The 72,089-nt window shown below is 44.4% G+C and overlaps 2 protein-coding genes across 2 annotated transcripts in view; one reads left to right on the top strand and one right to left on the bottom strand.

Annotated features, from left to right (window-relative positions):
- LOC138285690 (gamma-crystallin 2-like) overlaps window positions 1–1,586 on the bottom strand; it is a 12,745-nt gene extending 11,159 nt beyond the window's left edge. The window contains exon 1 of the mRNA XM_069225956.1: window positions 1,512–1,586. Coding sequence (XP_069082057.1) covers window positions 1,512–1,520 — 9 coding nt within the window. The 5' untranslated portion in view covers window positions 1,521–1,586. The remainder of the gene's footprint in view (window positions 1–1,511) is intronic.
- A 10,033-nt stretch (window positions 1,587–11,619) lies between these two features.
- Window positions 11,620–38,199, top strand: LOC138283468 (gamma-crystallin 2-like). The gene is made up of 3 exons (XM_069221425.1): window positions 11,620–11,727; window positions 18,756–18,998; window positions 37,853–38,199. Exons 1-3 carry the CDS (start codon window positions 11,719–11,721, stop codon window positions 38,126–38,128), a joined length of 528 nt encoding a protein of 175 aa, XP_069077526.1. The 5' UTR covers window positions 11,620–11,718; the 3' UTR covers window positions 38,129–38,199.
- Window positions 38,200–72,089: the final 33,890 nt, after the last annotated feature.

A 72,089-nucleotide genomic window follows, 5' to 3' on the forward strand; every position in this document is an offset into this window, starting at 1 on the left:
TTTTTTCCATGCCAGCTTTACAAAGTGGCTCAATGCTTTCATTGCACCGCTTTGCGACCCTTTGCTCCACATTATGCTTGCAAGGTGGGTGTTCCCACACAGGGAAGCCTGAAAAAATGGTGCAGTGAAATTTACATTGGGTGTTAAAATGATGCACCCATAGTGACCTATGGGCCTCCCTGTGCTTTGCTGCACTAGGGTCAACATCTTTGATGCAAGTGCAGCAAAGCACCACAATAGCATCAACATTTTTGACACTATTGCGCTAACGACCGCCATGATGCACCGTACTATGAATACAGTACAACCATGGTGTAGTTAGGTGTCAGTAATAAGATGCAAGAAAAGTGGCGCATTAAGACCGATGACCCACTTTCTTGTAAATCTGCCCCTAAGTTTCTAAAGAAGGGAGGTGAAATAGGCAAAGGTGAAGTAGAGAATGAGAATGGAGGGCGAAATGGAGAGTACAAGAAGCAGAAATGATGGAGAAAGATACATAAACAGATAGAGGGAGAGACAAAGGTGACGTAGAGAAGGCGAATTGAAATAGAAGGAGATGCAGAAAGAGATTAGAGAGAGAAGGCAATAACAGAAGTAGCCATCAAGGGAGGTGGAGGGAACAGAAGCATAAAGAATGACAGGGAGGGGGAGAGGCCAGATGGTGAAAGAATGGTGAGCTACAGTGAGAGGAGAACGAGAGATACGTGGGGTTAAAATGGGAACAGAGCTCTGGAGTGCAGGGAGAACCCACCTAGAGGGAGGGTGTAGAGAGTGGGGGAGGTCAAGGTTGGCACAGAGAGATGAAAAGAGATGACTCTTTGACAGAGTCAGGCAAGACGTTTACTGAAAGAGAGGTGACGTAGATATAGGTGAGTTAGATAAAGTTAAAATAGAGAGAGGTTACACACAAAAAAAGATTTTGAATAGTTAGAGAGAAGGGCAAAATGAGAGAAGAGATGTAGAAGAAGAGAAGTGAAGTAAGGAGAAGTCACAAGAGGGAAAGATTCCTTTCTGATTTAATTGCCACCGTTTGCGTGACACCTGGACGGTTAAAATTGAGCAGCCCGGGAATACAGACTAGTCTTCTGTGAAAGATTCATATCTGCCAAATTTGAAAAAAACAGTTCTTATCCAAGTTATTATAGTGAGACTTTTGCTTTCCCCATCACTCTGCCTGGCAGCCCTTTCGAAAATAGGATCCCTAGGTAATTACCCACTCTGGTTTAAAACGTCTCTATAATCAGACATATGTCTGGGCATATTTAATTATTTACAAAATGTCTTTACATTTATGAGCACGAGCATCATAGCTTCCCACCCATACTTTTTAACAAGGAAAATGATTTAGAATCCTAATTCAGCACATCAAAGTTCCCAAAATTCTTGCAGCAAGAGGAGTGTTTTAACCACACCAGTATTCAATTTAGATTATTTATGAATATTAGTTCAGTCACATAACAATTGAATGTTTGTTATGTGTAGAGAACGCAGTCTAGTTAAAGACGCCTTACCTTTTCCATTTTTGGCCGGATTGTAGACTCAAGCAGCCGTGGCACGCCTAGGGCTCAGCGCCCCTTAAATACATCACATCCAGCGATGGTGCTAGGCGCTTCGAAATAAAGGATTGTCTCCTGAATAGAAAGGGGGATTTACTGTTTGATTTTGTTTATATCGTGTTCTTTGTGTCACATTCGCTGAGTTTTGTAATTTTGCTGGCAGATTTCCTTTCTGGCCTTCGGTGGTTTCAGGGCCGCTATTGTGGTCTGTCCGCATGCCTATTAAATAATCAAAGGCAAAGTATTCCATGGAAATCCGAGGAACTGCTGTCTCTGTTTCTAGATTTTCACAACGGCAAAGGCAAAGAGATACATCCATTGGCTTTAGTATGTGACCCTGAGTGTTTGAAGTTCGATTACTTGCAGGATATAAAGAACTAAGGGTGACATGTAGCAAACTTTTGCGAGTCGCAAATGGCCCGATTCGCAATTTGCGACCCCGCAAAATCGGAAATGGGATGCAAAAATCCCATTTCCGACTCGCAAAATGCAACACGAGCCATTACCGACTCGCAACATTTGCGACCCCAGTTTGCGACCCGCAATTTGGAAGTCGCAATTTGCGAGTCGCAAACCATATGCAATAGCAACTCGCAAATTGCGACTAGTCGCAAAAAGCCCATTTTGCACTTCCAATTTACCACTAACTCAGAGCAGGTGGTAACCATTACCAAAGTATAAAAGGAGACCCAGAAGGCATCTGGGTTACTCAAGATGGCGGAGATATACCTGATAGCAGTGAGGAGGAGAGCCCACGCCGCCCAGCAGAGGAGGAGGAGGAGCCAGAGACAGGAGAAAATATACAGAACAAGGCAGACACTTTTCCAACAAACTGAGGAGGAGATATATGATAAATATAGACTCAGCAGCGCAGCTATACTAGATTTAATAGAATTACTCAAACCACAGCTACAACGCCAGACTGTGCGCGGCTGCGCCATACCTACACATGTGCAAGTGCTATGCTCACTGCACCTCTTGGCCTCGGGTAGCTTTCAGGGGGTCATTGCTGTGGCAGGTGGGGTATCTCAAAGTGCACTCTCATGGTTCTTTAGGGCATTCCTAGACGCCTTACTCACACACATGTCCAGTTACATATACCTACCTAGGAATGAGGCAGAAATCAACAGCACCAAGTTGGAATTCTACAGGATTGCCAACTTCCCCCATGTCATAGGGTGTGTAGATGGGACACATATACAAATATGCCCTCCTGCAAACCTGGAATATCTGTTCCGCAATAGGAAGTGTACCCACTCACTCAATATTCAGGTGGTATGTGACGCCCATTATGTCATCACTGACATGGTTGCTAAATTTCCAGGCAGTACTCATGACTCCTACATTTTCAGGCACAGTGGGATACACCAACGCCTAAAACGTGGGGAGTTTGGAGACGGATACCTCCTAGGTAGAGCTGAATACACCTTGCAGACATACATACAGGTCAATGTGGAAACCACCCAGCTAACATTGTACTTTTTGTGCCAAACAGGTGACAGTGCATATGCACTACGACCATGGATCCTTACCCCGTACTTAACACCCAGCAATGAGAATGAGAGGCGATACAACAGTGCACATAAGAGGACCAGGAATATAATCAAACGTACCTTTGGACTGCTGAAAGCAAGGTTCAGATGCCTCCACAGAAGTGGAGGTGCCCTCCAGTATACCCCACTAACAGCTTTTAAAATTGTTGTCGCATGCGCTATACTGCACAACATTGCCACCAGACGTGGGCTACCTCTCACCCCTGAAGACCCTGATTCTGAGGATGAAGAGCAAGAGCCACCACATCGCCATCATGGGGATAGGAGCATCGCAAATCAAGGCAGACTGAGACGGGAACACATTGCAAACCAATACTTTGGAAGGTACGTGCTAACTTTTACCATACTCACCAATGTCACACACAAAGAGTCCATGTGTTAAGTGGAAAGAACAAGTGATTTAATAAGTGCAAACAAAAAAACTATTTACAAATGGAACAGTTCAGGGGCTTCATTAGTCCACCTGGCATGGGACACACTTACGTCATGTGCCCCAACCCCAGGACTGTGTGGAGCTCAAACCCTACGGCGGGCTCGGCCAGCATGGCTGGTACTAGGGGGGTCAGCAGTGCCCTGCCTTGTGCTTCCACTGCAAAGCACCCTGGTGTCACCGGCAGAGACACTGCTGACAGTGGAGCCCTCCTCACTATCCTGTGGTGTGTCGCCTGTGCCCCTGGCCACCTGCCGTGCCTCCATTAGGTCTACAGCGTGGCTGAGACGGCCCAGTCCACGTGCCACGTCACTGGAAAAGTGGCCCATGTCCACCTGGAGGCTGACCGTGCGCCTAGACAGACCTGTTGTGTTCACAGCCAGCCTTACTATTGAGGATGACATCCTGTCTAAGCGGTTCAGCAGCTGGCGGTCACGACGCCGTGCACTCTCTGTCTGTGTTAGCAGTCCTGCCACTAGTTGACGCATGGAGAGTGCAAGGTCGCCCATGTGTGAACCGATGAGTTGCAACTCAGAATGAACTTGCTGCATGCTATTTCCATGATTGCGCTCCATGCGCCGCAATGCCCCGGTAATCCTCCTGATTTCCTGTGTCTGCAGGCGCTGACCCCGTAGGAGTGCGGCCTCAGTTTGTGAAATGGAGGCATCCCCTGACTCTGCCTGCTGCTGTGAGGATGGAGTTCCCCGTCGCCTGCGACGCGGTGGAGGCCCTTGGACGTCTCCTGTGGCACTTTGGCTGGTACCTGGTGCAGGCTCACACACCACTACTGCAACAGGTGTTTAGTGAGGGGACATGGTGTCGGAGGTGCAGGTCGCAGTGGTGGCTGGTCCTGTTCCCTCCTGTGTCTGCTGGCTGACCAGTGGCCCCTGGCTGCTTGGGCTGGTGGGGGTGTCTTGTGGGAGACCTGTGGGACATAGGGAACACACTGTCAGTATCTACTATCCGTTATCTACTTCCTAATAAACTTTTGCCTATGAACTGCCTACTTGACTACATTGCCCATAATGCACCATTCTGGTGTTACTCTGAAATGGAACTATTTTGGTTGTGCATGCTCCTGTGTACAAGGTGGGTGGGGGTATGGCATTAATGAGGGTACATGCATGTCACATGGTACTCACCGGTTGATGGTCCTGGCTCAGATGTGTCCAGATCTCCCATCCCGCATACAGCCTCAGGCTCAAGGGTCTCCTCTACCCTTTCCTCCAGGGGTGTGGGTGGTGGTACTGTTGATGGTCCCCCTCCTGTACCTCTCATCTCCCGGAGCCACTCTGCCACCCTCTCCTTGAGTCCGGGAGCGCAGGTCGTACCACCTTTTTTTCAGTTCCTTTATACTCCGGTGGCTGACTCCCAGGGAGTTGACTTTCTCCTGGATCTCCATCCACAGTCTCCTTTTTTCTGTCTCTGGCACGGTGAGGGCTGCCCTGCCAAACAACTGGTCAAGGTGCTGACAACACTCCTCAGTCAACACCTCCAACTCTTTTTCAGCAAACTTCAGTTTCCTCTTTCTTGGGGTCTCTGCCATGGTTGCTGGAGCTCTGTGTCTTTGCAGTGCTGCAGTTGAAATGGGTGTGGTCCTCCCTCCTCCCAGGTGTATTTGGAAACTTCCTAGCTGTGATGTCATCATCATGTGCCAGGAAGTGTTTTCCAGATTGTTCTGCAGCACCTGCATTAAATTTTCAGCACAGTTGCGTGTCCGTTTTTTGCGCCGTCGCAAATAGCGAGCTCGCAAAAAGCGGACTCGCTATCTGCGTTGCGACTCCATTTGCGAGTCGCAAATTGTCCTCACGTTTTCTTCCTGCATTTCAGTTAGCGAGTCGGAAATTGCGAGTCGCAAAGAGTCGCATTTTGCGAGTCGCTAATTTTTCCCTACCTACATCTGGCCCTAAACATCATAGACAGAAGAAGTAAGCAACTTGAGACAGATAAATGTGTTTGTTTCATACAACAGAAAATTTCTCATATCTGATCATAGCCAATATCATGCACCTCAGAGAGAGAGTGGTGCAGATGGGGGTCACAATAATGGGGAGCATGGACATCCTAGGAACTTTAGGGGGCCCAGCCAAACATATTTTGGTGGACCCTTTTGAACTACTTTGCATATATTAGCCACTTTACTTGGATTTGCGCCCCCATCATACCAAGCATATAGAATGATATGTTAATGCTAAGAAAATGTACATATAGTGGGTTGAACGAAATAGAGATTTCTAAAAAAAAAGGCTACTTGAAATAGTGATTTAAAAAATGTGGTTTCTTAGCAGTGGCACGTTTACGTATCAGTAAACTGGAAATGGTTTTATGGAGCATAGCACTGGCACTTCCGATTCACGTCATAAGCAGGAAGACAATCATCACCCTTTACATTGTAGAGGTCAGAAGAGGTAGGTCTCAGAAGGATTGTGTGGATTGCAAAGAGTTCTTGTGTTGGTTTTTTGACAAGGGTTTGGACTCCTAACCAGCACAATATTCCGTGAGGCTCCATAGAGAGCTGAAGAAGCACAGAAAAGGAAGAGGAACTTTCTGAACCTGAATTAGAAATCCTGGCCAGGAATGTGCGGCCAACAACAATAAACTATTTAGGAAAAGTTCACTTACTGTCTGTTCCTGATTTAACAAATAGGCAAATTTGACAAATATATGAACATATAAGTAGGACTGGCATCTCGATATATCAAAGAGACATGTAAAATGTGCTATGACATGCACTCCAGAACTAAAGAAAAGCTTGCAAGTCGCAGACATTTGGTGCAGACCATCTCCTGAACCACCTTCAGCCCCACTTAAGAAGGCAATTGAAAGCACTTTTGTAGCTAAGAATAAGTGAATGAGTGAAATACCTGCTTCGGCACGACCAACAGGTGTTATAGAACAACTTATACATAGTACCATAATTTTAATTAAAGTTCAAATAAGTGATCTATTTCAGATATTGCATTGTAAGCTTTTTACATTAAAAGTTGTTACATATCGAAAATGTTTTTTAACCCGAAGCAATGGATTCTGGTAAGTTATATCATGTAGTAGGTGAATGTAGTATCAAATAGAATGTGGTATACTCCTCTTCCATACAGTGAATTTGGGCTGTGTTATTTATTGTCTTATAACTGGTTTAGGGTGTTGCATTGTGAAGTAAGTTTGAGGTACACTTTTATTATATTACTTTGTTTATTATGAAAGATATTTTAATCGGCATGAGGTGTATTACAGTTGAAGCAAAAGTTGCCACATGCTCATAAGGAGAAATTCATATATATTTTTTAACTTATTTGTAGTGACATTACCAATGCAGACAGAGAAAGGTGAGGAGGAAGTTGGCAATTCAGATAAAAATATTGAATAATTTATTGAGGACCCCCAGTCTAATTGCCCAGTATCACAGCCTATTGAAACAGGTGATACTGTTTCACAACGCAACTGTAGGCGTAGAACCATTTTACCTCAAACCACATTATGGAGTGCACAAGGACACGAAGCTGGAAGGGCACATCTTACATCGCAAAATGCTTTACCACACAGTTGTGCTATATTAAGGATGGCACATGGACATGGAGAGAGTAGTTCAATTTATATCACCTGAGAAACACATGCTGAACGTGCGAAAAAAACAACAGTGATCACTGCATGCATTTAGTGAAAAAGCAGACCTATAAGCGTGGAAAATAACCCTGGTTTTAGTATTGCAGCAAACAGCTTTCGTTCACTAATAGGCAATATCAACCTTTTGTGGTGTCATAAAGACTGAAAATATAACAGGAAGGTGTGAGCAAATGAAGATGCTTGCAGCTGTTAAGGGCTTTGGCAGATCTACAGAGAAACTTGCATCAATCACCATTTCACTTTCTCGCACAGTAATTAACATTCAATCTGAAGGAGCAGTGATTTGTCCAACGTTTTGGGGAAGCTTACAACTTTCCTTCAACTTGTGCAAACCTTCTAAATGGGTGATAAAGAAGGATAAACCCTGTTCTGGAAAATGAGGCCTCCAGTATTAGCAGTACCTCAGTGGCTGAGGTTACGATTTGCAAGCTCGCACCACTACATAGCAGTGAATCATCTTAAATTGAGTAGGCGCTGCACGCCCTTTAGTGAGGAGGGGCCACCCCCCCACCTTTTGCCCCTCATGAAGAGTGTCTGTCTGGCTGAACAAAGGTCAGCCTGACAGACACTCTTCATGGTCAGGTCAGGCAGCCAGGAGCAGACATGCGCGATTTGCGCAGACTCCTGGCTGCCTAAGCTGAACTTTTCTGGACTGAGGAGGTCACAGCTCCTATGGGCGTGACCTCCTCGGCTCAGCAAAGGTGCCTCGAGGCCCTCCCTGGGTGACGAGGAAAGCGTCACCCATTGATTTCGACCTGGACGCTTCAGGTTTAAGCCCTGAAGCGCCCAGGGCGAGTGTCAATCAGTGACACTTTATCACAGACTGGGGTGGGGTCAGCAGTCTCACTGACCCCATCCCACTCTGTGACGAGGCTGGCACTGCTGCCTTTCCTCATTGGCTGAGGGAAGGCAGCAGTCCCAACCCTCCTGGGACCTCCAAGGCTGAAGGTAAGTGTGTGGTCTTTTAAAATGAATGTTTGGTGCGTGTGTGCATGTTTGAATGTTATGAGTGTTGTTAATGGATGTACGTGTGTGTGTGAAAGAATGAGTGTGTGTGTGCTTCCCGCCCGCCCCCTCCCTCCTAAAGCTGCTGGCCGCCACTGAAATTGAGTCAACATTTGTACCATGAGTTACTGGTACCAAAGGACGAAATAGATCAAAATAATGTGCACTGTTTACTTGATTTGGAAGTTTTAAAAAAAGTATATTTTGTAAACATTATTTTGTTTCAGTCTTTATGTGACCATAACATTTTTGATCCATGTTTGTTCCTTCATTTTCAAGTCAGGATCCTGTGAACAATAACAAGCTGTTTTGTTATAAATTTGAAAACTGTTTCGTATTTTACAAAGTGGAACTTATTGCTCTTATCTTAGAAATGGTTACCTGCAAATTTCTGCTCTCTGTCTTCTACCTTCAGCAGGCCTTCTAGCATCTTATACATATGTGCTAGGAGGTTGGAAATCTTTTTTTGTCTGAAGTGCTATCATCTGCATGAATGGCTAGGCCGCTTCTAGTTGCAATGTGATGTAAGATGGCTCAAGTGGCAACTTTCTTGTGTGATATTACTAGGGAATACTGAAACGCACCTCCACTTTTATGTAAGCATAGAACTCTGTGCTTTAGCAACCCAAAAGTATGCTTAACCAGCAGCGGCTCTTCCGCTATGGTGAAGGACCGTTGCCCCCTTCGCCAGCAGCAACACCTGCAAAACTAGAAAAAGAAAACAATAACAAACTGTTTATTATCACTGTATTGTTCAAGGGGCTGGGGCCATAGGGATGACGGGCAGGGAGTGGTGTGCACTCCCCTCAGTGCGCATGTGTGTTTGACCAGCCATCTCAGGACGACCAAACACACATGCGCACTGAGCTCTCTCCAACCCAAGCTGCGTTGCCAGGTTGGAGACAGCAGGCAGGCTCTCAGTCGGCCTCAGAGCGCTAAGTGAGGGTGCTCAGGCCAATCCTAACACTGCTGCTCTTATGCTGCCAGCAGCATTGGGATTGGGCGCTGGGCAGTTCGGGAGACTCTGCCTTATGGAGCCAGAAGACCAGCGATGCAGATGCGGCGAGGTTCAGGTAAGCTTAATTTTTACATTTTGCATTTGTTTTGCTCCCCCACATGCCACCATGCCACTTTACCCCGCCGCCAGCCATGACTGCGCTTAACAACAGAAGGGTTGCATCTGTTTGACGCAAAATCTTTCTGTGGGTGTGATTGGATTGGGCTATTGAGTTAGTAATATCGTGGGGGATATAGGAAAGGCACTACAATACTTGCATAGCATTAGTCAAGATGACTGAAAAATGGCTTGTTTGGTTGTCTTTATTTTAAATTATTGTTGTTGCTTACCTAATATAAAACTATCAGGAAACTCTTAAGAAATGTTTACAGTCTGCAGTGTTAAAAATATAAGAATTGCTAGTGCTACGTGGATATCTCATTACAAGATAAGTAATAGTTTTTTTGCATTAAAAACAAAGTGTAGGATTAAGGAGTGTTGATTTTTCCTTATTCTGATAAAGAAATTATGTTCCAGAAAGTGACCAAATGAGGGCATGTGTATCATCAACACATCCTATTAATCGGGAATTCTTAAGAAATCTACCTTGGATTGTTGTACGTCCTGTACTGTAACAGAAAATGGGATATGTCTGCGACTGTGACATGATATTGCATCAAGGAAATATCGTAAATACTAGGAAGGACACTCTAAAATATACTTCCCTCAGTGGCCATAATGTCCTAATAACTTCTTAGAAGCAAGGATGTGTAATGAACATAAGACTTGCACTTGTGTGGGTATAGGCACACATTAATGAGTGCTTCTACCTAATATTGGATCTAAGTGTTCAGTTAAATCATGCGACCTGTCTAGTGAGGGCCCAATTCACAAAAAGCCTTCACAGTCGTTGCCAAAGCTCTACACTCCTGGTGGAATTTCAGTAACAAGAAACTGCAGTGCAGAGATTCCACCATGAGAGCGAATACTCTGCTATGATTGTGGAGCCTCTGCCACAACTGCAGAGGCTATTGTGAATCGAACCCTTAGTCTCATCACATACATCTCTTCCTGTTTGTGGTCCAGTAAAGTTGTCCTAACTCTAAAAATCCCTTACTTCTGGTTCTCCTCCTTTAATGCATTGCCAGAAGCCTGATTTCCCTTTCTATCACATAAAGTGCTGCCTTTATGAAAATAAAATATGAAACCTCTCTGTTTATAGATTGCAAACGATTACTACCTTCTTCCACTTTGTGGTAATTTGCATGTGTGATTTCAAGGGTTTGCTAACATTCACTATTTGCAAATGGTTAGTACATTTGATTTTAGAATAACAAAATGCTATTAGGGAATTGCTGATTGGCTTTGCCATTCTTAGGAAATGGTCTTTCCCTCCATTTAGCACACTTCATTCTCCCATTTAAGCAGATGCAAGCCACCTAGCAACTGGTTTAGGACTGGCCCACAAACAGGCAGAGTTACAGAACGGTTTAAGAAAGGCCCACTAGTAGCATTTGATTTACGGGCCATGGGTACCTCTACTGCACCCTACTAGGGAATTACTAGTAAATCAAATATGCCAATCATGGAAAAGCCAATTAGAGTTACAATTTACACAGCGAGCACTTGCACTTTAGCACTGGTCAGCAGTCGTAAAGTGTCCAGAGTACCAAAACTAGCAAAAATGAGGTCCAGGACACAGTCAAAAATACAGGAAGCAGAGGCAAAAAGACAGGGGAAACCACGCCAAGGATGCCAGGTCTAACAATAAATTTGTCAAGAGTTTATTTTATATAAGTGAGCAGAGTTCAACAGTAGTGTAACAAAGGCCCCTGCAGCCTTCCTGGTGCGTGGAGGGGTGGGAGGGGTCCTGAGCTCCCGGGGGCCCCATCGGCACAGTACACTCTGCGTGGGCAGAGGCCCCCCTTAAGTTTTGTTATTCCAATGGACACTGTACACCTTACCTCTTCACATACACTGTTGGTCCTGTACACGTTAGCTCTTCACATACACAGAGGTGCCTCAAAGATCCTACACTGACAAAGGCAATCTTTGCATTTCTATAAACTGAAACAAAATAAAGCGTACATAACTACAACTTAAAAACGTTATTTTACCACGTGTCCATAAGCTTCGGTCCCACGGTGATTCACACGTTTGTCAGAAAACCACACTCTGTGAATCTCAACCTTTGAGAGGGTTTGACGTATCAGTCAGAGTCAGACCTAAAATGCCTCAGCAAAGTAAAGACTTTCTGTAATGAATGATGATCGCTTTCAGTCAAACACAGAACATGCAGGACGATGGTGACCCCAGTGAAACTGCAGCAGCTTGTGCTTTTATTTGTTTGATTTCATTTATCTGTGCACTAAGCGAGGAGGGTTGGTCAGAGAACAGAGCTGCTAAAGTTGCTTACCTAAGCAGACTCTATTTAAATCAGACTTTGTTATGCTAACTGCACGTGTCCAGACCTGTATAAATACAGTAGAACCCCCAGTGGCTTGTACTGCAACACACCAGCAGGGCAGCTACACGGAACGCCACCGGCCCACAATGGGAAAGGTAATGCAATAATGTCAATTCAACTAACCCTTGCCGGTGATCTTTTTCTCTACGCCTTGTCTGCCTAATTTTAATCCATCATTTTAAAGAGGTATTTTCTTTAACCTGTTTGAGACTCTGGGTTATATAACTAATGTGGTATATGCTTTCCATCGACCTCTAGTACTCCATGCCAGTTTATCTGACCTGCTTGGCATGCTCAATTATGAAAAGGATAGCTGTAGAACGGAAATCGTTTAATCAGTATTTTGGGAATATGTAAACGGAGAAATGGCTTCCACTCTTTGATTATTTTTTTGTCTTTGAACAGATAACTCCTGGGTGGAAGTTCAGAGAGTTAGGGCCCAATTCACAAATGTTTTTTTCGTGGGTAGGTGTGACATGTTGTTGACGTGGGCGAGGTTTACCTCAAAAATAAAACATTGGAGAATCTGACATTGAGTTTCAAAATGTGGGGCCTGATCTCCAGAAGGATTACAAAGCCTTCTCTTTTCAAAGTGGCAGGCTGTATCAGGAGGAAATTGTAATGTATTAAAATGATAATGTGAATCAACGGAAATATTGCAATCCCTTACAAACCACAAGGACGGGGTGGGGGCAGCAAAGAGAAGTTCCCCCCTTTCCATGTGATTTAAAAGGAAATGCATCAGTGTGCTGTAACCGTTCTGGATTGCAAAGCACTGTAATGAAGGTGAATTTGTGCTCTTCAACTGTACCCATCCCTGTTGGTGCTGCACCAATGGCAATTCCGCACTCCAATCTGATTTTGGATCAACATGTGTGTTTAATTTTAATCGAGGTTTGTGCTCCTAAAAAACTTTGCACCAATGGGGATTTTGCATCCCTAGATGTGATGGTCAACAAAAATGTGATTCGTGCTCCTAAATCCTTCCCAGGCTCATTGTAGAGATGTATCATGGGAAATTCTGAACCTTAGTGGGCAAAATGTGAGGTTTTACTAATGCACACTTTTTGCACTTTGGTCTTATGACCAGCTAGTCAGAAGGATACGTCCAGGCACTGTTTTGCGTAGCTAGGGCATTTATTGAACACACACTCGAATGGGCGCTAATTAAAACCCAACCACAGTAAAGAGTAAAAGTTCTTGCTTCTCTACCTCGTCTCCAAGAGATGCCCGGTTCAGTCCCACACCTTAGGGCTTTCTGTAACTTGGCACCTCCACAGCCCTCAGAACATGGTTGAGAGACCCTTGGACAGAAGCATACAATACTGGGTCAGTCAAATGGGAAAGGGTTAAGGAAGCTGGGTGCTCTAAGTGCCATGTCCTCCACCGGGTGCTCAAAGACAAATGCTCCCTAGTGCTTTTGGTGTCACTGCACACCTTAATGATGCCTATAAACACCACCAAATGATAGAAGGCCTGTGCTCCCTAGAGATTTTGGGGGTGCCTCACATGCCTCAGTGGTGCCCCTGAACCCCAGCCCACCACTTTCGCAATAACCCCACATGCGGCCTAGAAGCACTGCCCTCCTGGGTCAGGACGTCTGGGGTTACAGCGTCCACTGTCCTCTGGGCATGCTGGACTCACAAGCGGTGCTTTGGGCACAATTACCTCCTTCCTTGGGTTTGTCCTCGAAGGCTTCTTCCTTCTCCTCCTTCCAGTCGGGCTCCTTCTCTGCATGTAGGGCTGCTTCTAGATCTCAACTCCTTTTCTTCTCCTCCATCCCCGTGTAGTCTGCCCTCGGGTTGCGCAGTCTTCTCTTCATTCGCCAACGCAAGAAGCTGGCAGTCCATTCTTCATGTTGCAGGCATTCATAAAGGTGCTTTCTCATGTGGCTGGCGATGTATGGGTTGTTTCACTAGGTGCAGTAATAATGGCCATGTTGGAAGTAGTAGGCTCACCCATACATGCACCTAATGTGACAAGGAAACAGGCCTTCTCCATCTATGCACCTATGATCTGGTACACTATCCCAAATATTGATTAAGACTACCATGACCCTGCTCCAATTTAAAAAAGAGTTGAAGACACACCTACTTAATGTACACTACATCATTTTTTAGAACTTTTTTAGATTTAGGGTGCACATTTGTTAATTCTCTCCCCACCAGTGAGAATATCAGGGCATTATTTGTCAAATCATGGTGGAACAACAGAGGCTAAATTCCATCCAATGTATGTGAAACTTCACACTTTCCATCACTGGTGAAAAAGTGGAACACACTGTGAATGGAAGGGGAAGGGCAGGTGGAAAGTACCCAGTAGAACAAGGGATGCTTCAAGGGTATGAACTATTGTGAAAGAGAAACCAGCAGATAAATGGCATGGTCAGTCAAGCTGGGGGGCAAATTTGTGGGAGAGGCCCTGACATGAAACCAATGGTCCAGGTGGCTGTAGAAAGGGGGAGGTATGCCATGAGCCAGTACCTCATCTCAGTATTTAATACAAATAACTCAAAAGTCATTTTGATGTAATAGTGGACTATTCTTCTGGCTTTTGCAACACCATATTTATTTACATTTATTAAACAGATGTCCACTACAAGTCAGATGTAGTAGCTGTGTCTGGGAAAGGGAGGAAAGAATAAGGGCAAATGCAGGGCAAATGCAGCATAGGCAGAGTTGCTAGAGACTTGCTGAGAAAATCATTGGGCCCTGGTGCTTACCTTTTAAATTAAGCACTGCAAGCCTGTTTTCTAGCTCATCAGCCTCAGGAGACAGAATATGCATACTAATATAGCACAAAGAGTTGCTTGCCCAATAATCATCTAATGCAGGAAGACTCTTGACAGTTTCTAATAACAGGCATTGGACTATCTTTTAGAGACTGTGGCCCTCATTCTGACCTTGGCGGGCGGCGGAGGCCGCCCGCCAAAGTCCCGCCGTCAGGTTACCGTTCCGCGGTCGAAAGACCGCGGCGGTAATTCTGACTTTCCCGCTGGGCTGGCGGGCGGTCGCCTTCAGACCGCCAGCCAGCCCAGCGGGAAAGAGGCTTCCACGATGAAGCCGGCTCGGAATCGAGCCGGCGGAGTGGAAGCTGTGCGACGGGTGCAGTTGCACCCGTCGCGTATTTCACTGTCTGCGCAGCAGACAGTGAAATACATGTAGGGGCCCTCTTACGGGGGCCCCTGCAATGCCCATGCCAGTGGCATGGGCACTGCAGGGGCCCCCAGGGGCCCCGCGACCCCCCCTACCGCCATCCGGATCTCGGCGGTCCGACCGCCGGGATCTGGATGGCGGTAGGGGGGGTCGGAATCCCCGCGGCGGTGCAGCAAGCTGCGCCGCAGCGGAGGATTCAATGGGGCCGCGGTACACTGGCGGGACCCCGCCAGTGGTGCCGGTCCGACCGCGGCTTTACCGCCGCGGTCGGAATCCCCATTGGAGCACCGCCGGCCTGTCGGCGGTGCTCCCGCGGTCCTCCGCCCTGGCGGTCAAAGACCGCCAGGGTCAGAATGACCACCTGTGTCTCTAGTTGTCTGAGGTATGCACCCTGTCCAAGTAGGGACCACAGTCCTAGTCAGGGTAAGTCAGTTATACTTCCTATATTAACATGTAGTCACCCTCTGTTATTTTGGCACAGAGCACTCAGGCTTAACTTAAGAGGCAACGTGTAAAGTATTAATGCAGTACTTGGATCACAGTAGTATAGTGAAAACACCACAAAAAGACTCCACACCAGTTTAGATAAATAGGGAATATGTATCTGATTAAATTTAGCCCCAAACAACTAAATTCCAATTACATCTGCATTGGTTATCATGATTCAAATGTAGTATTGAAAATCACAGTGCTTAAAAAGAAAACAGATCCATGCACTCTCTTTCAGGGAGTTATGTTATGTTCTTTGTAGAGGAGTACTATGAAGCACTCGCAAAATATAGTTCTGATGCAGTCTCGAAACTAAAATGGCAATTAGCAAAGTGGCAGTCCCTCCTGGCAGCACAACTGTTCTGCATGGCAGAGTCTAATCAGGACCCAAAAGTGAACTGATTTGGTTGAGTTTGAGGTTCAGTACATATGCCAACATGTCTTTGAATTGGGGGAGACTCCAAAAGAGGCCTTTGAAGATCACAATCACAAGGTCCCTTACCTCCATTTCCATTTTCACTACCTGGACATGGTAAACTAAAATGTCTACTGTATGTCCAACTTTTTAAATGCACTGCACCCTGTCCTTTGGGCTAACCAGGGCCTCCCTTGAGGAAGGTTTGGGCTTGGCAAGTTAAGTAAACTGGCCAGGTCGAAATGCCAGTTTAAAACTGCACCCACAGGTTATGCAGTGGCAGGCCTGAGACATGTTTGAAGTCTACTGTGGTGGGTGGAACAATCAATGCTGGAATCCACTAGTAGAGCTTGATTTACAGGCCCTGGGCAATATAGTGAACTTTACTGGGGACTTACACGTAAATCAAAAATGCCAATTGTGCATAAGATAATGTTTCCGCACAGTACCAGCACATTAGCACTGGTCAGCAGTAGTAAAGTGCGCAGAATCATGAAAGCCAGAAAACATGAGTCAGAAAAACAGCAGGTCAAGGGGTAAAACGTTCAGGGAAACTAAAACTAACACTATCCAACCATGCATGCACCCACCTACTTAAACGTACGGTACAACACAAAGCATACCACATATGCAGCAAAAAAAGGAACAGCATGGCTTATCAGAATTAAAGCAAACATACTATGCATTTAACACACAAACCACAACACACAGTAGAAAAAACAGCTCATCATATATCGCTCTAGTTTCAGCTGGACTTTACACCTGTAGCAGGGAGAGAGGAAGCCAAAGAGAGCTTGACTTAGGAAGAATAAGTAAGTAACACTTCAGTTAAACATGAGTGCCACTTTTAATTGCTGTTGTTTACACGCTGGACCAGTTTTCAATGAATACCTGTGGTCAGAAAGGAATCCATTAGTTATTAGGAGTGTATTGGGCAGTCTATGGAATGATGCATGACCATTGTAACTTTCAAAACGAACATTTTCCGGACTACTGGTGGGTGGTCCATCCAGTGTGTGCTCCAGCAGGTCCCCTCTAGCAGCTTGACAAGAATAGCTCTTTCCCCTTTGCCTAATGAACACAATCACTCCAGCTTTTTTAACAGTGAAATGTCTAGCTTGTTCTCAGTAATACTACACACAATAGCTGAATCAGTAAAATTATTAGCACATGGTGTACAAAAAAGGGTAGAACCTTCAAAGTGGGTCATGGAAGTATTGAACTATTTTACTGCACCTTCCGACTACCTTGTCAGCACCTATAACTTCATAGGAGATTTTAGTGAAAATTGGACAGTAAAATGTACTATGTGACTGCATTTAAAAAAATGAGAATCCAGCTCAGTCTCCACATGAAGTATTTTGTTTTTGAACATTGTCCATGCAGGCAGTGGGTAGCACCAGTGATGAAAATGGGCTGCGTACAAGGGGGAAATTAGAGGTGGACTCCTAAGAAATATTTTGGATACCTGCTTTTAAATGTATTTATTTTCTTTTTCCAAATTAAGCATTTGGCCCTTTGAGGTAGACGAGGTTGGCTATGTGGGGTACGTAGGTATGTAGGGCCCATGTTGTAATTAGGTAGCCTCCATCTGTTTGCCATTTGGCATCAGACTGCAAGAGAAAAGCAAAAGAGAGCTCTGTTAAGAATTCTATTTGGGAAACTGTTGTCTGCTCTTCTGCTAAATCTAAACATCCTACAGGTGATGAGGAAGCCCTGAATTAGCCCATCATTATAAACAATGAGTGATCTATTCTGCTGCATGATGTGGGTACAAGGGGTGCCACCCACACTGTGTTCCCCTCCTGTGTCGCCTTGAGCTCCAGAACCCAGCCTTAGATGCCTTCTTCTTGCAAAATCAGGAGCCAAATCTTGGAAATAAAGAGTTTCTACCCATCACATTGTGAATCTCCTTGTTTTGCTTTATTGTGTTGGTGATCCTCTCCTGGTCAAGGTCACCATGGACCTTCAACAGAATGGGGGAGTCCCTTGCTTTTTCTTGAGTCACATCTTTTTAACACACGTAGGGTCATCTGTAGCACTGATGTCCAAGCATTTTGAAGGTTTTGAAACTCCCAATTGACTATGAAATGAGCAAAGAAATAACAAACTATATCATTTAGGGTCAATGGTTTTCCATTTCTGAAATATATGCAATTTAGTGAGGGTCAGAAAGACATATTTTGGGGTGCCCCCTTTGTGTACTTTGCAAAAGGCCCTCTAGTTTTCGTTAGGGCTCTGGATTGAACTGGCATCTGGTGTGATAAAGTGAATAAGCAACACAGTTTTTCCAGAGGTCTGTTTTTGATTGCCAATAAAATCCTGCATCTTTTTCTGATGACAATGCCCTTTCTTAGTAAAACAAAACACAATCAACAATGGAAAGCAACACATAGGTGACAAGCTGGCCCTATATGAAGCATCTTAACAAAGTGAAGAAATAAATGCTGACATAAGGTAGCCCTTCCAGCACTAAAACAATCCTGCCAACAATCCAGTGACTGCCTTGGTGCTAGGCATCAAATTATGCTGCAGCACCGGCTGAAAAGACAGGAATGCACTATATCTCGTAAATATGCTGCATTCCTGCCCTTTTGAATTGGCATAGGGCAGTGCAGCAAAAAGACTTGTAGTTCTTCCCTATGCCAATTCATTACACTAGTACCCCCTGTGGTAAATACCACATCATATGGGTTTAGACCTTCTTTAATGAGAATAACATACCAATAGTAAGTTTCCACCATTCTAAGATGCTACAATTGCAATACATTTTACCTGGTAAAAAATCTTGTGAGCAAACACCTAAGGGTGTACTTCTGTTTGCCCCAGAATCCGAATTTCTGTGGCACTCAGAATAAGGCCATAAGGGCTTGCAACATATTAAGAGGTTTCAAGTATAATTTTAGAAATAATGTTGAAATAATTTGAATGTTAATTCTCAGATGTATTCAGTGCTCTCTGATGAGCCGTCCCTATGCACGTTCTGTTTGCACATTAAACATACATATACAAGTGAAAGTTGGTGAAAAAAATATTCTGCCATAATGTTTTGTGTTGTGTGCAGATAATCTTCTATGAGGATAGGAACTTCCAAGGTCGCTCCTATGAGTCCACCACAGACTCACCTGAACTACAATCCTACTTCAGCCGCTGCAACTCCATCCGGGTTGAGAATGGGAACTGGATGATCTATGAGCGACCCAACTACACAGGCCACCAGTACTTTGTGAAAAGAGGGGAGTATCCTGACTGCCAGAAGTGGATGGGCCTCAGTGACTCTATCAGGTCTTGTCGCTTAATTCCACAGGTAAGATTTAGATTTCCTTATTGTTCTGACATAAAATGGAGGATGCAGTCAGTCAAGGAAGACAAGTGGAGTTTCAGTTCTTTGTGTTATGTTGATTTGTATAGCACAGTAATCACCCAAGAGGGTAACCAGGTGCTTGGGCAAAGTCTGTAAGCGAGTGGTCCTAAGGTGCTCAAGGAAGAGCCAGATCTTTAGCTTCTTGCGGAACTCAAAAAGTGAGAAGAGGTGCTGATATGTTGAGGGAGATTGTTTCATGTCCTAGGTGTGATGTGAACAACCTCCAGTTTTCCTTTTGTGGATGCAGGAAGTGTGTGTGAGTGAGAGTGAGGCAGAACATCTGTGTCTGGTGGGTTGGAGAAAGTGTATGCAGCTGTTCAGGGATTCTGGTCCTGAGCTGTGTAGGGCTTTATATGTGTGTGTGAGAAGTTTGAATTGGCTGCATTTGCGAATGGGGGGCCAGTGAAGCTTCCTGAGGTGTGTGTGATGTGGATACAGCATGGGAGGCCAAGTATGAGTATTGCAGCTGCGATCTGGATGGTCTGGTGTCTATATAGGAGTTGTTGGGAGATACCAGCATAAAGAGTGTTAGTGCTAGTGATGAGTGCTTGTGTGACAGTCCATCTGGTGTTCTGAGGCAATTATTTGATGATCTTCCACAGCATGCGTAGGATGTAGACGCAGAAGGTGCACACAGCATGACTTGAGCCATCATGTTAAGCTTGTCATCTACGATTATCCCTAGATTTCTTGTATGATCGCTAGATTTCTTACATAGTCAATTGGCCCTTATGTTGGTCCTAGATTCAATGGCCACCAGGTGGAATCCCATGGGGAGGTCTTGTTTGTGAAGACCAGAACTTCCATCTTTTTTTTTGCAGTTTCACATAGCGTGAACTAGACTCAAAGGTACTGGAATGTTTTACACTATCCTTCTATGCCAATCTTGTGGAGACTTCTCATGAGGCTGTTGTGGAAGACAGTCTTGACAGCTGCGGAGAGATCAAGCAGGATGAAAGTCGCTGTTTCTCCTGAGTCCAGGAAGGTTTGAATGTCGTCAGTGGCCATGATGAATGCTGTTTCAGTGTTGTGGTTCTTCCTGAATCCTGAGCATGTGTTGTTTAGAAGATGGTGAGGCTCGAGGTGGGTTGTCTGTTGCTTGTTAATGGCCTTTTCAATCACTTTGGCTGGATAGGGAGATGGTTGGAAGTTGCTCAGTTGATTTAGGTCGGCTGTCGGCTTCTTGAGGAGGGCGTTGATTTCTGCAAGCTTCCAATCATCCAGGAAGTGGCAGGTTTTATAGAGGTGTTGATGATGTGGGTCAGGGTGTTGCAGATTGGTGATGTACCTAGGTTGTAGATGTGGTGAGGTCATGGGTTAATTGGGACCCTTAAGTGGATGGGCCATGTGATTGTGAAGTTTCTGGTGAGGGTTGCCCATTTGGTAAGATGGCCATCTTGGTTGTTGATGGGTAAGTTAGCGCTTTCTTGAGCAAATCTCTGAATTGTTCTAATAGATGCACAAGTAAAGAATAGGCTCTGAGATTTTAAAACTGAGCTAATTTATCTCTCAAACAAAACATTATGAAATTGACACATAAAACCTAGTTATGTCAGGTGATTTTCAAGCATGCACCAGTCTTTCTACAAGATGACAGGCTCTTCCGAACAGAATGTGTTTCCTGTGTTAGATTTCTACATGGATGCAGGTGAAGAATTAATATTATTGTTGCTAATAAAAATCAATATAGAAAAGTGTGAAAAAAATAACGATTGAAGAAATGCATTTGAACGAATACATTTGAAAATATTTATATTCATTGAAGGAGCTTGAGATAATAAATATCAAAAGTCCATTCATTTTAGATATATTTTATTTCTCATTTCAAGCAAAATATGTTCACAAGCAGTGCTGATGGATTTGGGGCTTTGCTTGCATGTGGTGAGCACGTGGCCTACTTGTCTCGGACCACATTGTTTTTAAAGACATATCAAACGTTTTAGAGGTTCCTGTGCATCTACCCCTCTCCCTTAACCCTTTGCAGAGTCTTCATTCATAAACTTACAAAACTGGGGAACATCCCAATTAGCTCTAAGGTTGCCTGGTCCCATTAGGAAATTGCAACTCCAATGTTATCCTATTGGAGATGTAGGCCTTGCAGTAGTGAAAAATGAATTTAAGGGTTTTTCTTTACCAGGACATGTAAAGTTTAAAAGCACCTGTCCAACTTTTTAATTGCCACTCTAGGGGCTATGTGTGACTTATATGAAATAAAAAGAAGGGTTTGGGCCTGGTAAAAGGTTTGTTTTTCCAGGTCAAAATTGTAGTTTAAGACTAGGTAAACAGGCTGTAATCACACGTTTAAATGCCTGCATAAGTGGTGGCACAATAAGTGCTGCAGGCCCTTTTGTAGCAGTTAATTTATAGGCCCTGAATGTGTGCTGTACTGCTTTACTAAGGACCTGTAAGTAAATTAAATCTGCACATTTGAGATGAGCCAGTGTCACCATATTTTAAAGAGCGTGCACAACCACATTAACACTGGTTAGCAGTGGTAAAGTGCGTATTTGTGCGAAACAAGTTAAGCAAAAATGGAGAAGGAAGGCAAAAGGTTTGGGGTAAGACCACCCTTAGGCTGACACAGGGGCGTTGTGACACTCCCTCCCCTTTAGCAGCTCCAGCGGGGCTGGAGCTAGTGATGGGCTTTCTGTCTGCAACTTGACAGACAAAGGTTCATAAATACTGTGAAAGGGTGGGCGAGTAAGTGAAAGGATGGATGGGTAGATGGATGAATAGGTGTGTAAGTGAAAGGGTGTTTGGATGGGTGAGTGAAAGGGTGGGTGGGTAGATGGATGGGTGAATGAGTGAAAGGAGGATTGTAAAGATGGATGGGTGAAGGAATGGATGAATGAGTGAAAGAGAAGGTGGATGGATGGATAAAAGGATGGATGAATACATGAACGAATGGCTGAATGTATAAAGGGGGTTGATGGATGAAAGGATGGATGAATGAGTGAACAGGTGGGCGGATAATGAGAGAAATGATGGATGCATGAGTGAGTGAAAGTATGGATGGCTGAGTGAATAGGTTGATGGATGAGTGAATGGTTGGACCGATGATAAGAGAAAGCATGGATGCATGGGTGAGTGAAAGTATTGATGGCTGAGTGGATGGATGGATGTGTTGTGTAGTCCTTTTATTTATAGCTCCATGCACATTACTTTAGCATACTAGGCCTGCCGCTGTGCACGTTAACCTAGATATATTTTATTCAGCTTTGTTTTATAAGTCTTACAATAGCCACTTTTGTGGTCTTGTTTTATTTCTCTCTAGCTGGTTTTGCCTAAGTCAGCACTACATTCTTAAACAAGACATTCTTGCTCACTCTGTGCTTCTTTCAAGGCTGCAGTTGGATAGGTTGCCGGTGAACGTGGTACAAGTTTTGTCTCTGACATTCATAGAAAAACACACATCCTTACATAGGGACATTTTCTCAGAACATCAGCTGTTTTATCATAAGAGCACTTCCCTGCCCCTTACACGTTAGAGGGAGATTCCAGCCAGAGAACCACTCTGATTGCTGAACACTTCACTACAGCTGCTTATGCAGACTTCAGGCCTTTGCTCAGGTATGGGGGATGATGTTTTCCAAGGGAAACCTGAAGGGCAGACTTAGAGCTTAACATGCTGTGCTCTATTATAGCCTAGGTAGGGATTAGTCTATTAACTCTATTGACAATATGGTAGCGTTATTTCTATGCTTTACTCTCCTTGTCACAATTTTAATCTTGTCATGCTGTATCGTTCTGGTTATTGCAGCACATACTTTGCTATCTAAGGTGCAGCTGCTTCATTAAAATCTTATTGAAATACATACTGCCTTTGTTTGTCATTGTGTATGTGAGACTTATATAACTGAGAGAAATGGATGAGACCTGGTGACCACGGTTTCCCTGAGAAATCAATTGTGTCATGCGCTCGGCTGCCCAATCATCCCTGCCCTTGGGTAGAGATGGGACACTGCTAGTTAGCCAGAGCAAAACCCGGATTGGGGCGACAGGTGTCATCTGTAGTGGGCCATACTCAGTCTCCCACATCGCAGGCGATTCTGCCACTCAAAATCCAGTAGTCTCATTAGAATAATGAGAGCCTATGCGACATGGCGCCGCCATCGTTTGCTCAGGCTCTAATTTTCGGGTCCTCCTGAGTATCTCCGTCTCACTATATACAAAGACACTTTAGTACTATATACGGAGACGTCTGTGGTATTGAGGATTTCCTCCTCAGCAAAGTAGTAAACACCTATCTGACGCTGGAGGTTGTTCAAGCTTGAACCCTAAAAGGAAAATCCCCATTTGGTGTGCTCATCTCTGAACAAATTTACCATCTAATATGGTGAAACCGCAACAGGTAGCAATTGCAGTCAATATGCGACAACCCCTGACTGCACATTTATTGGCAAAGTGCCTAACAGCCCGGGGGGTCACGGGGATAAACACAGAATACTAACAATGTGCTTGCCATTTGGGATGGCTCCCACAGTAGATAATGGTACTACATGGGGCACGGTATTCGCTGCGCTCTATATTACCGCACATGGTACACCGACACTTGCCAACTTACCGGAAGTGTTAAAACAAATTCAAGATGAATACCGGGCTGCCCCGGCCCTAGACTTGGGGATGCAATTAAAGGGCAACTTTGCCTCAGTATCCTCAAGTATTTTAAGTAACCTTAAAAGGGAAGCGGTTGCATTAGGGGTGTGCATGCAGCTCTGTGTTGTTCCTCAACAGGATCAAGAACGTGAGTTGCCAAATATTATCGCAGAGACCTACTCTAGTATTGGTCGAGATCGTCTAGGGGCCAGACCAACAAAACCCCAATTTCAGGGTAAATCTAATAAAGATTTTACCAAGCAATCTCCTGAGGATAATAAGAAACACTGGGATAAAAAACAACAGACTCCTAAAAAAGAAAGGGGTGAATCTCCGCGCACGGAGACCCCACAGAATGGATATAATTTCAGATATACAGATAATATAAAAACGCCTGACAGATATCAATATACTGATACATGCCAATCTCGTTCCTTTCAGGACTCAGTGGAAAAAGGCAGTGAGAGAGGTGGGTGGTCAGAATGGAGAACAGAGTATGTGAAACCGAGACAGGATTCATAACGCTCAACAGAGGTTTCTGTTAAAAAGGAAGAGAAACCACCCCAACAAAAACCCCAATTTAAAAAGAAAAAGGTGGCAGCAGTTGTAGTTTGACATGCCACTCAAGAAGAGGGTCCTCTTGAAGAACAAGAAGTGGGCACTTGTGCTACTAGACAGCATGGCAGAGGTCACAATAGTTCCCCAGAATCCTCCAGAGCATCTGGAGGTGAAAGCAACTGATGACTTTCTACTAGTAGAAACTGCGGACATGCGTGTCTCCATGCCTGATAGAGTGTACAAAGTAACGCTACAGTTAGAAGGAGACATTGAACGCACAATAGACGCAATCTTTTGGGATCGCGTGGTAAATATATATGATATCTTGTTAGCCGAACAAGACTGGCCAACCTGAATTTGTCCGTACCTGTCCATATGGGGAAGAGGTTATCAAACCTTCTTTCTCGCCTCTTGTTCCTGAAGAGCTCTCAGAATCCTACGCCATCGATTGGGCATTGGCACAGGCGTTATATCGCAACCACATAGGATGGGACAAAGAATCCCCCTTCCACGTAATTCCGATTAAAAATCAACCCCAACCTCAACCTCAATACCCGATAAAACATGATGCTAAAGCACTTGTGAGAGAAATTCTCATGCAACTGGAGTACCAGAGCGTAATTTAACCCTGTGTCTCCCCAATGAATAATCCTTTCTTCCCAGTAGCTAAACCGGACCATTCTTACAGAATAGTCTTAGACCACAGACATTTAAACAGTCATACACACACATATGCTATACAAAACCTACATAGCACAGCACTAATGAACAACATTATGCGTAAAAAATACAAAACAACACTGGACATTTCCAATGTTTTTTTCTGCCAGAATATAGCACCAGAGAGTAAAGACTTAACAAGTTTCAGCGCACTAGGCTCCCAGAAAGAATTCAGTTGTTTACCCCAGGGGTATAAGAACAGTCCAAGACTGTTCGTGGCTCGTGTGACTTCAATTTTGCACGACATTGATCCTTAAGCATTGTCCTATGTAGATGATATCTATCTCACGGATGAGGAATTACTGCAACATTTAAGACAGGTAGCCTCCATTGTTGTGGGATTTGCTGAATTCAGCTACAAATTCAATTAAAAAAAAACAAAATTAGCCTCCCTCAGCGTCCTGTTTCAGGGATATGAGCTATCGAGTGTGATCCTAGCGCCACAATTCTTAGAAAAAGGCTCACAATTACAAACACCATTAAAAAACTTCAGTCTCTATTGGGTTTCAAAAATGTTGGCAGAACTTACATTCTTGACTATGCAACACGCAGAAAACCTTTATATGACTTAATACGTCCTGATTCAAGTAAATTTTGGACAGTCGAGCATACATCCATTATCAGAGACCTGCAGACAGACATGCTTGAGGCACAACGTTTATATACAAGGGACAACAAAACACATTTGGTCATCAGAGTAATTGCTGGTGCCATTGGTTTCACCTATGTTACCTTTAACGAGGGTGAGACCGTCACGATTGCATACAAATCACACTTGTACTCAGCAGCGAAACAACGCTTTGCTCCCACTGAGAAAATTCTCACTGCTGTACAGATGGCTGTCATTAAAGAAAGACCACTCACTCAGGGCATTATTGTCATCGCTCCGATTCCAGCCCTTGAGGCTGTCACCAAAGCCAGTGTTCCAATTGCTAAAGCATTACATCCACGTTGGATACAATGGGCCATGTCTCTGACAGCCGCTGACGTAGACTACATTTTTTACTCAAAATTACAAACTCAAGAATTTTTGCAATATGAACTAGAATACCAAGTTCCAGCAAACACATTGCCTATTGATCAGTATCAAAGAGTCATGTACACCGAAGGCTCAGCACAACTTTGCCATTGGCACAAAGCATCAATACTCCACTGCTTGTGCAGATGTAAACGGCTACATGGAGGATAATAAATTTTGTCCCCAACATACATACATGCAAACCCTAGGGGATTGCACAGCACAGCTGGCAGAGCTAAAGGCTCTGGTGATGGCACTGGAACATACGGATCCTGCACAGTTAACACTGATTGTTTGCAATTCGTACTATTGTGTCCAGTCCTTCAATGAATACCTGCATTGCTGGTGCCAGAATGGGTTCAGAGACTCTAAAGGCAACACCATTAAACACAGACTCCTGTGGGGGAAAGTAGCGGATCTAAAGGAAACGCAACCAAATGCCCATGTTGTACATACACTTGGACACCAGCGCGTTGGAATGTATGTTGCTGGGAATACACTGGCTGATGAAGCCGCAAAATCAGCAGTAGCCACAACCACTGTTGATGCAGTATCCCATTTGGGTGCGAAACCGGACGAGGACATATGGGCTGAAGTGAAAGCTGCTGCTGATGGTACGCCCTACCCAAAAGCAATTCCTGCTAAATTTTCCTACCAACTGGGAGGCTGCCTAAACCCGGAGGATAAGATAAGTGGCGTAGGGGTTTGAGATATTCCCAACAAAGATATAAGACCAGAGTTGATTAAAGCAGCGCATGAGGGGGTAGCATCTGCCCATGCTGGTGTGGCGGCTACAACATCATTGTTACAAGCCAGTTATTATTGGCCAGGCCTACACAGAGAGGCCAAGTAGTATGTCCTTTGTTGTGACATCTGCCAACAAATTAAAGTTTCCACTGTTAAACGCCCACTGCAGACACCCCTCCTAATTTCCAACAAACCTTTACAATGTGTGTACTGGACCATTGCCGTCCCCTAACACCGGATAGTGCATCCAAATACATCTTAGTCGCTGTTGACTCCTGCTCCAGATTTCTATGGGTGTGGCCACAATGCTCGGCTGACGCTCGAACAGCTATTAAAGATTTGCGAGTCTTTATCGGTACATATGCAGTTGCAGCTTTCCACTCGGACCAGGGCCCTGCTTTCAACCCAAGGGCATTCAGGAATGGCATGGCTTTGTTCGGAGTCCAACTCCAGTACTTGTCTCCATTTCATCCCAAGGGAAATCGTGTTTAGGAGCGATTAAACTGTGATTTAAAGCAATCCTTAACAGCCAGAGTCTTAGGTACGGCTCGTAGTTGGCTTAACCACTCGTATGGAGTCCAGAGAGCATTTATTAATCTGCCTAGAAGGTCCCTGGGGGGTCGTACTTCATATGAGTGCCCGTTTGGAACTCAAATGTTTGTTCCAGATCTTGATGGTCCTGGCGTGGAGGCGGCAGAAACACCCTTTGACATAAATGAATGTGTCACACTCTTACAGGAATTGCAACAGTTCCGTGATGATAACGCTTCTGCCAGTGTTGCCTCCACAGGAATTAAGGATGTACCTGTAACGCCTACAGGCTGGATTCCTAAGGTTGGGGATCTAGTACGTAAAAAGGTTGCTGTGAAAAAGGAGTTTGGTCCTTCTTAATGTGCACTAGTCCTAGTCTTGGGAATACACAGTACCAGAACTGTCATTCTACTGTTGCGTAGGCTCTCATTATTCTAATGAGACTACTGGATTTTGAGCTGCAGAATCACCTGTGGTGTGGGGGACTAAGTCTAACCCACTGCAGGTGACACCTGTCGCTCCAATCCAGGTTTTGCTTTGGCTAACTAGCAGTGCCTCATCTCTACACGAGGGCAGGGATGACTGGGCAGCGGAGAGCATGACATAATAGTTTTTTTCAGGGAAGCCGTGGTGTCATCCGTTTCTCTCAGGTACATTAGTCTCGTATATGCAAGGACAAACAGGGGCAGTATATGTTTCAATAATGATTTTAATGAAGCAGCTGCATCTTAGATAGCAAAGCGTGAGCTGCAATAACCAGGACAACACAGCATGACAATATTAAAATTGTGACAGGGAGGGTGAAGCATAAGAATAACGCTACCATGTTGTCACTACAGGCAATGGACTAATTCCTACCTAGGCTATGATAGAGCACAGCATGTTAAGCTCTAATTCTGCCCTTCAGGTTCCCCTGGGAAGACTTAATTCCCCATACCTGAGCAACGGCCTGAAGCCTGCAAAACAGCTGTAGCAAAGCTTTCAGCAAACAGCATACCGTCGTGGTTCTCTGGCTGGAATCGCCCGCTAACGTGTAAGGGACAGGGAAGTGTTTTTATAATAAAACAGCTGATGTTCCAAGAAAATGTCCCTGCGTAAAGATGTGTGTTTTCTATGAATATTGGAGACTACAATTAAACTGCGTTCATCGGCAACCTATCTTGCTGTAGCCTTGGAAGAAGCGCGTAGAGAGCAAGAATATTTTATTTGAGAAAAGAGTGCTGGCCTAGGCTAAAACAGTTAGATAAACAGAAAAGAAAACAAGACCGTAAAAGTGGCTATTGTAACAATAATAAAATTAAGCCGAATAAAATATATCTAGGTTAGAGTGCACAGCGGCAGGGCCTAGTGTGTTAAAATAACGTGCATAGAGCTATAGCTAAAATGGCTACACAACACTACCACAGTTGGCAGGTGCCAAAGAAAACCGTTTCGTATCCATCGACAATGTCAAGCTACACCATGTTGCCAATCCAACACAGCTGACCAAGAGGAACAGCCAGTAGCTCCCAAATCCCTCTCACTATTGGTCAAGACATTCCTCTACAAGTTGTAAACAGCAACACTGATAACTCTCCGAGCCTGGGGAGGGTGGAAAATGATCTTGCATTAGTTCCACTAACATCAAACAATACAGAAATAATTGATCGATTTGACACAACTTCAACACAGAAGGATGGCGCCACTTATTCTGAGCCACTGCAGGAAATACCCACTCCACCTACAGACACGGCTTCAGTTTTTTCACGAACTGCTTCCGGATACTTTGCCGATTTCAACGACAATGTTTCATATTCATTTGCATCTTCGACACCTGAACTGTCAAAAAAACTTAAGCTGATAAACTGGTTTAAAACAACTTACTTTATTTTTCTATTGAACTATCTGTGGCTTTCCTTGACTGTATTGGCTTTCCTACTTTGGATTGGGTTTGTTATAACATTACTTTTATTAATACATGGTCATTTGGTTCCTGAAAAATCAACCGTTGAACTGGTGGATGAAGTCCTTAAAACACATTTTTCTTTTGACAAGGTCCACAGAGACTTGTCTTTTGTGAACATTTCCGCTATACCAATTCCTGATGCGATTGTTTGGGATAAAGTGACATTTGATATAGAAGGCCCCACCATCGGTCATTCAAATACCATATGTGTTTAAACTTTCAATGAACAATATAATAATACCCAGAGTTGTTTCTGATGAGTGGGATTTGAAAACGGTTGATTCTATGATGACTGAATTGGAGTATTACACTGTATTTGAAAACAAAGATGTTTATCAATCTAAAGAGAACTATGGTGATATGTTTTGCTATAATTATTATGGGCACAATTTAATCCACAGAGCAAGTACCCCAAGACTGTTTTTAATTATACACAATGGGAACATTGTCTGGCTCCACCGCAAGGGAGTTCTAAAACATATTCTGAAAAGTTTACATATTTTTCCGGGCACAATGTTAAAAATGCTGAGTCATATTGTTTTAAATTGCCACCGACAGCAAATGTACGCATAGTGCTGACAAATACGAGATGTATTTAGTCAGATTCCTTTGTTTCCCAGTTGACTATAGAAGGCTATGAATTTTGCCTTAAGTCGATTGACTTAAAAAGTGTGTGGGGAACTAGAGATTGGCAAATACGGGGGAAGGAAGCTTTATTGAGAGCATGCCTGATACCTGTTCAAATTATATTTTTAAATTAAACTGTACAACAAACAAGTTGTTTAGGCTTACCAAAGATTAAGGAATTGAACACACCCAGTATTCCTGTCCGTGCAAAAGTTTATAAATAGCAAAAATATATGAATGCAACTGAAATCAGCTTGATTAATGGGTCCAGAATGGCACATTTAATGCTTCACTGTCACATCCTGGCAGGTGGTTATTGTGGCCAATAGATACCAATGGGTGTCACAAATGTTTTATAAACTCCACAGTGGGTTTTAAAATTAGTAGGCCAGACCCTCGCTATATATTCTCCGGACATGCAGGTATAGTAACAACATACAGTGTAGGGAAACTATGCAAGCAATGGTTAAAAAGTTCCTCACTAAATGGAGTTAGAGAACACCTCACTCTCCTGTCTAATAACACCGACTTACAGGACTTCCTGTAAGGACCCAGGAAAAAAAGCAGAGCGCTTCCTATATGAAGTATATAATGAAATTTGGAAGCTTTTCCAACAAGAAGCTGCTGCCCGGTTAAGGCAAATAGACCAAGAAAACTTACAGTAGGCATTAGCTTTTGTGGCTAATGGGATTAATACCCTGTCCGACCGGATATACACCTTAAATAACAGCATCTCTTCTGCTATAGATATCATCCAAACAGAAATGTCTTCATTACACCATGGACAGAGTCAACTAAGGTCCACTAGGCAGTTGGGTTAAACACTTCGAACATTGAAGGCAGGTCGAGTTCCCTGGCAACATTTTAGCGCAAGGGACATATTTTATACATTTAATTTAACGGGACAACAATAACTAATGTCTAAAAAAGAAGCGACTTATGTCATGCTAAACATAGAAAAATTTGAAAGGTTGCCTTCTGTTGTGGCTGAAATACGATCTGTAGAGTAGGTAATACACTGGGTCATTAATCTGCCTATTTCCACACTTCAATTAACCTCTTGTTTAAAACACATTCCGGTAGGCAGATATGAAAGGCTGGGAGACAGTTACATCCATGAGGTGTGGGAGCTGCCCCTCTCGTATAAATGTCTCAGTGGCATGAAAGAAGTCTTTCTAATCTGTAGTGAATGCGACAGATGGATGGGTGAGTGAGTAAAAGGGTAGATGAATGAATGGAGTGAAAGGGTAGATCGATGATGAACAAAAAGATGGATGGATGGGTGAAAGAATGGATGCTGGGGCTTCATGTCTGTGTAGCTACAGCAGAGGTAAAGTTCTTGATGGCATCGTCTGTCTGCAACTTGGCAGACAAAAGTGAGTAAGTGAAAGCAGGGATGGACGGATGGATGAGTAAAATGATGGATGGATGGGTGAGTGAAAGGGTGGATGGATGGGTGAGGAAAGGATGGGTGGGTATTTGGATGAATGAATGAAAGGATGATGGAAGGAAGGATAAGTGAAAGAATGGATAGATGAGTTAAAGGTAGGGTTTGTGACTGGATGGATAAGTGAAAGGGAGGGTCGATGGATGAAAAGGTGGATGGACGAGTGAAAGGATGGATGATGAGAGAAAGGGAGGATGATTGAAAGGATTGATGGGTGAGTTAAAAGGAGGGTGGATGGATGAAGGGTGGATGGGTGGATAATTGAGCAAATGGATGGATGGGTGTAAGAATGGATGGACAAGTGATAGAGTGGATGGTTGATGAGAGAAATAATGAATAGATGACTGGATGGATGAGAGAAAGAATGGATAAGAGAAACAATGGATGAGTGAAAGAATGGATGAATGAGTGAAAGGCAGGTTGGATGAATTGATGGATAAAAGTGTGGACAGATGGATAAGTGAAAGAGAGGATGGATGGAACGATGAGTGAAATGGTGAATGGATGGTTGATGAGAGAAAGGATGAACAATGAAAGGATGGATTAGTGAAAGAATGGATAAATGAGTGAAAGGTCGGGTGGATGGATGAGGGAAAGAATGAATAGATGACTGAAAGGGAGGGTGCATGGATGGATGGGCCAAAGGGTAGATGGATGAGTGCAAGAATTGCTGGATGAGTGAAAGGGAGGGTGATTAAATGGATGAGTGAAAGTGTGGATGGATGAGTGAGTGAAAGGATGGATGGGCGAGTGAAAGGGTAAATGCATGGATGATTGGATGAATGAATGGAAAGATGATGAATGAGTGAAAGGATGGATGGTTGAGTGAAAGGGTGGATAGTGGATGTGTGAAAGGGAGGATGGATGGATGGAGGGCAAGGGTGGATGGGTGGGTGGAGTGAAAGGGTAGAGGATGAGTGTGAGAAGGTAGCCTCTTTCTAGCATTGTTACCTCAACTTTTGGCCTGTTTGTGAGTATATGTCAGTGTGTTTTTACTGCCTCACTGGGATCCTCCTAGCCAGGACCCCAGTGCTCATAGTGAAAACCCTATTTGTCAGTGTGTTTTGCCTGTCTCACTGGGATCTTGCTAGACAGGACCCCAGTGCTCATAGTTTGTGGCCTAAATGTGTATGCCTGTGTAGTGCCTAACTGTGTCACTGAGGCTCTGCTAATCAGAACCTCTGTGCTTCTGCTCTCTCTGATTTTAAATTTGTCACTATAGGCTAGTGACCACTTTTACCAATTTCAATTGGCACTTTGGAACACTCTTCTAATTCCCTAATATATGGAACCTAGATACCCAGGGTATTGGGGTTCCAGGAGATCCCTATGAGCTGCAGCATTTCTTTTGCCACCCATAGGGAGCTCAGACAGACCTTTACACAGGACTGCCACTGCAGTCTGAGTAAAATAACGCACACTTTATTGCACAGCCGTTTTCACTGCACTTAAGTAACTTATAAGTCACCTATATGTCTAACCTTCACTTGCTGAAGGTTAGGTGCAAAGTTACCAAGTGTGAGGGCACCCTTGCACTAGCAAAGGTTCCCCCACATAGTTCAGGGACATTTCCCCGGTCTTTGTGAGTGCGGGGACACCATTACATGCGTGCACTACATATAGATCATTACCTATATGTAGCTTCACAATGGTAACTTGGAATATGACCATGTAACACGTCTAAGATCATGAAATTGTCCCCCTTTGCCAACTCTGGTATTGGGTAGTCAATTCCATACATCCCCGGGGTCCACTATGGACCCCGGGTACTGCCAAACCAGCTCTCTGGGGTTTTCTCTGCAGCTACCGATGCTGCCACCCCACAGACAGGGTTCTGCCCTCCTGGGGTCTGGGCAGCCCAGTCCCAGGAAGGTACAACAAAGAATTTCCTCTGAGAGAGGGTGTTCCACCCTCTCCCTTTGGAAATAGGTGTTGAAGGCTGGGGAGGGGTAGCAGAAGGTGCCCTCCTTGCATAAGCACCGGTTCAGGAAACCCCAGTCCCTGCTCTGGCGCAAAACTGGACAAAGGAAAGGGGAGTGACCACTCCCCTGTCCATCACCACCCCAGGGGTGGTGCCCAGAGCTCCTCCAGTGTGTCCCAGACCTCTACCATCTTGGATCCAGAGGTATGAGGGCACTCTGGAGGCCTCTGAGTGGCCAGTGCCAGCAGGTGACTTCAGAGACACCTCCTGATAGATGCTTACCTGACTAGGTAGCCAATCCCCCTCTGAGGGCTATTTAGGGTCTTTCCAGTGGGCTTTTCTTCAGATAACGACTTGCAAGAATTCACCAGAGTTCCTCTGCATCTCTCTCTTCAACTTCTGCCAAGGATCGACCCCTGACTTCTCCAGGACGCCTGCAAAACTGCAACAAAGTAGCAAGAAGATTACCAGCGACATTGTAGTGCCTAATCCTGACGGCTTTCTCAACTGTTTCCTGGTGGTGCATGCTTTGGGGTCTGTCTGCCTTCATCCTGCACTGGAAGCCACAAAGAAATCTACAGTGGGTCAACGGAATCTTTCCCCTGTTTCAGCAGGCACCAAACTTCAGCGTCACCGGTTCTCTGGGACCCCTCCCATCCTGACGAGCGTGGCCCCTGGAGCACAGGTGGTGGACCCAAGTGACCCAGACTGTCCAGTGGTCCGACTGTCAACATTTGGAGGAGGTAAGTCCTTGCCTCCCCTCTCCAGGCAGTAATCCTGTGCACTGCATGATCTGCACCTACAAGGCCTTCTGTGCACATTTCCTCAAAATCCTGCATGCACAGCCAAGCCTAGGTCACCAGCACTCTGTCCTGCGATGCTCAGCTCCCTGACTTGATCTCTTGTGTCGTGGGACCCTCTTTTGCTGTGTTGAGATGCCGCCATGCTCAGACTTCTTGAGCCCGTGTTCAAGGAGTTCTGCAGGTGCTACCTTCTTGTGCATGGGCTCTCTTCGTTGCTGAGGGCCCCTTCTGTCTCCTCTCCCAAGTGGCGACATTCTGATCCTTCCTGGGCCCGGGCATCACCCTTTTTCTTTAACCACAACTCTTTCAGCTAGCAAGGCCTGTTTGTAGTATTTTGCCAAGAAAACAACTGTGCATTCTCCAGCACTCTGTGGGACATCTTCTGCATGAAGGAGAAGTTCCTAGCATCTTTAGTTGCTGCAGAATCTTCAGCTTCTTCCATCCAGAGGCAGCCATTTTGCACCTTCATCCGGGGTTTAGTGGGCTCCTGCCCCCCCCCCCCCGGACACGTTCACGACTCTTGGACTTGGTCCCCTTCCTTTGTAAGTCCTCAGGTCCAGGAATCAGTCTTCAGTGCTTTGCAGTCTGTTGTGGTCTTTGCAAAATCCTCTATCACGACTTTAGTGTGTTTCTGGGGAAATAATAGTACTTTACTCCTACTTTCCAGGATCTTGGGGTGGGGTATCTTGGACACCCTTAGTGTTTTCTTACACTCCCAGAGACCCTCTACACACTACACTAGCCTAGGGGTCCATTTGTGGTTCGCATTCCACTTTCTTAGTATATGGTTTGTGTTGCCCCTAGGCTTATTGCATCCTATTGTATTCTACAGTGTTTGCACTACTTTCTGACTGTTTTACTTACCTGATTTTGGTTTGTGTGTATATTTTGTGTATTTTACTTACCTCCTAAGGGAGTATATCCTCTGAGATATTTTGGCGCATTGTCACTAAAATAAAGTACCTTTTTTTTTGTAACCCTGAGTATTGTGTTTCTTATGATATAGTACCTATATAATATAAGTGGTATAGTAGGAGCTTTGTATGTCTCCTAGTTCAGCCTAAGCTGCTCTGCAATAGCTACCTCTATCAGCCTAAACTGCTAGAACACTACTAATCTACTAATAAGGGATAACTGGACCTGGCACAAGGTGCAAGTACCATCAGGTACCCACTATAAGCCAGGCCAGCCTCCTACAATGAGCAAAAGAATGGATTAATGAATGACTTAAAGGATGGATGAGTGGAAAGGGGAATACAGCGATGGAGGGATGGGTGAATGGTTGGGTTTGAAGATGGATGGATAGGTTAGGATAGGGCTGGGCATCTGGCCAAAATAGTGATAGACTGAATGATAGATGAAAGAATGAATGGATGACAACACGTAAAGAAGAAATGGTAGATATCAGAGGGTGGAAGGAAAGATGAACGGATAGGTGATTAGATGGAAGAGTCAAGAGACCTCTTCAGAAAGGGATGACTTGCTTAATTTGCTTGGTGCCATAAGAGCTTTGGTTTGGGGGGGGAGGGTAATTTCCAGGCTACTCCCTGTGCGACCTGTTAGCTGACAGGTCCAACAGACCACAAAGCAAATGTGTGCAGTGGTGACCCAAGCAAAGAGAGATGTTTGCCATTGTACATTTTCCTTAATTACAGAGCTCTTGTACACAACAGTACAACAATACCAAAAAAAAAGGCCTATTCTGTTTTCGCATTTGGCATATGAATTTCGACAGCTACAAAGGCTCCAGAAGAGAAGCCATTGGTTCACCCAAACAAATTATACGAAATATCAAAATTAATAATGCTATTGGAGAAATGTAACTGTATCTGAGAGGCTTTACAGCTGCTTTGGTGGCAAGATTATGTAAAACAACTCGGTCTCAAGACCTGGCTGTTCGACTAAGATCGCATCCGCAGCGCCTGGATACCCTCACAGGTGATATGTGCTCTACAAATCCGATGTTTGACTAATTAATTGATGTTCATCCACGTATCTTTAAAAAATATGAGTAGTTTGCATGCGATAGTATCTCACACAAGGACATTCAGGGCCATATTTATACTCCGTTTGCGCCGAAATTGCGTCGTTTTTTTTGACGCAATTTCGACGCAAAACTAACGCCAACTAACGCCATATTTATACTATGGCGTTAGAGGCGAATAGCGCCAAAGTTCCCGGAATGTGCGTCATTTTTTAGCGTGAACCCCTTCCTTGCGTTAATGATATGCAAGGGAGGCGTTCCCGTCTAAAAAATGACTCCCAGGCCTTTACGTGGTATTTATACTCCCGGGCAAAAGAGACGCCCGGGAGTTGGCGTGGCTAAAAACGGCGCATTTGCGCCGCTTTTTAACGCCTGGGTCAGGCATGGCGTTAAGGGACAAGTGGGCTCAAAATGAGCCCAGAGTGCCCTCCCCTGCCCCCAGGGACCCCCCCTGCCACCCTTGCCCACCCCAGGAGGACACCCAAGGCTGGAGGGACCCACCCCAGGGACATTCAGGTAAGTTCAGGTAAGTATTTTTTTATTTTTTTTTAATAATATTTTGTGGCATAGGGGGGCCTGATTTGTGCCCCCCTACATGCCACTATGCCCAATGACCATGCCCAGGGGACAGAAGTCCCCTGGGCATGGCCATTGGGCAAGGGGGCATGACTCCTATCTTTACAATGATAGGAGTCATGTTGATGGGGGATGGGCGTCGTTAAAAAATGGCGCAAGTCGGGTTAAGACGATTTTTTCGACGTAACCTGACTTGCCCCATTTTAAGACGCCCATGCGCCATTTTCGCCCTACGCCGGCGCTGTCTGGTCTACGTGGTTTTTTCCCATGCAAACCAGGCAGCGCCGGTCTGATTGCGCCGTCTAACGCCATTCCATAAATACGGCGCCCGCATGGCGCTTCAGAATGGCGTTAGACGGCGCAAAACATTTTGACGCTAAACTGCGTTAGCGCAGTTTAGCGTCAAAAAGTATAAATATGGGCCTCAATGTTACTACTACAAGAAATGATTCAAGTGTAATCATGTGGTCAAAAAAGTCATACCCGCACAAAGGGGGTAGCCACTCCGCTTTTGAATGTAGTGAGCCCTAAAGAAAGAGGAAGAGAGATGAAACTATTATATAGGAGGTTGGCCTTTTCATCAGATCTTGATAACGAGCAGTGTGAAAATCCTGACGTTAATTAATAAATAATGTCATATGTTGATAAATAAAAATAAGAGCCATGAAAATATCTGTCTACACTGGGTCTGCTCTTTTTCATTGACGAACTGAGTTCTCAGATTGTTGCATTTTTATAATGCAATCCTCAGCATTTTGGATCCTGGAAAGTTATATAAAAACATTTATGAAAGTTGTCATTTGTAAAGTAACTGAGACATGTTGCACATCGGTAGCCTTCAAATTAGTGTTTTTGGCAGGACGCGTTTACATCTTTATTCAAGTGAAGCTCTCCGTTTAGATCGGTGGGTGAGCCAGGAATCCTCCTGTAAAACAGTTTTTGTTGTTAAAAACTGAATTTAGAAGAGCTTGAAAGTCAAAGTCATATTAAGGTCATTATAGACACCTTAGGGCTCTAGAGAAAAGGATACATGAGTTTGCTAAATTGCAAAAAATAGAAAATGGCCTGAGAAATTGGCTTGTTGGTAGAGGGATGAAGGTAACCAAATGGTAACATATAACTTCATCAGTGGCCCCCAATCTCCGCACGCGAAAAAGTATATATATATGTAATGTAATACGCCTTATACTCCCGGATAGTCGGTTCTTCTGAGAATACTTTCAGCTTTCCTATAAATCATCTAGTTTTCTTCTTAAGGAGAAAGGGTTTGAGCTGCCATAGAAGCTATTATAATAACATTTATTTATCTCTCTTTCCACTACAGCACCGCGGCTCCTACCGGATCAGAGTCTATGAGAGGGAGGACTTCCGAGGCCAGATGATGGAGTTTACTGAGGATTGCCCTCATGTGAACGAAGAGTTCAACTACCACGACATCAACTCTTGCAATGTGTTGGAAGGCCACTGGCTCTTCTATGAGCAGCCAAACTACAGAGGGCGACAGTACTACCTGAAGCCCGGGGAATACAGGCGCTTCACTGACTGGAATGCCTTGAGTGCCAGGGTCGGCTCTTTTAGGCGAGTTGCTGACTTTTGTTAAAGTGTTCACTTCCTCATGTCCTAAAATGAAGTATTATTACATTAATAAATTACTATTCCTTCAAAAAGCAATTTTGCATGTTGAGTATTTTCCTAGTGTGCCTGTAGAGGGTGTTTTGGGTTTCACCTAACTGTGCAGTGGTCTCCTCTTTGGGATATGTGTGTATGGAATGCCACAATTATTTTAACTGATATAAATGCAACATGATGTGTTCACACTTGACAGTTTGGCCAACATCAGTCCGATATGACTGTGTACAACCCACTATAGCAGAGGTCTTCAAACTGGGGGGCGGGCCCCCCTAGGGGGGCCTGAAGTGATCCCAGGGGGGGCCCCAGACTCCGGCCAAAATAAATCTTATACAGATAACAGGCCTTTGTTTTAAGCAGAAGCATTTTATTGAAGTTTTAAAAAGGTAACAGTACTTAACTGCAATGTTTAAATAGGTTTAGACATATTTAAACATTGCCATGTTTATAAAATAATTGTGAAAAATTCTGAGGGGGGCCCAATGATTTTTATTTTTCAATTGGGGGGGCGCGGCATTAAAAAGTTTGGAGACCTCTGCACTATAGCCTCCTCCATACTTAAAAAGCTGTGGCTTAAAAAGACAACCAGTATTGCAGAGGAATCAATAACTACAGTTGCCCTATAATACAACTGAGGTGGCCAATGCTTAAATCGTAAATAAAAACGTGCCGCTGCCCAAAACCCTCCTCTTAAACATGCGGCTACTGCAATTAAATGTGCGAGCACGGAATAAATATTGAGGCAGCATAATCCTAAAGCCACCCGGGCCTCTTCAGTCTATTTAAAACCAAGCCATGCCTCTTCAACTCACTTTTGCAGCGTTCTTATTTCTCCCATTGTGACGCTTTATAGTTTTTCTCTCCCTTCGTCTTTTCGTTATGTGTCTTTTGCTCGCAGTAAATCCCTGAGGCAGAAGAATAAGCGCCGGCCCTCACAAATAAGTGCCGGTGCTCCGCACCAGAAACAAGCACAAATTAAGCACTGGAGGTGGCGCAGCAATGCCTTGCCTACACTGGATCCACTGCTAGGCTGTGCTGGGTGGTGAGTCTGAGAAGAGGAGTTGTGCAGAGGCTTGTGAGCCTAGAGCATGATGGCAGAACGAGAGAAGGCCTCCCCCGGACTTTACTCTTTTCAGATGGGATTCTGAAGTAAGTACACTGGCTCTTCTTGTTCTTTCCTTAAAAGTTTATTTCCAGTTATAATGTACAGACAGAGATACATGAGCTTGCCATCCCCAAACCGGCACAACTCTGACCTTTCATATGAAAACATTCCAATCCCCAGTCACAGCCTGCCCCAACATTCCACTGCCCCTGATGTCATAGCATTCTTCTTTTACATACAAACCAATACATCACTACACATCCCCTTCCCTTAAAAAAAAAAAAACACCAAAAAACAAGACAAAAATAAAATAATAATATGTATATAAATAAATATATATATTTTTATTTAATCACACACAAAATTTTCTAATACCTTAGGTATTCTCAAAACCCTGCCGAAACAACTTTTCTTCACTTCACCACAAACTACATTTTTATTCTGTTCACGCTCATTCACATTACATTCAAATTCTCCCATATTAATACTAGTCTGGACACCTTCCTGACAGCCCCTAGCTCCCAATTCCCCAATAACTCTAGAATCTTTGTTACCATCAATATCACACTCCAACCACCAATATTTGTTATTATTACCTTCCAGCAAATCATACTGCACAAATTGTCGTTTGCAAGGCTTAGCAATAGCAACGCGACTCATGTGACATACACTGCCATCATCCAAAATGACAGTATTTCTCATCACTTTCTTAATTCTTATAGGCTCGCCAAACTTGCTCTCACCTTTAGCCACTTTCCTTACGGATTTCACTCTCACCCAATCTCCCACATTCAAATGTGCTTCTTTAGTGCCATATTTATTATTAAAATATTCCTTGTTCTTTTCTTGTGAATTCTTTATGCACTTTCTTACATGTCCCTTGCTCCAAAGTACTTGTCTGCTTCTTTGCATCCAACCAGGGTTAATCTTAGAAAATGGAATTCTACCTCGCATTATATCAAACGGACTTTGACCTATTGTCTCATGAGGTGTCACTCTATAAGCCCATAACATTTTCCTTAACTCAGAATCTATATTACTTTTGTTTCCATGCTTTGCAATTTGAATGAGGCCCTTGAAAATCCTATTTGTACGTTCCACTACAGCATTCCCCCTGGGATGATATAAAGCTGTAAACCTTTGTTCAATACCAGTCATTTTAGCAAAAGTTTTCATTTCCTCAGATTTAAATTGAACACCATTGTCCGTCAATAAAATTCTGGGAAATCCTTCCCTCAAAAATATTTCCTCCAAAAAATTAATCACTGCCTTGGTATAAATTTTTTGTAACACAGAAAATTCAATCCACCTTGAAAACAAATCAACTAAAACCACAATAAACTTTGAAGTCCCATCATGCCACGTAATAGGACCCATAATGTCTAAAGCAACTTCTTCCCATGGTATATTAGGACAACTTGAAGAAGAAATTGGCGGGTTAAGTGTCTTTTGAGATTTGTCACTATTCTCACACTCCGTGCAGTCACGTACATATCTCTCAATTTCTACATCAATTTTTGGCCACCAATAAAGTACTTTAATTCCTCTTTTGGTGCGAGATATTCCTGAATGACCTTCATGTCCAATAGCAATAAGTTTATTTCTAATACCACAGGGGGGAATAATCTTCCCACCTCTACACACAAAATCACCTTCAATGCTCAATTCATCTCTCACTTCCCAAAAAGCTCTTAACATATCACTGCTTTTGACTTTCTTGTCATTATACCAACCGAACATCACTTTTTTTTTAACTTCTTTCAACACTTCGTCTTTCTCATACTCCATGATCCATTCTTCTTTTTGCAATGAGCTTAAAGTATTCTCATCAAACACACCAGCTACACACCAGTCATTCCATGGATGTTGATCCAACTCTCTTAAAGGTAAGGACATTCTACTTAAAAAATCTGCAGTAACATTTTTTACCCCAGGAACATACTGCACTTCATATAAGAAATCTTGTAGTCTCATAGATAGTCTAGCTATTCTCGCAGATGCTCTACATAAACCTTCTGTAGTTAACAATTTAGTAAGAGGCTTATGGTCAGTCCGTATGATGCATTTTTGCCCCCAAACAAATTTCCGAAAGTGTTCTAATGCCCATACACATGCCAAAGTTTCTCTCTCTATTACAGAGTATTTTTCCTCTGTGGGAAAGAACGGGATGCAAATGCAACCACATATTCTTTACCCCCATTGTCACTTTGTGTTAATACACTACCAAGGCCCTTACCACTCGCATCCGTAGTGATAATAGAACAAGCTTTTGGATCGTACCCATGCAACATTGGAGCACTCACAATTGCATTCTTAATTTCCTGAAAAGCCTTCTGACGACTTACATTCCATTCAAATTTCACTTTGTTTTTTAGTAACAGTCTCATTTGGTAGGTTTTAGCTGAAAAATTTTCTACAAATTTTGAATAAAACTCGGCTAGACCTAAAAAGGATCTCAAATCATCTTTAGATGTGGGGCATGGGGCATTCTTAATAGCTTCCACCAACTTTTTTTTAGGTCTTATGCCTTCATGATCAATCTCATGTCCTAAATACGTTACTTTTCTCTGTGCAAATCTACATTTACTGATCTCTGCGGTCAAACCTTTTTCTTGTAAGATGTTCAAAACATTCCTCAATTCCTTATCATGATGTTTCTTGCTACTTCCCATAACTAAAATATCATCCTGAAAGAATGTAACATTAGGCAAATGTCCAAATAACTGCGCCATCAACCTTTGAAAGACGGCAGCCGCCGACGCCAAACCAAATGGCATACGTTTGAAACGAAAACAACCCCAAGGTGTACAAAAAGTTGTAAGATGTCTGCTATGATAGTCCAACCTAACCTGGTGGTAAGCAGACGACAAGTCCAAAGTGGAAAACCATTTAGCACCTCTCGTGGCAGACAACATCTCATCAATACGAGGCAAAGGAAACTGATCTACTATGATATTATTGTTCAAACCTCTCAAATCCACACACAAACGCACTTTGCCATTAGCTTTACGCGCAACAACCAAAGGTGAAACCCACTCAGAAGCTTCAACTGGTTATATAATCTGTGAATTTTGTAACCTGTCCAACTCTTTTTTTACCTCTTCCCTGACAATAAACGGAATATTCCGTACCTTATGAATTTTTGGTTTGGCATCCTTTTTGAGTCTAATCTGATGTATAAAGCCTTTCAGTTGACCCACTTGCCCATTGAACACTCCTGGAAACTCTTGTGTGACCCATTTCTTTGTGTCTTCTTCATCACACATTACTAAGACTTGCTCTACACTGTTAGGATCAAGCACAATATGCAGTTTCTTTTGGTCTTTCCAGCCTAATACCGACAGACCATCCTTAGCCACATATAATTTACATACGGCTTGTCTTTGCTTAAATTTGAATACCAGCAATCTAAAACCAATAATATCTATTCTATCACCAGTGTAACTTTCAGGCGAAATGTCAGAGGTTTCTAAATGTTCCCCTAAACTATGTACAAAATGCTTTTGCCATGTGCATTCTGAAACAATACTGTATGGGGAACCAGAGTCTGCTGCCACCTGCAACATAACTCCCCCAAATGATATCCAACACAAGGGTTTGTTTGACGTTTGTCCTGAAATGTTCAAAACCACAGTTTTGTGACCCCTCAGTTTATAATTTACGTCTTCATCACTGTCATCAGAACAGTCTTCCACCACTTGCTTAATGCAGGCCACTTTACTGTTCACCTTCTTCAGTTGTTTCTTCCTGCACACCCTAGCAAAATGGCCTACAATTCCACATTCCAAATACTTAGCATATTTAGCTGGACACCCATCAAATTTTGCAGAATGAAAGGAACTCCTGCAATGGAAACACTCATTTCTGGATCGATCAGGCATGTTAGATTTTTGATTTTTTGCAAAAGTTTGATTTTTCTCTTTTTTAAAGTCATTATCCCGCTTATCCATGGACCATTTGTTGTGCTTGCGATCACTAACTTTGGCAACAACTTCTTCAAAGTTCTTATCCTGTGCCAAAGTGATTTTCGCACATCTTTCGGATAATTCTGCTTTCTTTACTAAAGCAATAATATCCTTTAGACTGGATTCGCCTTCAATCCACAACCTCTCTTGAATAGATTTGTTTTTAGTATACATTACAATCTGGTCCCGTACCAGTTCATCATGTAGACCAGCAAACCTACATGAGCTAGCTAAATGTTTTAAAGCAGAAACGTAGCTCTCTATGTCCTCGTGTTTCTCTTGTTTCCTGTGGAAAAATGCGTGACGAGTAACCGCAATGCAAACAGCAGGAGAAAAATGATCATTTAAATCCAAAATAGCACTTTGAAACACATCTTCATCGCCTCTATCGTGTTTTTGTAGTTGATTGTAAATACGAAGACCTTCAGGGCCTAAACAGTGCATTAAGATCCTTTTTTTTCTTTCAGCAGAGATTAAACCATTGCAATCTTCTAAGTTTGCGATGTAATTCAAAAAATATTCCTTCCACTCCTTCCATTGTACAGCTGGTTCACCAGGAGACGCTAAAAATTCCTTTGGTGTACTCAACTGCAAAGAAAGCGACGTCCCTGTACCAAAAGAATCTCCACTCGAAGACATGGTGTACTAAAAATTATAGCTGTAAAATATAACTCTTTAGCTTACTTCTTCAGCAAGACATGTATCTCTGTTATAATAATTTCTGTTAGTTTTCCTTTGTGCCGGATAAACTTCAGCAATGAAGTTGCTAAAAAATTAAGAATAGTAAAAATAATACCATGTACTTGGTACTAATTAACATTAAAAGGGCGCTGTTCCTGCTCCCATGTAACTTCCAGCGCAAGAACCAGCACGTTCACAAGACATTGTTATTAAGCATTATGTTGTCCAGGCAACCAGTAACCAAGCGGGGGTGCACGCGAGGATCGAGGCGATGAAAAATCTAACGTTTGAGCAGTACACACGCGCCTCAAACAAAGTAAACAAACGGCAACTGTATTAGAGAAAGAGAAAAATAAATAAATAATAAAAAAATTAAAAAATTCCCTCACTTGCTTAAAATAAGTTGCCTTTAACAAAGCAGGTCCGAAAATAGCTGCTCTCCAATCCTCAGTCTGATGTCTGTAGCGTTGCCTTCCAATAATTGCAGTTTTCACAGTCCAATGCTTGCTGCTTTACGATCCTGCTCGTCGCCATGTGAAGTAAGTACACTGGCTCTTCTTGTTCTTTCCTTAAAAGTTTATTTCCAGTTATAATGTACAGACAGAGATACATGAGCTTGCCATCCCCAAACCGGCACAACTCTGACCTTTCATATGAAAACATTCCAATCCCCAGTCACAGCCTGCCCCAACATTCCACTGCCCCTGATGTCATAGCATTCTTCTTTTACATACAAACCAATACATCACTACAGATTCCTCCATCTGACTATGCCACAGGGTGTCTGGGGCTTCAAACCATTGGATAAGACACATTGTCCCACTTCACAAACTTCTGTTAATCTTCTTATGTCTTCATGGTTCCAAGTCCTTTTCAGGTGTTTCTCCCTTTCTTACCACAAAGAATGAGTGCGGCGCTGCTATCAGTCCAGTGCAGCGAGGTAGCAACGTTTTTAAGATGGACTCGTTATACATGAAATCTACATATTTTTTTCTCACCAAATCGAACACATAAATAGGGCACACATAAATTATTATTTTAAAGCTTAAATGACCATCAATGGATGCTTAGATTAATGAAGGTGGAATAAAATAGGAAGCAGCAGTAGGGAACTGCCATAAAATCATGATGAGCATTGGCACCGGCTGCTTAATATATAATTTTGATTGCTTTGAAAAAGTCCAATTTTGCATATTGGAAGCGTGCTTTGGGGTGCACGGAAATACCTCAAATGACATTCAGGCAATTGAGCATTTAGGGGCCGATTTAAGGAATCCAGCGCAGTGCAGCACCACTTTCCTTGCGTCCCCTACTGCCTCCAGGTGTGTGCCATATTTGAGAAATGGCGCAGGGTAGGTGTCAACATTTTTGCTGCTATTCATGTACTGTTCAGGGTTAGCCCCAAAATGTTTGTGCAAACCCTGAACAGTACATAAGGGCAACAATGGTGTGCCCCCTTTTAACGCCTGCTCCCAGCAGGTGTTAAAAGTGCAGAAAATAAATTATGCAAAGAAATCTATTAGATTTCTTTGTGCCATTTTTTCGGCCCCCTAATGGGAGAAAACCCCCTTTGCATACAGTATGCCTGGCGCAGTCATAATGTAGCACAGAGGGTTACAAAGTGGCGCACTGCATGCATTACACCACTTTGTAAATCTGGCGCACGGAAGAGGCCACCTTAGCGCCGCCTTAGCGTAAAAAAATGGTGCTAAGGCAGCGCTAACGTGGCGCTAGGCCCTCTTAAATCAGGGGCTTGGTTGGATGTACTGAAGAGTATGTGTTGACCTAGTGGTCAATATCATGAGTGCTGTCCAACAAAATGCATTGTTTATATGTCAGCTACTTATTATTTTTCAAAGGTGAGTCATGCAGCTGGTAGCTTTGCGTGCTAGAGAGACACTTGTTACGAGTAGCCACTTAATTTGGATTGGGTGGTCCCAACGAATCTGGGGTAATTCACTTGGGAATCTCACCTATTTCAATCTTTAGGAGAAAGCCTAAGGCAATATGAGGAATTACCAGGGAGAATGAGGCCGGGAATTCCCAATGTTTCAGAGGACCCCCAGGGTCCGACTCATAGTGGGCAGGATTGTCCTTGCTCTGGAGTTTCCAGTACCTCTGGCATCCATCACTCAGGGAATGTGGAATTACCGGCCCATTTCACAAGACACAACTCACTGGTAATGCAGGTCAGAGAGGTAATTGTTAATGCAGGAACAGAACTTTAGGAGGAACACAGATGTTTCTGCTGACTCGAAAGGTGGTGATACTCATAGCTATTAGGTCTGAGTGAATTATTCAACAGAAACCTACTACCTGACTTCCTAAAAACGGATTTTGACAAAATCCCGTCAAGTTTAAGGAGTTTGTTGCTGGGTACATATAGGGTCATTCTTTAAGCTATTTAATGGCACATTTTCTGCAGTTCCTGATCAGCCTTTGGGACAAAGAGCCTAGGACAGAACCAGAATATGTCATGAGGCCCATCCATGGATTCACTATAATTATGCCTCATTCCTCAGCACTCTAGTAATTATGATGTTTCTGCTCTGCACTCGTGTACATTGCACATTTGTCTTCTGTGTCATTGTTTTGAAACACACTGTAATGTCTCTTGTTGTGCAGCCACTTTCTAGGGATTCCGTATGTACATTCCCTGACTGCTCAGTGGGCACAAAGCGATTGTTCTTAGGCTTCTTTTGACATAACACAGTAGCTTTTCACCGTATCAAGCAAATGTTATAAATCAGGTCCCATAATGTTTAGCTTTAGAGAGGAGAATTCTAGCACAGCTGACCCATCTGTAGAACAGATGACCTCAAGGGCATGCAGCTTGTGTGAACTGGGTTTACATTTCCCTTTGAGGAACCCTTGACTACACAAACAGAGGTATGGGGTTAGCTGCTCACAGGGATAACTAATAATAATAATAATAATAATAATCATAATAATAGTTTTCCTGTGCATAACATTACAGGGTAGGCCTAGGCCACTAGATCTGCATTATGGTTTACTATTTGTATTATACAGTTTTCCAACTGCTATTCTGATTTTTACAATTATTGCCAATATTGTAACCACATCTAATTTGCTTCATAATAGACTATGTCAGTTGCAATAAATATGTTGTGTACTTTCATTGGGTCTTTTCCCTGTTGCTATAGATATGTATGACTGAGGTAATGTACGAAAAGGACTGCCCTGTTTTACCATGGTTCCCTGAGAGGGAGTTAGTTTTGTGCTTTTTGCGTTGCCACAATCGCTTGCCAATCAGTGAGGTTAGGAGTGCATGTAAGGCACTGTGAGTAAGCTAGGTATTTTGGAAGGACAGTATTGATTTGGCAAAAGCGGCACAGCCCCAGCATTCTGACGTTCTGTTGTCCCACGGCAAAGTTCTGCAAAAGCAGAATCCCTGTGACAAATGCTGTTTCTTGAAATGTTAGAAAGATTTTAATTTAGCTGCTTCTGTGTTTTTGCACTACGCACACCACAGTGAACACACTTTGCAGTCACCTGATTATATAAGTAATTTGGAGGAGATGTGCAGTTTTTGGGTGCATCCATTCAATTCTTCTTCATCTTGTTTTCAAAAAGACTGATTTATGAGAGTTTGAACTAAAAAATATATTGTCAATATGCCATCTTTTTGCACTTTATTGTTTTGAAAGGCCAGAGGAACTGTGGGCCTCATTATGAGTTTGGAATTCCTGTGACCACCATATTGGCAGTGGCGGCTCAACCACCAACATGCTGGCAGAGCGGACCGCCAAATTATGAGTTTGGCAGTGGTGCACACAGAAGACCACCAGCACAGACCACAGCGGTTGTCTGGAGGCCCAAATAGTCCAGCAAGGCTATGTTTCCACCGGACCAATTAGGAGGTTGCACACCGCCAATGTGACCAACGCGGTCTAACCACCATGGAGAACCAGGCAGAAATGAACATCATAAAAGGAGACTCTCACCTCCAGGAACCCATACATGTCCAGAGCCGCCATGGAACCAGAACTACATCATCCCGCTGCTCCTGCTCGCCAAAAGACAACGTAACCATTGCCAACGAGGATGACAACAACCATAAGTACACACACTCACCTGTTAGATTTGTGAAGTGTTTAAATTTGTAGAGTTACATAACATACCATAGGTAGGGGGTATGAAAGGGTTGCACACACACATAACAGCTTAGTGACACACATACTCATATGCTGTCTCAAGGACACCCACACATACACATCACGCACACTTGAGCCTGAACACACACGCACACCACACATCAATACCACACAATTATGCACGGTAGCACAGGCACAGGCGCACTGATTCCCATGCAACGTGCAAACTTGTAACATCAACACAAAACTGCACAAATACACTATCAGTTCATACACTCACATCCAACACTGGCCAGGGACCGGACACACATACAACACACATATACATCCATGTGCAATGGAAAACACACATCAACACCATCATACAACCCAGCAAATGACACACACATCTCATCGAACCTATTAGGCCATGCACAATACACGCAGACACAAATAGACTGAATACAGAAAGCCACATATCACAACAACACCGGCACAGCAGCGATGGGAGCAGCAAAACCATACATGGAAGGTGGCGGAACTGGGACACATCCCATGTGGAACAAGGCCCACAGACACATGCCCTCACAGATAGGCCCCACTCAGATCTCATAGACAGCCAATATCAACAACAAATGTAATGCACAGGTATATATGATGGGCACCCATGCATCACAGACTGCTGTAAGGCACAAGCACACAACATACAATGGAGAAAACTTTACCCTGGGTTGCAGATGTTAACTAACACATAACCCCAGACACATGACAGAGGACAGTGGCCTACATCCTACTCACCTTTGGACTGTAACATTTGTCTGGAGTGGTTCCTGTGTGCAAAGTATTATTCAGCAGTGTTTTTGCAACACTTAACTGGACACCTCATGCTGACATATGTGCTCACTGCTGGTCAATCATACTGAGGGTGCACCATAGTATAGTACTAGGTCCCAACTCCTAAAGAAAGAGCACACCATTTGGGGACACATGACCTTTCTCAAAAAATTGTATGCCAGAAGATAAATAACACATGCCACCTGCCACATTGTCAGAGGGAGCAGTCTGTCGCTCACTCAATCACTTGACAAAGGGGCAAGCATGTCATGCTTATATGTACTTATCCCCTTATGGCTACTGTGCTGCCCTCAAATGCCCATCAAAGGCTGAATAGGCCACTACCAAAATGCGGGCAATTAGGGGAGACAATGCCCGATGGGCACACCGTCTCCTTTGGGAGGACATCCCCAGCTGGGCCCCCACGGTCTTCTGAGGCCAGCGTCTCAGGGCGTCCCAACTCTTCAGACAGTGGGCGCTCCGCCAGCTGTAGACCCCCAGGGTCCGCACCTTCTGGCGATGGCTCTCCATATACCCTTCTTCTAGTGGGTGTTGACCTGCATGGAGGCATAAAAACAAGACAATAAATCATGTCCACAAGTCCATTGCAAAATGGCAGAATCACATACATGCCAGTGTACCAAGCCTAGAACATTCTGTCTAAAACTTCCAGTCCACCTGTGGCACATAGCAGTCATTGTACACAGAGACATGACTGCAAACACTCACGATTTAGGTGTATTAGACACCCCTCAGCTCAGGCCCTCCACTGACCAGTTGTCAATACAGTAACTTTTGTGAATAGTTACATGATTACCTGACATTGATTAGGTGCAAGATGGAACACATCCCACAAAGTGGCAAGTGATAGTTACAACTCACTGCAAACAATGCACAAAAAGATACACAACCTCCAAATGTCACATGGTGCTAAAAGTCATCAGATGTAACAACAAGCCTACTGACATACATTGCACATTGACCACATTGAAGGGAGTGACAGGTGGAGCAAACATAGAAGCAATCCTATCCATGTGTGCACATGTGCTGAGACAGATGCAGACACATGCTACTTCAGGGGATGGGGTTTTTCAGTGTCACATCAACCAGTAGCTACATACATTCAGGCAAGTGTGGACACAGAAACTGTGACACTGTAGGGAAATACCAGGCCCAGCATTGTACACATCCAGCTTCATACCCTTAAACACAGAGTCCACCCTCGGGGCACATTACACAACAGCACATTGTTTGCAAATGTGCAAAGTTCAAAGATAGAGGTGCATGCACTGGACACATCAGGTAGAGACAACAGGGCTGAGTGATCAAGGGAGCCGTAATGGCTATGTAAAAGATGTTGGCAGAAATGAAATGAGCAGATTGGACACACATAATGAGCATGCCCCCAATGAAAATCCTATGGTGATGAGTGGACATTGGCCTAAGGAGCTGTAGGATAGGCAGACAGGCATGAAATGACACTATCACATGTTGTCCAGGGCATCAGGGAGTGGGCGCAGGGTCACAATTGCAGTGCAAAAGACAACCTGATATCAGGAGGGATGTCAAGTTGTCCAGTAGTCATACATACACAGATCCTATTCTCTGCAGGCTGAGCAGACATACCTACACATCATATCATGTCCCACTTATCACATGCAACAGAATTACTTATGTAGTCCATAGCCAATTTACAATGCGTGCCTATGTCCTGATCTGAGGGGCATAGTGAGTCAATACCTGGCTTGAGTGCAACTGTCCAACAAGGCCAAATGTGGCCCCAGACCTATGTGTAAACAGTCTATAAACACAAATGGGACTCAACCCACACATATGACATGGCATCCACCCCCCTTCTGCCAAGCAACCACACATGGCTACGCTTCACAGACCTTTTCTGGAATGATTTCAATGGGGATGGCTGTCATGGTACCTCATCTAGCAATGTGCATCAAACACAACTTGGCTCAGGGAACACTAAATTCACACTCACCACATTTTCTCTCAACCTCAGACCTTTCACCTGACATGGATACCTACTCATTCAATCAACCATAAATACACATTTATAGCACAAAATAAGTCTTTGCAACCATGAGCTGAATAACTGGCCTTAAACACAGCATAACGAAAGCTGAGATAGGTAGAGGTAGATGGTAAGTGTGCACATGGTGCACTTACCTGCTCCTCTGGTGCACCATAGAGCAGAAAAGAGTAGGGCCACCTCCACCAGTTTCTCAGCTCTTCTGGTGAGAAGGGAGGGGCCCTATCACCTGTTGGATGTGGCATGATTGCTCCCAGAGGCAGTACACAGAAGCTCAGGCAGTGGAGGTCTTGCTGGCTGCAGTGTCAGGAGTCAAGTGAGTGATTCTGCTGAAAATAGCGATGACTGCTGTCACGTAGACGACTGTCACCACCGGCGGACACTGCCATTGGCCCAAGAGGACCACAGGCAGCAATGTTATTCTATGCCAGTGTCTGCCGCTGTAGTATCCGCCTACGTCCAGGATGATTTCCGCCGGCAGTTGCTAGCGATTCCAAATGTCCAGTGGAGGGGGTCCAGCATACACCATTTTTGAGCCATTTAAAGCAATTACACAAAATATTTTGATGCATCACTAATAAAATAACTGATGTTCTGAGGGATATTGAGTACTGTCCTAGTAAGGTCTAGTCAGGACATGCAAGTCAATCCTATTGCCAAGCATATTGATCTGTAGTCATGCTGATGTGACAAAATGTTTGTTGGTACAGCCACCACCCTCTCCCATATGTGTAACCTAGGAGGTTGTGCATTCAATCACAGGAAGTTCAGGTAGTCATCTGAACATGAGCTTTCTGGCCATATGGATGATTGCCACATATATGTTTATTGTGAGGGCATTAACATCCCAGGAAGTGCAAGACTTAGCCCTGGAGTGTTTGCACATAATGTTTACAGTGACACACTTAACATCCCAGGAAGTGCAAGACTCAGCCCTGGAGTGTTTGCACATAATGTTTACAGTGACACACTTAACATTTGATATCACGTACCACACATGTTACATGTCAAATGTAAGGGACACATTGAGTGACTGCCTTGTTTGTTTCATGATCTACATACTAACTCCGGGAGGAGTCGGATCAGACAACCTCCTGTTTACCGTCCACTTCCTGACTTGCAGACCGTGGAGGACAGACTAGTGATTCAGGTCTACCACCTGAATAGGCAGACAATCATGGTTCTGTGTCGTCAGTTGGAGCCAGATCTGATGCCAGCCATCTGTCATCCAAATAGAATACCACCCATTGTACAAGTCATGTCAGTGTTGCACTTCCTGGCCACAGGGTCCTTTCAAAATACAGTGGCCCTATCATCTGGGATCTCCCAGCCTATGTTCAGTTTGGTATTGAAGGATGTTCTCAGCACTGTTGAAACAGCTACATCAGGTTTCCTCAACGTGAGGATTTTGCACATGTGAAAGCAGAATTATATGGTTTGGCACCCATCCCACATGTTTTTGGAGCCATTGATGGTACCCATTTAGCCTTGGTTCCACCGCTTGGCACTGAACAGGTCTATAGGACAAGGAAAAGCTTCCATTCTATCAATGTCCAAATAGTGTCTTTGGCGGACCTCTACATTTTCCAAGTCTGTGCTTGGTACCCGAGTTCAGTCCATGATGCCTTCATCATGTGGAACAGCGCTATTCCACAGCTGATGACCCGACTGTAGCCAGAGAGGGTTATGGCTGGTTAGTAAGTCATGTATGTCATGTGTGTATGTATGTATGTATCATGTCTGCTGTTAGTGACACTTTGCTCTGTACTCATCATTGCTCACATGTTGCCTTGCCTTACAGGGGATTCTACATACCCAAATCGGCCCTGGTTTGTTAACACCAGAGAGAAACCCAACTATGCCAGAGGAAGTACCCTTCAACGAAGCATATGGGAGAACAAGCCATGTTGTGGAGAGGGCTTTTGGGCTCATGAAGGTGTGATTCTGTACCATTGACAAAACAGCTGGAGCCCCTCATTACTCACCCGCAAATGTGTGTAAGATCATTCCTCCACAACTTTGTCCTGAGGAGGAATGGCCCATATATTCCTGATGAGGGGGAGATGGCATTGCCATGCGGTGAGAATCCAGAAATGCAAAGTGAGGATGACAGTGATGAGAATGAAGGTGGAGACATGGGGGCAGAACTCATCAATCAGTACTTCACCTGAGTGTAAGCGCCATATGATCTGTGGTTACTCAGACTACATGGGGTACTGTACAGGTCATGATATGTTGTGACGGGCATGTCACTTACAGTGAGACAGGACATTTTATGCAATGCATCATAGACAAAAAGTTTGCTGGCTACATCAAACTTGAAGATGGCCCTCTCTTGAGCATCTCCTTTGCTATGTGCATTCATATTGCACTGTCAGTGATACTACAGAAGATTTAACTGGCTTTTGCGTTTAATAAATGCCTTTGCCTTCCTAAACTCCTTGTATGTGACTTTTTCCTTCCAGGTCTCATCCCCATACAATCCTCAATTGGACATTTCTGATTTGTGTCATTGGCAGTTGAAAGTGGCTAGTATGAAATGTGAATGGGCCATGAAAAGGATCCAGGTACTGTTTATTACAAATCTGGTTTGTGTGGGTACCATGCCCAGGCTGCTTAGACAGTGGGAAGGAGGTTTCCAGAGCTTGAGAGAGGACCTGTTTGTCCAGTGGTATCATGGGTGTGGTCCTGTGCCCTTGTAACATGTCTTTGTGGCCAATCCTCACATTTTCCATTCGCATTATGTTGACAGTGTTACTATGTGCCCTGTATGTAGCTGTGTTTCCTCATTGCTGGCCACAGTGGCTGCGCGATTACACTGACGTAGGTGTGTGACATGGCAGTGTATGCTTAACCATTGTAATAAAATGGGCCTCAGACTGGGGACCATTGTATTGTCCTCTGTCTCTGTCATGGGGAATGTTAAGTTGGATAGACATCATTTTGGTATGGGATAAGGGTCAAGCTGGGGACAATATCTACCTATCTGTTTGCCTATCCTATGGTAGAGGGTCTCACATAGCCATTTTTCCTATGATCAGGTGGACAGTACTTTGGGATATCTCTACAAGTGAATCACTGTTCAGTCATTTTTGGTTATTACAGTCTAGACCTATTTGAGCATGAGGCTGTACATTGCAAATAAATAGTTTTTGGGTGACTGGCCACTTGCTTTTTTGTGTTGGTAATGATACTCAGCCTGACCCAGACTGTGATCTGTCCCTCCTTACATTTACAATTTCACATGTACCTCATGAACATCACATGCTTTTCACATTGTACATCCCAAAATTTTCTGGAAAAAAATCACTATTGGACGTAGAGTGCTCATTGTGTTTATTTACAGGTGTTCCTGAGTTAAAGATGCAAAGTAATGAGAAATAAAAAAAACACAAACAGTGAAGAGATCAGTCATGGTGGATGTGGTCATAAAAGTAGTTGCCACAAAATTTGAAGTCCAAAGTCCAGTGTCCTACTATCCTGAAAAAATGGAAAAGTGTAAGTAGCACAGTCAACAGAGTGATTCTCTGGCACCGAAAGGAATTCCATCAGAAAGAAATTACTTCCTGGCAGTGGTTGAGGTCTTGGCATCCGCACGCCTTGGATGCTTAGGTTGATGTCCCTGCTTGAGGGTGGCTCTTCAGCTACAGAGGCAGGGGTGTCTGAGGTGGATTATGCTCCTGGCAGGGCCTCTCTTCCACTGGCTGCCCCAGATATTGAAGGGGCTGATGTTAGGGGGCCAGTGGAAGGGTTGTGTTGTTGTCCCCTATACCTGCTCAGGGTGGTGTTGATGTTCCTCAGCACCCCTGTTAGAGAGGCCAAGCTGGCACTGTGTGCCTCCTACTGTTGTAAGGATTCATGGTTGTAACCCCTCTGCAGCTGCTTGAGCTCCATGAGTTTGACAAGTACTTGGATCTTCACGCCTTACGGTTGTTGGTATGCTCCCAAGAATTGGGTGATGTTGTCCTGGCCAGACTCATCCGCAGTAGTCTCATGCCACTGGCCCACACCATCCCTCCCATGCTTCCTAACCCCACGTACATGCACCCTTGGCACAGTTTGCACTCTACCACTGGGTCCAGGTCCATCATTGTCCAAAGTGTCCAGATTAGACTCAGGTTCTTTGACTGGGGGGCACACAATGGTGGACTCTGTTCTCAGGACACAGGCTTATGCATGAATGGTTGCCTCACATGTTGATGCAACAGAGAATAAAGAACAGAGAGAGGGGGAGTCCCTCTTACCCCACTGGATCAGGGACAAAAATCGTACTGAAAACTAAATATCCAGAAAGGATAAATATAATACCAAATATCTAAGTGAAAACCTCAATTTTTCACTGAAACGTAATTACTTTATTACATTTAAATCAATACATTCATAGTGTCAACACATTACCTATTCTACCTATTTTTGTTGGACACAAAATTGCATTGAAAGCGGAGTGCACAATGTGGTGGCAGACAGAAATTCAAAGTGCATAACAGATTTCAGCGATTGAAAGTTAGAGGAGAGGTATTTCAGGTAGATTCAGAATTGTATGGGACCTTTAGAAGTATATTTCCTGGCATCACATCTGACCAGATCCAGGTGCTTTTTCAGTGGATGCATTTGTACAGGATTAGACAGGCATGAGGGGGTATGTGGTTCGACCATCCTCAATGATACAGAGGGTGCTGGTGCAGTTCAGGTGACAGATGTTTCAAATTGTTCAAGTGACTCCTTTTTGGAGAGCACAACCCTGGTTTCCTACAGTATTGGAGATGGCCATGGAGATTCCTTTTCTAATGAGATGATGCAAAGGTCTTCTGAAATGGGCAAAAGAAGGAGAGCATCCATTGGTAGAGGCTGGTTTATTGAACTTTCTGGTTTGGAAGATTACAAGTGTTCAGGAAGATTCTCAGATCTTTTACTAATGGCTTCTGGTTTACTTCATGAGTCCTGGTCACCCGGGACCAAGAAGAGGTATTGAAGTGCCTGGAGAGCTTGGTTACTTTGGTGCTTGGAAAGGGATTTGGATCCCAGGGAGGCTGATGAGATAGAGGCGGCAAATTTTCTTGCAGGTTTGTTTGATAGGGGTTAATCATATAGAATGCTCAATTGTTACAGCTCAGTGATGGCAGCTGGTCATTCTTTGGTTCAGGGTGCTTCAATAGGTAGGAGTCCTTTGGTTTGTAGATTTATAAAAGAAATTAGGTTAAAGGGCCCCCAGGAACCTAGGTATATGCCGCTCTGAGATGTGGCTTTCGTTTTGCGGATGTTTCAGCAATGGCTAAGCAATAAGTACTTGGGAGTGAAGCAATTAACATAGAAGTTGGCAACTTTACTGTGCTTTATTTCTTTCAAGAGACTTTCAGATGCTCTCACACTGGATATTTCCATATGTTTGTTTAGCCTACAGGGATATTATTTGAGATCTGGTGGAGAAGAAAAACTATGACAACTTCTGTTTTCTATTCAAGTTTGGATGCAACTCCTAAGTTGTATGTGGTAAGGTGTTAGTCAAGAATGCTAGAGAAATGAGGTGCAGGAGTGAATTAGTTTTTGGTTTCATATGTAAAGCAGTTAAAGGAGTGACTGGTGCAACAATTGCGAGGTGGGTGAAGCCTGTGAATAAGGAGCTGGTGTGAGACTGGCTGAATTTAAGGCACATTCAGTAAGGGGTGGGATGGCAAGAAAGACCTTTATGTCCAGGGAGGTTGGAAAATATATTAAGAGCATCTGAATGGTCGAATGCGGACACCTTTGGGAAGATTGATTTTAGACGTGTACAGCATTGTTTTGAGGAAGTTTTAACATGCATAATGCTAGCCTCCTGTCTTGCCATAAAATGTTGATTCTACAAGGTTTTACTGTACATAGAAGCACAATTTTATTAAAAACAAGAAGGGTAGCATTATCCCACTTCATCCATCCCATTTTTGGAACGGGGTAGTTGAGTGTTTTTATTTTGTAGGAAATGGGAAGGTTGTCTAAGAAGTGCTTAGTTGTAGGTTTAGCAACAAATTTATGGAAGTTTGTTTTTGAAAGGAAAGATACAATTTATGGTGTTTTTGTTTTTGAGAACAATAAAAATGTGTGGCTGCATTCAAGGAGAAGAGGAAGGTGCCTTACCAAAGAGAAACAAAAGAGTGAGAACATGGTGGATGGAGGAATTTATATGGACTTAAGTGTTCTATAGATTGTGTTGTAGTTTTGAAGTTCTGGTTCCTGTCTCAGAAGGAGTGAAAAAAAGATTAATGCACAATGCTAGCCTCCTTGTCTTCTATAAAATTGTGATTCTATGTATAGTAAAACCTTGTAGAATCGACATTCCACAGTTGTAAAGATACTACTCATAAAATTAATTCATGAATACCAAAAAAATCATAAACGTACACTGAAGTGTAAGTTTACTTTTGTGAATCAGGCCCTCTGTGTTTATCTGGTCACATTTGGTGCTTCAAAGACTGTGGTCAAATGTCAGTCTACGTCTTCTTACAAATTGCTGCTTATTCTTTTAACAAGGGGATTGGTGTTTAATTTTCTTTCCCTGACTGGAAAGTGAGAGGAGTTTTTAAAGTGAATTTTGTGATAATCTTGCCAGAGTACATATTATGAAAGGAAAGGCTGCAGGATGTCATTTTTTGACAAAACGTAAATACTTGTAAATGAACTGTTTGCTTTTAGCTGTTGGGTAAGCAAACACGATGAACATTTTTTGTAATTCTGAAGTGTGCAGGACAAAGAGTTTTTAACCTTTTTAGTGTGGGCGTCGGCCACGGGCCGACGCCCACACTCCCTCCCTGGTGCGGGTCACGACCAGTGGCCGACACCAGGAAGGGTATTAATAAATCATTATTTTTATTTTTTTTCCTTTCCCCGGGAGACACAGAAGCTTCCGTGTCTCCCCCCCACTCCCCACCCGCCCCTTTGTGACGTCAGCGCGCCGCGAGGTGCGCTGACGTTACAAAGTTGTTTTCCCCATCAAAGCAGGAAGCAGCCTTGCGGCCGCTTCCTGCTTCAATGGGGAAAACAGCCTTCCCAACGTTCGGAAAGGCCTCGTAAGAAAGGGGAGACTCTCCCCTTTCTTACGAGGCCTTCCTGAAAGTGTTTCCTGGCCCCCCGATCGCAGCTGTGCGCGATCGCATTTATTTTTTAATTTTTTTTAAATGAATAAAATAAAATAAAAAGACAGGGGGTCGCCCGTGGGCAGGGTGACCCCCTGTGGGGGCAATATATTTTTTTAGATGTTGTAGGGTTTCACTGGAGGCCGTTTTGGCCCCCAAGGAACCATAGAACAACTAAAAAAAAATAGAACTATATATAGATCTATATAGATATAGATATATCAATCAATCAAAGAGATTTATAAAGTGCACTACTCACCCGTGAGGGTCTCAAGGCGCTGGGGGGGGGGTTGGGGGGAGGGAAAGGGGCTGGGAGGTTCACTGTTTGAAAAGCCAGGTTTTGAGGCCCTTCCTGAAAAGAAGTAGGTTTCGGGTCTTGCGAAGGTGGGTTGGGAGGGCGTTCCAGGTTTTGGGCGCAAGGTAGGAGAAGGATCTGCCCCCGGTGGTGGTGTGTTTGATGCGGGGGACAGAGGCGAGAGAGAGGTCAGCTGAGCGGAGGTTTCGTGTAGGGGTGTGGAAGGTGACTCTCGTTGAGGTAGGCAGGGCCTGTGTTGTGGAGTGATTTGTGTGCGAGGATGAGGATCTTGAAGGTGATCCCTTTGTCAATGGGGAGCCAGTGGAGGGATTTGAGGTGTGGAGAGATGTGTTCGTGTCCGGGGAGGTCGAGGATGAGTCGTGCTGCTGAGTTCTGGATGTGTGTAGTTTGCGCTTGAGTTTTAGAGTGGTGCCGGCGTAGAGGGCGTTTCCGTAATCAAGTCTGCTGCTGATGAGTGCGTGAGTGACAGTTTTTCTGGTCTCTGTGGGGCTCCATTTGAATGTTTTTTTCAGTATACGGAGTGTGTTGAAGCATGAGGAGGTGAGAGCGTTGATTTGTTGGGTCATGGAGGGGGAGGAGTCTAGGATGATGCTGAGGTTGCGTGCGTGGTTGGCGGGGGAGGGTGCAGGGCCTAGCGTGGTGGGCCACCATGAGGGGTCCCAGGTGTTTTTGTGTGGGCCAAAGAGGATTATTTCGGTTTTGCTTGAGTTGAGTTTCAGGTGGTTGGCTGTCATATATATATCACTTTTGTCAATATGTGTGTGGTTTCCCTGGGGGGAAAAGGGTCAGACTTGTATAGTGGCAGTTTTAGTGCCATAAAGAAGCGCAGAAGGTGTATATGCCTACTGCAAAGAGCAAATCTGTATTTTATGTAAATAGCTGAGTACATTAGTAAAGTCAGCCATTACCTGCGCTATAATACCAATGAAATGTATGTGCGGGGTGGAGGGCGGCAATGGAGAGATGAAGGGCACTTTTGCTGGGTGGTAATGAGGGAATCCTAGGAGGAGGGAGTTGGAGCACCAATAATGATTGTTGGACTGGGCGCAGGAGGTGCTGAAGACTGTGACGAATGGTATGTGACAAGGTGTTTTTTGAGTGTCTTGAAAGAACGTGCTGATTGAGGGAAGAAGCGCAGGTAAGGTGGCCTCTACTGTTGCACGTATCTCACACACACCATCGATTTTGTGACTGTCTACATAGGCTAGTGTTTTAGAGCAACAGTTTAGCCAATAGCAGAGATAGCATCTTGATGGATGACTGCTGCATGCACTCGGGTTATAGAGGACCGCTCTGACATAGGATCAGAGACTGAGACATCAGATACTGTGACAGCATCTGAGGGATAGGACAATGGCGCAGACTCTGGGAGTGATTTTTCAGTCGGCGGAGTCCTATTCGATAACTCCTCTTCCAGTACATTATGAGGGAGGTGATGAGGACAGTCCTGCTATCCCTTCGCAAGCTGTTTGTGCAACTGGGTAATAGTGGGTTAGCCCAGCCCAGAGAGCAGGTGAATGCGGCGGCAAGCAGAGAGAGAGAGAGTGCTCTCTTGGGAGCTCCCCAATTTAGTTCAGCCCCAAATTCCACCACCCAAATCGTATTGTGGAGACATCAAAATTATCTATGGCAAAACAAACTGGTTTTGTAAGGCAGGCACCTGTGTTTTTGGTCCTGGATTCGGCGGCCATTTAGAGAAACACACTAAAACCAAACATTTCTGGAAACTAGACATTCGGGGGAGTCCACAGAGGTGTGACTTGTGTGGATTCCCCAAAGTTTTCTTACCCAGAATACCCTGCAAAGCTGAAATGTTGAATAAAAACTCTAATTTTCTCGCATTTCTGTCACACAAACTACAGGAATATGCTGGGATCCACAAAATTCCTACCACCCAGTGACTCCTCACCTGTCCTGATAAAAACACTACCCCACTTGAGTGCCTACACCTAGTGCCTGCGTCAGGAATGGATCACCCCAGGGTCAACAGCTGCCTCACGTAAGGACCAACATTGACCGTTGTGTGATCTATTCCTGTCACGGGTACCAGGCCTACCCACACAAGTGAGGTATCATATTTATCGGGAGACTTGGGGGAACGCTGGGTGGAAGGAAATTTGAGGCTCCTCTCAGATTCCAGAACTTTCTGTCACCGAAATGTGAGGAAAACGTGTTATTTTAGCCACATTTTGAGGTTTGCAAAGGATTCTGGGTAACAGAACCTGGTCAGAGCCCCACAAGTCACCTCATCTTGGATTCCCCTGGGTTTCTAGTTTTCAAAAATGCGCTGGTTTGCTAGGTTTCCCCAGGTGCCGGCTGAGCTAGAGGCCAAAATCCACAGGTAGGCACTGTTTTCTATGAAAAAATTTGATGTGTCCACGTTGTGGTTTGGGGCATGTCCTGTCGCGGGCGCTAGGCCTACCCACACAAGTGAGGTATCATTTTTATCAGGAGACTTGGGGGAACTCTGGGTGGAAGGACATTTGTGGCTCCTCTCAGATTCCAGGACTTTCTGTCACCATAATGTGAGGAAAACATGTTTTTTTAGCCACTTTTTGAGGTTTGCAAAGGATCCTGGGTAGCAGAACCTGGTCAGAGCCCCACAAGTCACCCCATCTTGGATTCCCCTAGGTCTCTAGTTTTCAAAAATGCATGGGTTTCCTAGGTTTCCCTATGTGCCGGCTGAGCTAGAGGCCAAAATCTACAGGTAGGCACTTTGCAAAAAACAGCTTTGTATTCTGTCAAAAAATGTGATGTGTCCACGTTGTGTTTTGGGGCATTTCCTGTCGCGGGCGCTAGGCCTACCCATACAAGTGAGGTATCATTTTTATCGGGAGACTTGGGGGAACGCTGGGTGGAAGGAAATTTGTGGCTCCTCTCAGATTCCAGAACTTTCTGTCACCGAAATGTGAGGAAAACTTGTTTTTTTAGCCATTTTTTGAGGTTTCCAAAGGATTCTGGGTAACAGAACCTGGTCAGAGCCCCACAAGTCACCCCATCTTGGATTCCCCTAGGTCTCTAGTTTTCAAAAAGCACAGGTTTGGTAGGTTTCCCTATGTGCCGGCTGAGCTAGGGGCCAAAATCTACAGGTAGGCACTTTGGAAAAAACAGCTATGTTTTCTGTCAAAAAATGTGATGTGTGTACTTTGTGTTTTGGGGCATTTCCTGTCACGGGCGCTAGGCCTACCCACACAAGTGAGGTATCATTTTTATCGGGAGACTTGGGGGAATGCTGGGTGGAAGGAAATTCGTGGCTCCTCTCAGATTCCAGACCTTTCTGTCACCGAAATGAGAGGAAAACGTGTTTTTTTAGCCACGTTTTGAGGTTTGCAAAGGATTCTGGGTAACAGAACCTGGTCAGAGCCCCACAAGTCACCCCATCTTGGATTCCCCTAGGTCTCTAGTTTTAAAAAATGCATAGGGTTGGTAGGTTTCCCTAGGTGCCGGCTGAGCTAGAGGCCAAAATCCACAGCTAGGCACTTTGCAAAAAACAGCTCTGTTTTCTGTCAAAAAAATGGGATGTGTCCACGTTGTGTTTTGGGGCATTTCCTGTTGCGGGCGCTAGGCCTACCCACACAAGTGAGGTATCATTTTTATCGGGAGACTTGGGGGAACATAGAATAGCAAAACAAGTGTTATTGCCCCTTATCTTTCTCTACATTTTTTCCTTCCAAATATAAGAGAGTGTGTAAAAAAGACGTCTATTTGAGAAATGCCCTGCAATTCACATGCTAGTATGGGCACCCCGGAATTCAGAGATGTGCAAATAACCACTGCTCCTCAAAACCTTATCTTGAGCCCATTTTGGAAATGCAAAGGTTTTCTTGATACCTATTTTTCACTCTTCATATTTCAGCAAATGAATTGCTGTATACCCAGTATAGAATGAAAACCAACTGCAGGGTGCAGCTCATTTATTGGCTCTGGGTACCTAGGGTTCTTGATGAACCTACAAGCCCTTTATATCCCCGCAACCAGAAGAGTCCAGCAGGCAAAACGGTATATTGCTTTTGGAAATCTGACATTGCAGGAAAAAGTTACAGAGTAAAACATAAAGAAAAATGGCTGTTGTTTTCAGCTCAATTTCAATATTTTTTTATTTCAGCTGTTATTTTCTGTAGGAAAACCTTGTAGGATCTACACAAATTACCCCTTGCTGAATTCAGAATTTCGTCTAGTTTTCAGAAATGTTTAGCATTCCGAGATCCAGCATTGGTTTCACACCCATTCCTGTCACTAACTGGAAGGAGGCTGAAAGCACCAAAAATAGTAAAAATGGGGTATGTCCCAGTAAAATGCCAAATTTGTGTTGAAAAATGTGGTTTTCTGATTCAAGTCTGCCCGTTCCTGAAAGGTGGGAAGATAGTGATTTCAGCACCAGAAACCCTTTGTTGATGGCATTTTCAGGGAAAAAACCACAAGCCTTCTTCGGCAGCCCTTTTTTCCCATTTTTTTGGAAAAAACGAAATTTTCACTGTATTTTGGCTATTGTCTTGGTCTCCTCTAGGGGAAACCACAATCTCTGGGTACCATTAGAATCCCTAGGATGTTGGAAAAAAAGGACGCAAATTTGGCGTGGTTAGCTTATGTGGACAAAAAGTTATGAAGGCTTAAGCGCGAACTACCCCAAATAGCCAAAAAAGGGCTCAGCACTGGGGGGGGGGAAAGGCCCAGCAGCTAAGGGGTTAATAGGATCAAAACAAATCAAAACACTTTCCTTGGTGATGCACAAATGATATATATTCACAGAAAGCCAATGTTTACACATTATCATTTGTCTTCTATACAGTTTTATCACTAAAACTGCATGTCAGTGCAAATTAACTGGCTATTCCAATGGAAAACGTGATTTCTGTAAAATACAATGGGCTATCGCACAATGTTTTAGTTACGTGCAAAAATCACTCACTTCATGTCCATTAAAGGTAGGTGGGGAGAAATTATGTCATTCTAAAAAGTGGGTTCTGGTTCGAAAAGGTTTGAAAAGCACTGATGTAAGCTGTTTAGCCATTTTATATATGAAGCATTGTATTCACTGTACTCATAGGTTCCCAACCTTCTCACTTGAGAAACAAGGTCATTATGTAAAAACAAGATTCTAGAGACATATCTCTTTGATGTCCAGCTTCAAACCTGTGTATGTCAGCCCTATCTTAAGTGTTGAGGATGAACTCTCACCATATGTAGAGATCTTGCTGAAGGAGATCACTGTGCCTTCAAATGAGCAGTTGCCACATCAGCTCCTCGGAGGACACTATTAGTGTGCTTGGTGATCGCCACGTTTTATGTGGATTCTCAGCAAAGTTTTTTTTTTTTTTTATCAAAAACAATCTTCCAAAGCTGGAGTCTTCTTTTAAAAAACAAAAATCCAATATCACTGACATGCTGAGTTATCTCGAAGAGTGTGAGTCCTGTTTATGTTTTCCTGTTCAGGACTGCCAGGCTTTTCCTGTCAGTGTCGAACAGAGAAAAAATACATGGAAATGTCCTTTGTCAATAATATGGACATTCTGATGTCCAGTGATTTACAGGCCAGACTCTGATGGTCTATTGCTCAATGGTTTCAACCTGAGAAGCTAGTGGAGTCTCCGCCGGAAGAAAAATGATGGTTTGTGTGACTGAAAATAAGGCAGGCAGGCAAAGAGTTTGGCAGACAGGGTACTCTGAAGCACCCTGTCCACGAAACTCTAAATAATGTCTCTTACTATTTATAATGTTAAGTAGCTTCACTTTAGTTGTATTATCTTGCTCTTAATTTTGTGATTTTTTTTTTTACATTTACAGAAAGCCAACATGAACCCCGTGTTCTAAGTGTGGTGTTGTCAAACAGTATACCGAATCTTCCATTCCTCCCTTTGTACTCATATGCTTTGAAGCTTTCACACAGCGCATTGCTTCACGTTTACCGCAGCCTGATCATGTAACGTTTGCATAGATTCAGCTTATAAAGTGTCTAAAATGTTTTTTGTGCGCCTGCAATAGTGCTTATTGATTTTAAAAGTTTGTGGTACGAGCATTTTTTGCAAATAATCTGTGGATTCTCTCTTTTTACAATATTTTAAAAAGTATGTACTTGTGCTGTTCTCAATCCATAGATTTCTCAAATTTCGCAGCTGTTTACTGTAATCATCTGACTGTACCATATTTGGCAGTATCTTTATTATCATGCAAAGGGGTTCAGGATGACATACCTAAAGTCAAGAAATATAGACACACGTAAACCTTGCTTGTAGCCCAGGTGCTATCTTCTCTTAGGAGAGAAAATCACAAGTAACAGATTTCTGGATAGGCATCATTTATTGATAACAAAGTACCCCTTTTCAGTACGTGACTCTCAAGGTAACAAGGCAGATCAGTTCATCTCTCAGTTGAAGTCACCAGAGACATTCTATGGGCTAAAGGTGCAGACCTCAGCAACACAACAAACATAGGGCCTGATTACGATTCCGGAGGGCGGCGGAGGCCGCCCGCCAGAATTCCGCCCTCCATAATACCGCTCCGCGGTCAGAAGACCGCGGAGGGTATTATGAGTTTTTCCCTGGGCTGGCGGGCGGTCTCCAAAAGACCGCCCGCCAGCCCAGGGAAAAACTCCCTTCCCACGAGGATGCCGGCTCGTAATAGAGCCGGCGGAGTGGGAAGGTGCGACGGGTGCTGTTGCACCCATCGCGTATTTCACTGTCTGCAAGGCAGACAGTGAAATACATTTTGGGGCCCTCTTACGGGGGCCCCTGCAGTGCCCATGTCGTTGGCATGGGCACTGCAGGGGCCCCCAGGGGCCCCGCGACTCCCCCTCCCGCCATCCGGTTCCCGGCGGGAGAACCGCCAGGAACTGGATGGCGGGAGGGGGAGTCGGAATCCCCAAGCCGGCGCAGCAAGCTGCGCCGGCTTGGAGGATTCCTTGGGGGCAGCGGGAAACCGGCGGGAGACCGCCGGTTTCCCTTCTCTGACCGCGGCTAAGCTGCCGCGGTCAGAATGCCCCGCGGGGCACCGCCGGCCTGTCGGCGGTGCCACCGCGTCCCGCGGCCCTGGCGGAAGTAATCCGCCAGGGTCGTAATGACCACCATAATCTATTGTTGTGCTTTTTCTGTCCACCAGCAAGCCCTAATTCATAATCCCTGGAACTATAATACTGCTGCATGTGCCTAACTCAAAATGAGGGAGGCATTAATCAAACGCCAGGCCTACTGGCTTAGTCGTCAGTGAGTCTACATAATAATGAAAAAGCAAACTATAGCCCCTTTAACCATAATTTCAACTATAAAACCTGTTCAAGACAACACCATACAAATTGCACTACATTTCAGTTTCATAACCATCACAAATGTGCAGCATTTATAGCAATTATTTATTGCATATTAATAAAGCATCTGCAAAGTTAACATTTCAGTGTCAGTTTTAGTTTTACATTTTCACTGACATTGCCAAAGAACAGCCACAAAAACAACAACAGAACATCAAGATCCTCCACTTCCAAGCCTCTCAGCAAAGGCCCCAGGTCAAAGAGTGCTTGCAAGTGATGAAAACATTTCCCGAGGGTCACTCTTGCAGTGCCATAGGACATTTAGGGTGAGCATTTCCAATAATAACAGAAGAGGCCAAGGCGGGATCTGTCACTACCCTGGCAGCTGCCAAGAATACTATTATTGTCCTGGCAGTGCCACTTCACTTCTGGGACACCACCACAACAAATATGCACACATTTCATGGTGTGTTTTTATTTAAGCAAGATGCTCGCTGGCACACTTCTCTAGCTTTCCTGGGAGGATCAAGTGCTAGCTTCCTCCGGCACTTCTTCTCTGTGGTGTGAGAGCCGGTTCTATCACTCTGCCTCCTGCAAGAGCAATGAGTTTGCATGCCGGGCAGCTTGGCAGGCGGCAGCAGGAGGAGATGAGACCATATACCTTAGGTTGCTTGGTGCCCTGGGTAGGGCCCCGCCTCACTGGTTGTTTGGGCAGGTCCATAGGTTGCCAGCCCCCTCTCTCAAGGAGATTGTTTTGAAGAGCATGCTGATGCTTGGTTGGTGATGGTCCCTCTAGTCATTTGTCCTCTGTAGGTGTAGGAGGCTGGACTGGCTTGTAGTGAGTACCAAGAGGTACTTACACCTTGCACCAGGCCCAGTTATCCCTTATTAGTGTATAGGGTGTCTAGCAGCATAGGCTGATAGATAATGGTAGCTTAGCAGAGCAGCTTAGGCTGAACTAGGAGACGAGTGAAGCTCCTACAGTACCACTAGTGTCATATGCACAATATCATAAGAAAACACAATACACAGATATTCTAAAAATAAAGGTACTTTATTTTTATGACAATATGCCAAAAGTATCTCAGTGAGTACCCTCAGTATGAGGATAGCAAATATACACAAGATATATGTACACAATACCAAAATATGCAGTAATAGTATTAGAAAACAGTGCAAACAATGTATAGTTACAATAGGATGCAATGGGGAAACATAGGGAAGGGGCAACACAAACCATATACTCCAAAAGTGGAATGCGAACCACGAATGGACCCCAAACCTATGTGACCTTGTAGAGGGTCGCTGGGACTGTAAGAAAACAGTTACGGTTAGAAAAATAGCCCACCCCAAGACCCTGAAAAGTGAGTGCAAAGTGCACTAAAGTTCCCCAAAGGACATAAAAGTCGTGATAGGGGAATTCTGCAGGAAAGACACAAACCATCAATGCAACAACAATGGATTTCCAGTCGAGGGTACCTGTGGAACAAGGGGACCAAGTCCAAAAGTCACAAGCAAGTCGGAGATGGGCAGATGCCCAGGAAATGCCAGCTGTGGATGCAAAGAAGCTGCTACTGGACAGTAGAAGCTGAAGGTTCTGCAGGAACGACAAGGGCTAGAGACTTCCCCTTTGGAGAATGGATCCCCCACGCCGTGGAGAGTCGTGCAGAAGTATTTTCCTGAAGAAAGACAGCCAACAAGTCTTGCTAGCTGCAAATTGTGCTGTTAGGGTTTTTGGGGGCTGCTGTGGCCAAGGAGGGACCAGGATGTAGCCAATTGCGTCAGGGGACAGAGGGGGCGTCGAGCAAAACAAGGAGCCCTCTCAAAAGCAGGCAGCACCCTCAGAAGTGCCAGATCAGGCACTACAAAGTGGAGTGAAATGGTGCTCACCCGAAGTTGCACAAAGGAGTCCCATGCCGCCGAAGGACAACTTAGGAGGTCGTGCAATGCAGGTTAAAGTGCCGTGGACCCAGGCTGGACTGTGCACAAAGGATTTCCACCGGAAGTGCACGGAGGCCGGAGTAGCTGCAAAAGTGGCAGTTCCCAGCAATGCAGTCTGGCGTGGGGAGGCAAGGACTTACCTCCACCAAACTTGGACTGAAGAGTCACTGGACTGTGGGAGTCACTTGGACAGAGTTGCTGGATTCAAGGGACCTCGCTCGTCGTGCTGAGAGGAGACCCAGGGTACCGGTGATGCAGTTCTTTGGTGCCTGCAGTTGCAGGGGGACAATTCCGTCGACCCACGGGAGATTTCTTCGGAGCTTCTATGGCAGAGAGGAGGCAGACTACCCCCACAGCATGCACCACCAGGAAAGCAGTCGAGAAGGCGGCAGGATCAGCGTTACAGAGTTGCAGTAGTCGTCTTTTGCTACTTTGTTGCAGTTTTGCAGGCTTCCAGCGAGGTCAGCTGTCGATTCCTTGGCAGAAGGTGAAGAGAGAGATGCAGAGGAACTTGCATTCGTTATCTAAGGAATCCCCAAAGACAGAGACCCTAAATAGCCAGAAAAGAGGGTTTGGCTACCTAGGAGAGAGGATAGGCTAGCAACACCTGAAGGAGCCTATCAGAAGGAGTCTCTGACGTCACCTGCTGGCACTGGCCACTCAGAGCAGTCCAGTGTGCCAGCAGCACCTCTGTTTCCAAGATGGCAGAGGTCTGGAGCACAATGGAGGGGCTCTGGGCACCTCCCAGGGGAGGTGCAGGTCAGGGGAGTGGTCACTCCCCTTTCCTTTGTCCAGTTTCGCGCCAGAGCAGGGCTGAGGCGTCCCTGAACCGGTGTAGACTGGCTTATGCAGAAATGGGCACCATCTGTGCCCATGAAAGCATTTCCAGAGGCTGGGGGAGGCTACTCCTCCCCAGCCCTAACACCATTTTCCAAAGGGAGAGGGTGTAACACCCTCTCTCTGAGGAAGTCCTTTGTTCTGCCTTCCTGGGCCAAGCCTGGCTGAATCCCAGGAGGGCAGAAACCTGTCTGAGGGGTTGGCAGCAGCAGCAGCTGCAGTGAAACCCCGGGAAAGGCAGTTTGGCAGTACCCAGGTCTGAGCTACAGACCTGTGGGATCATGGGATTGTGCCAACTATGCCAGGATGGCATAGAGGGGGCAATTCCATGATCATAGACATGTTACATGGCCATTTTCGGAGTTACCATTCTGAAGCTACATATAGGTAGTGACCTATATGTAGTGCACGCGTGTAATGGTGTCCCCGCACTCACAAAGTCCGGGGAATTGGCCCTGAACAATGTGGTGGCACCTTGGCTAGTGCCAGGGTGCCCACACACTAAGTAACTTAGCACCCAACCTTTACCAGGTAAAGGTTAGACATATAGGTGACTTATAAGTTACTTAAGTGCAGTGTAAAATGGCTGTGAAATAACGTGGACAGGCCTGTGTAAGAATTGTCAGAGCTCCCTATGGGTGGCAAAAGAAATGCTGCAGCCCATAGGGATCTCCTGGAACCCCAATACCCTGGGTACTTCAGTACCATATACTAGGGAATTATAAGGGTGTTCCAGTATGCCAATGTAAATTGGTAAAATTGGTCACTAGCCTGTTAGTGACAATTTGAAAGAAATGAGAGAGCATAACCACTGAGGTTCTGATTAGCAGAGCCTCAGTGAGACAGTTAGTCATAACACAGGTAACACATTCAGGCACACTTATGAGCACTGGGGCCCTGGCTGGCAGGGTCCCAGTGACACATACAACTAAAACAACATATATACAGTGAAAAATGGGCGTAACATGCCAGGCAAGATGGTACTTTCCTACACAACCTCCCCCCCCCCAAACGAAGGACAATAAGACTAGCCATGACCTGATGAGTCTTCATTGTCTAAGTGGAAATATCTGGAGAGTCCATCTGCATTGGAGTGGCTACTCCCAGGTCTATGTTCCACTGTATAGTCTATTCCCTGTAGGGATATGGACCACCTCAACAATTTAGGATTTTCACCTTTCATTTGTTTTAGCCAAAGTAGAGGTTTGTGGTCTGTCTGAACAATGAAGTGAGTGCCAAACAGGTATGGCCTCAACTTCTTCAGTGCCCAGACCACAGCAAAGGCCTCTCTCTCTATGGCAGACCAACACTTTTCTCTAGGGGTCAACCTCCTACTAATAAAAGCAACAGGTTGATCCTGGCCCTCAGAATTAAGTTGTGATAGGACTGCCCCTACTCCTAATTCAGATGCATCAGTTTGGACATAGAATTTTTTAGAGTAACAAGGGCTTTTCAGGACAGGTGCAGAGCACATGGCCTGCTTCAGCTCCTCAAAAGCTTTCTGACAGTTTGCTGTCCATAATACCTTTTTAGGCATCTTCTTGGATGTGATGTCATTAAGAGGGGCTGCAATGGAGCCATAGTTCTTAATGAACCTCCTGTAATACCCAGTGAGGCCTAGGAAGGCTCTCACCTGAGTCTGAGTAGTAGGGGGAACCCAATCTATAATAGTTTGGATTTTCCCCTGAAGTGGTGCAATCTGTTCCCCACCAACAAGGTGTCCCAGATAAACCACCTTCCCCTGCCCTGTCTGGCACTTTGAAGCCTTGATAGTGAGGCCTGCCTTTTGCAGGGCCTCCAAAACTTTCCAGAGGTGGACCAGGTGATCATCCCAGCTGGAGCTAAAGACAGCTATATCGTCCAGATATGCTGCACTAAAAGCTTCCAGCCCTTGCAGGACTGTGTTCACCAACCTCTGAAAAGTGGCAGGTGCATTTTTCAATCCAAAAGGCATTACTGTGAATTGGTAATGGCCTCCAATGGTTGAAAATGCAGTTTTTGCTTTTGCATCTTCTGAGAATTTGATCTGCCAATACCCTGCAGTCAAGTCAAAAGTGCTTAGATACTTGGCAGATGCCAGTGTATCTATGAGCTCATCTGCCCTGGGTATAGGGTCAGCATCAGTTTTGGTTGCCTGGTTGAGACCTCTGTAGTCAACACAAAACCGCATTTCCTTCTTTCCATCTTTGGAATGAGGTTTTGGTACAAGTACCACAGGAGAAGCCCATGGACTTTCAGAGTGCTCAACCACTCCTAGTTCTAACATTTTCTGCACCTCTTGCTTTATACAGTCCATGACATGGTCAGGCTGCCTATAGATTTTACTTTTGACAGGCAAGCTGTCTCCAGTATCTATAGTGTGCTCACACCAAGAAGTGGTACCTGGCACAGTAGAGAAGAGTTCAGAAAACTGACACAGGAGATTTATGCAATGGTCTTTCTGCTCAGCTGTAAGACAATCAGCCAAAACTACACCTTCCACTAGAGCATCTTGTTCTGTGGAAGAGAAGAGATCAGGGAGAGGGTCACTCTCTTCTTCCTGTCCCTCATCAGTTGCCATGAGCAGGGTGAGATCAGCCCTGTCATAGTAGGATTTCAGGCGATTGACATGGAGCACCCTAAGGAGACTCCTGGCAGTGCCTAAGTCAACTAAGTAGGTGACTTAACCCTTTTTTTCAACAATTGTGTGGGGTCCACTCCATTTATCTTGGAGTGCTCTTGGGGCCACAGGCTCCAAGACCCACACTTTCTGCCATGGTTGGTACTGAACCAAAACAGCCTTCTGGTCATGCCATTGCTTTTGGAGCTCTTGGCTGGCCAGAAGGTTTTTACTGGCCTTTTTTCATGTATTCAGCCATCCTTGATCTGAGGCCAAGTACATAGTCCACTATGTCTTGCTTTGGAGCTTTTAAAGGTTATTCCCAACCCTCCTTAACAAGTGTTAGAGGACCTCTTACTGGGTGTCCAAAGAGGAGTTAAAAGGGGCTGAAGCCCACTCCTTTTTGGGGTACCTCCCTGTAAGCAAAAAGGAGGCATGGTAAAAGGATATCCCATCTCCTGTGGAGTTTTTCAGGGAGTCCCATAATCATGCCTTTGAGAGTTTTGTTAAATCTCTCCACCAGTCCATTTGTTTGTGGATGATAGGGTGTAGTGAACTTGTATGTCACACCACACTCCTTCCACATGGCCTTTAAGTAAGCAGACATGAAATTGCTTCCCCTGTCTGATACCACCTCTTTTGGGAAGCCCACCCTGGAAAATATTCCCAGGAGGGCCTTTGCCACTGCAGGTGCTGTAGTGGTCCTTAGAGGAATAGCTTCAGGATATCTTGTGGCATGGTCCACTACCACCAAGATAAACCTATTGCCTGAAGCAGTAGGAGGGTCAAGGGGGCCAACTATGTCAACCCCTACCCTTTCAAAGGGAACCCCAACCACAGGCAGTGGAATAAGGGGTGCCTTTGGAGTGCCACCTGTCTTGCCACTGGCTTGACAGGTTTCACTAGAATTGCAAAATTCTTTTGTGTCCTCTGACATTCTAGGCCAATGAAACAAGGGAACAAGTCTGTCCCAAGTTTTCATTTGTCCCAAATGTCCAGCTAGGGGAATGTCGTGGGCTAGAGTTAGGAGGAACTTTCTGTACTCCTGAGGAATCACTAATCTCCTGGCAGTTCCAGGTTTAGGATCCCTTGCTTCAGTGTACAAGAGGTTGTCCTCCCAGTAAACTCTGTGAGAGTCACTGACATCCCCATTAGCTTGTTTGACAG

This window comes from Pleurodeles waltl, chromosome 3_1, assembly GCF_031143425.1.
Source record: "Pleurodeles waltl isolate 20211129_DDA chromosome 3_1, aPleWal1.hap1.20221129, whole genome shotgun sequence".
NCBI lineage: Eukaryota > Metazoa > Chordata > Amphibia > Caudata > Salamandridae > Pleurodeles > Pleurodeles waltl.

Excerpts from the sequence above, each read along its gene's own strand:
- LOC138283468 (XM_069221425.1), top strand. Across the intron at positions 18,999-37,852 it reads CTTGTCGCTTAATTCCACAG|CACCGCGGCTCCTACCGGAT; the intron begins GTAAGATTTAGA and ends TTTCCACTACAG.